Raw genomic sequence first — 72,089 nt, forward strand, 5'->3', positions numbered from 1 at the left:
AATACTGAAAAATCAGTTGAGAAATACTGAACTGACTTGGTCATACATTTTCCTTACCAACTGGACTATGAATCTTTCAAGGGTCCCTGGAGCTACTGGAGTGGTTGACATGCTATAGTGTTGGGAATAAATGTTGAATGCTTTAAGCTGAATGCACATATGCATGAACGAGTCCTTCCGATAATCCTGTGGTGGGGGGCATTACTGTCGCATTGGGGGAAGATATGGAAATAGGTGTCAAGCTCCCCTCCCTCACCCCACGACCAAGGTTCCCAAGTGCTCAAGTAGAAGTATTTCAAATTCAGGACTTCTAAAGTGCAAATCCAAGGTTCTTTTACCTCACTTTAGTATAATTAATATAATTTACACAAAAGCAGGGCTTCCTTGCTGGCTCAGATGATAAAGATTCTGCCCGCAATGCAGGAGATCTGGGTTCGATCCCTGGCCTGGGAAGGAAGATCCTCTGGAGGAGGGCATGACAGCTCACTCCAGTATTCTTACTTGGAGAATCCCCATGGACAGAGGACCCTGGTGGGCTACTGTCCATGGGGGTCAGAAAGAGATGGACATGACTGAGCAACTAAGCATGTACACAAAAGCAGGAGAGTATGTTTTCCAATTTGCCTTTAACAATCAAGAAGGTTCGGGTTGAAATATCCTAAGCAAACCTGAATGCCCAAGAATAACTTTGGGAAATGAAGAATGTGGTCTTGCAGACTGGAGCAAAGATGCCTCAGCACCCAGCTGGGTTTTGGCGGGAATGGTGAACTTTTAACCCAATTCACCACAAGGAGAATTTGAAGCACAGCCAGATATAGCCAAAACCACCTGCTTAGCTTGTAACCCTGAACCTTGCAGTTAATCCAATTAAATTATTATTTTTTTTAATCCAGCCTCAAGCTCTTCCTGTGTATTAAACTGAGCAGCACAGGTCTACTTTGCCCTGAGCAGGTAGGGATGGTGGAATAAGAAAAGAATACATACAATTATAATGCAAGATTCAACAAGATCATGGTCATGAGAGAGACTTAGGCAATTCTAAGCCAGGAGATGAACTACAATGGGGAGATAATGAGGATGTGAATGTTATTAATAAAAATGCTTTCCGTGTTGAAAGCAAAGCAACATCTATAAAATGGTTTTATGAGTAAATGTGTTGAAGCAGGAGGAGCTGAGTAGCTCAAACCAGCTTAGCCTTTTCAAGGTCAAGATGAAGTTTAAAATCAGATTTACGAGTCTGTTTATTCAGTCAAACTTTCCTCATTTTCCACTTATAAGCAGTGGTAAAAATCCCTGATGAATGACAGGTCATTGTCTTAGGAAAAAACCTTCTGCTTTTAAATATAAATGCTTCTTACAAACAGGAAAAAAAAATGTACGAATCATAAGTATACAGTTCCGTGAATTGGCAGAGAAATAGCAAATCCTTGTAACTACCATCTAGATGAAGAAATAGAACATTATGCATCCATGAAAGCCCTCCTGGTTACCATAGATTAGTTTTGCCTCTTTTTGAACTTTAAAGAAATGGAATCATAGAAAATGTACTCTTATTAAGCAGACTTCTTCGGCTTAATAATGTGTCTGTGAGGTTCATCCAGATGTTTGCATGTAGCAATAGTTTGCTCATTCTTGTTGCTGAAAGAACTTCACTGTATGGATATGCCACATTTTGTCAAAGTGAGTCTGGCTCCCCTGGTGATTCTGTGTTAAAGAATCCGCCTGCCAGTGCAGGAGACTCAGGATTGATCCGTGATCCAGTAAGATCCTCTGGAGATGAAAATGACAACCCATTCCAGTATTTTTGCCTGGAAAATCCCATGGACAGAGGAGCTTGGCAGGCTACATACAGTCCATGGGTCACAAAGAGAATGACTCAGTGACTGAATGAATGAAACGAAAGAACGATGCCACATTTATCTTTCTTAATCTGCGGGGAGTGAATATTTGAGTTGTTTCCACTTTTTGGTGATTACCCCCTGTGCTTATTATGAATCTTCTTCCTACAGGTCTTTTGATGAGCAATCATACCCATATATATACCTGGATGGAAATGCTGATTCATATGCTATATTTCCTCAGATTTAGTAGATCCTGCTAAGTAGATTTGAAAAGTGACTGTGTCAACCATACACTACCGTTTTTTGATAACAGCATGCAAGAACTCCAAAGAGCTCAAATTCTCTCCTACTCTTGGTACTGAGTGAATATCATTTTAGCTGCTCTGATGACTATGCTTTGTAAGTTCATGTTTTTATTTTGTGTTTTCCTAAGGACTAACGAAATTAGACATCTTTTCATGTTTATTAGCCATTTGTATTTTCTCATTTGGAAACTACCTCCTTAAGTCTATCGCACATTTTTCTGTTGAGATGTCCATCCTTTTTCTTATTAATATGTAGATTGCTATATATTTTGGATATAAGTATTTTGTCAGATATATAATTTGCTAATATTTTATTCCAATCCATGACTTCGTTTCTCCTCTTTTCATGGTATCTTTGGCTAAACAGAAGTTCTCGTTTTCTATGTCAATTTTATGTTTAGCGCATCATATAATTCATAAATGCATTATGAAATCTTTGCCTTTCTTGTGTTTATGTAAATATTCTTTTCATTAAAATATTAAGCATTCCAATCCATGAGCGTGGTGTATACCTTCATTTACTTAAGTCTTTATCTCAGTAGTTTTTAGTTTAATTTATCTCTGTAGTTTTTAATCTAAAGATTTTGCTCTTTTGTTAGATTTAAGTTCAGTTCAGTTCATTCGCTCAGTCATGTCCAGCTCTTTGTGACCCCATGGACTGCAGCAAGCCAGGTCCCAGAGTTTACCCAGGCCCATGTCCATCAAGTTGGTGATGCCATCCAACCATCTCATTCTCTGTCATCCCCTTCTCCTCCCACCTTCAATCTTTCCCAGCATCAGGATCTTTTCCAATGAGTCAGTTCTTCACATCAGGTGGCCAAAGGATTGGAGGTTCAGCTTCAACATCAGTCCTTCCAGTGAATACTCCAGACTGATCTCCTTTCGGATGGACTGGTTGCATCTCCTTGTTGTCCAAGGGACCCTCAAGAGTCTTGTCCAACACCACAGTTCAAAAGCATCAATTCTTCAGCGCTCAACTTTCCTTATGGTCCAACTCTCACATCCATACATGACTACTGGAAAAACCATAGCTTTGACTAGACAGACCTTTGTTGGCAAAGTAATGTCTCTGCTTTTGAATATGCTGTCTAGGTTGGTCATAACTTTTCTTCCAAAGAGCAAGCATCTTTTAATTTCATGGCTGCAGTCACCATGTCCAGTGATTTTGGAGTCCCCCCAAATAAAGTCTCTCACTGTTTCCACTGTTTCCCCATCTATTTGCCATGAAGTGATGGGACCAGATGCCATGATCCTAGTTTTCTGAATGTTGAGTTTTAAGCCAACTTTTCCACTCTCCTCTTTCACTTTCATCTAGAGGCTCTTTAGTTCCCTCTTCACTTTCTGCCATAAGGGTGGTGTCATCTGCATATCTGAGGTTATTGATATTTCTCCTGGAAATCTTGATTCCAACTTGTGCTTCATCCAGCCCAGCATATAAGTTAAATAAGCAGGGTGACAGTATACAGCCTTGACGTACTTAAGTTCAACTTTTAGCAAATCTCAAGTACTTATCTTTCGAGTTACAAGAAATATAAGAAAGTCTGATATATGTGCCCTGACTTCAAAATGCTTTGGGACAACTGTGGGACACAAGTGCAGAAAAGTAAAAGACTGAATATTAATGAAGTAATGATTGCATGATGGAAGCAATAAGAAAAGAGACATGCAAGCAACCAAAGTGGGCTTAAGTTGTTGGTCAGTTTGCCTCACACTGAAGTAAGAAGATTTGAGATGGCCTTGGATAATGAATGGCATTTATAGAGTGGAGTGGAAGGAAACATTCCATGGAGGAAGCTGGAATGAGTGAAATCTTGAGGTTCCAAAGGAACACAACACATTACGGGGCCACGAGGACACTAGTTGATGAAAGCACTACACTCTGACATTATAATGAGTAGTGAGAGATAAGATGAAGTCCTGTGATAAGAGTTCCCATGAACAAAAGAAAGAAGAGCCTCAAGTCTGTTTTGGTGAAAAAGTTTGGCATCCTAGCCCCTGGAAGGCAACTCAGCAAGTATTAAAAGTTGCCTGACATTAATTGGCAATCGCATGACTATCTTCAATTAAGAACTTTCTCATAGGAACTCCCATACTCTCACACTTGAACCAGACTGCCTATCCAAGATGGTCTCCCTTCTAGAAATGAACTACCTCTTACAGAATGTATAATCCAGAGAGACTATCATTGGAGCCCAGAGCTCACCGCCCAACCAAAAGGCTTAGACCCAGCAGCTACCACCAAATGCTTCTGAGAGGGCTACAGCTGTAAAACCAAGTAGGATACCTGTTGTTGTTTTGTTGCTAAGTCGTGTCTGACTCTTTTGCAGCCCCGTGGACTGTAGCCTGCCAGGCTCCTCTGTCCATGGGATTTCCCAGGCAAGAATACTGGAGTGCGTTTCCAATTCCTTTTCCAGGGCATCTTCCCAATCCATGGACTGAATTCACAGCTCCTGCATTGGCAGGTGGATTCTTTATCACAGAACCACCAGGGAAGCCCAAGTAAGATAACTATTCCGTGCATAAATTCAGAAGCAAAAACTGAACTTCCTAGAAGAAATGGGGCTGGAATTGGTTGTTCAAGGCTTAGATCACTGGTTTTTGATGCTCTGTTTTCATCCTAACTGAGGCAGAGTTGGAACAAGCAGACCCAAGGGCAGCTTCAGAACACAAGGAGTCTGGTCTTCAGGCCTCCTGGGAGCTACTGGAATGAATAAGGCATGGAGGAGCCAGCACAGAGTTCCAATGATAAAATTCCTAGTGGGACATGAATATGCATTTTGCCAAGATTTCTTCTAATTTTGGAACGCAGTTGGAAACTTCTGGACGTCATGTTCCATTTGGCTCTGGCAAAATCCAACTCTGCATTGCTTTGTGTTTATTTTATCCTTCAAGATCAGAGCATAATTTACTTGTAGCTAGATTTTTGTGTTTAGCACAAACCTCCATTTAGATGGAAAAATAAGCTTTTTTTTTTTTTCTTATATGTCCCTAGGGGTGGAAAAGATGTACACAATGGAGAAAAGTTCCACTGAAAAAACATGCATTCCAAATATAGATAATTTACACAAACAGAAACACCCAGAGGAGAAATATTTTCTAAAGCTTAAAATATGATGAGTCTTCAAATTTGGAGTAAGATAGAAGAGATTAGATCTAGAAAATCCTCAGGACTCTCCTACATTTAGGTAGGATGACATCTACCCCAGTATCTATTCGTATGAAAATTTCTTACCATATTTAAACAAATCTTTTGAGAAGAAATATTAAAACTTCCCTTGGCCTCAAACACTTACAATGAGAATGTATCCTTATAGGTACCCATTCCTCATCTTTATATTATTTTTCAAATGCTCTCATTTTTCAAATGAACTTCTTGGACTTCATTGGTACAAAACCAAATTCTCCTATAGCTAGAGTTTACTGGGACCTACAATAAAACAGAAGAGGTGAAGGGAATAAAACAAAAGAAGAGAAGCGAAAGGCAAAGGAGAAAAGGAAAGATACACCCATTTGAACGCAGAGTTTCAAAGAATAGCAAGGCGAGATAAGAAAGCCTTCCTCACTGATCAGTGAAAAGAAATAGAGGAAAACAATAGAATGAGAAAGACTAGAGATCTCTTCAAGAAAATTAGAGATACCAAGGGAACATTTCATGCAAAGATGGGCTCAATAAAGGACAGAAATGGTATGGACCTAACAGAAGCAGAAGATATTGAGAAGAGGTGGCAAGAATACACAGAAGAACTGTACAAAAAAGATCTTCATGACCCAGATAATCACGATGGTGTGATCACTCACCTAGAGCCAGATATCCTGGAATGTGAAGTCAAGTGGGCCTTAGGAAGCAACACTATGAACAAAACTAGTGGAGGTGATGGAATTCCAGTTGAGCTCTTTCAAATCCTGAAAGATGATGCTGTGAAAGTGCTGCACTCAATATGCCAGCAAATTTGAAAAACTCAGCAGTGGCCACAGGACTGGAAAAGGGCAGTTTTCATCCCAATCCCAAAGAAAGGCAATGGCAAATATCAATATCAATAGATACTGAGAAATAGATAGATATTGAGAAATATCAATAATAGATAGATATCTATATCTATTTCTCAATAGATATTGAGAAATATCAATAACCTCAGATATCCAGATAACACCACCCTTATGGCAGAAAGTGAAGAGGGAACTAAAGAGCCTCTAGATGAAAGTGAAAGAGGAGAGTGGAAAAGTTGGCTTAAAACTCAACATTCAGAAAACTAGGATCATGGCATCTGGTCCCATCACTTCATGGCAAATAGATGGGGAAACAGTGGAAACAGTGAGAGACTTTATTTGGGGGGGCTCCAAAATCACTGGACATGGTGACTGCAGCCATGAAATTAAAAGATGCTTGCTCTTTGGAAGAAAAGTTATGACCAACCTAGACAGCATATTCAAAAGCAGAGACATTACTTTGCCAACAAAGGTCTGTCTAGTCAAAGCTATGGTTTTTCCAGTAGTCATGTATGGATGTGAGAGTTGGACCATAAGGAAAGTCGAGCGCCGAAGAGTTGATGCTTTTGAACTGTGGTGTTGGAGAAGACTCTTGAGGGTCCCTTGGACAACAAGGAGATCCAACCAGTCCATCCTAAAGGAGATCAGTCCTGAATACTCATTGACGGGACTGATGTTGAAGCTGAACCTCCAATCCTTTGGCCACCTGATGTGAAGAACTGACTCAATGGAAAAGACCCTGATGCTGGGAAAGATTGAAGGTGGGAAGAGAAGAGGATGACAGAAGATGAGATGGTTGGATGGCATCACTGACTCGATGGACATGAGTTTGAGTAAACTCCAGGAGTTGGTGATGGACAGGGAGGCCTGGCGTGCTGCAGTCCATGGGGTCTCATACAGTCGGATAAGACTGAGCAACTTAACTTAAAAATAAAACAAAATAGGCTTCCCAGGTGGCTCAGTGGTAAGGAATCCACCTGACAATGATGGAGATGCAGGAAAGAAGTTTTGATCTCTGGGTTAGGAAGTTCCCCGGAGGAGAAAATGGCAATCCACTCCAGTATTCTTGCTGAGATAATCCCATGGACAGAGGAGCCTAGTGAGCTACAGTCCATGGGGATCACAAAGTCAGATACTACTGAGCAAATGAGCACGCACACATAATCCAACAAAAATTGAAAAGACCTGGGGTAAGTTTATATTATAAATAATCAGGACTCTTTCAAAAACTCAACATGAAATAAGACCTCCCAAAAGGTGATATGATATTTTGGCTCATGTAATAGTCTTCTTCTTATCTTCAGTTGGAAAGGTCTCAGGGAAGGACTCTGATTCGCCCAGCTGAATCACCTGCCCAGGTCTGTACCAATCACTGTCAGTTGACTGGACATGACATAGCCAAGTGGCATGTAGTCATGGGCAGTGCATTTATTTCCAGAAGAGAGAGGGATCACTTAAGGAACATTGTAAACTGGCAAATGTGAAAGGAGCAAAAAAATGTTTTCACAGTGCCTCAGATCTAGTACATTAGGACTTTGGAGAAAGAAAGTCCTAATTTTTTAAAGAAAGGAAAAGATGTCAACAGAAGTGGATGCCTATTTTTTAAAGAAAAGTCCTATTTTTTAAAGAAAGGAAAAGATGTCAACAGAAGTGGATGCCATCACCATAAGTGGTGTTATTAGCACTGATTACGCATGAAACCTGCTCTGGAATTCATAGCTACTTCCACCAGGGACATCTCATTGGCATCAAGAAGACAGCATAGCTTACTGGCTAGCAACCTGAACCTTTGATTCTAACCGTCTCAACTTCAAATCTTCACAGTATCCAATGTTGGCTTTGGTATTTGGGCAAGTTATTAACACTCCTTAAGCAAAATTGGCACAACAATGAAATTTACCTCTTGGGTTATTGTGAGCATTAAAAGAAATGATACAGATAAAGAGTTTGGTACAATATCCAGCCCTTAGTTTAAAAAAATCACTAGATTTTTACTGCTGCTGCTGCTGCTAAGTCGCTTCAGTCCTGTCCGACTCTGTGCGACCCCGTAGACGGCAGCCCACCAGGCTCCCCCGTCCCTGGGATTCTCCAGGCAAGAACACTGGAGTGGGTTGCCATTTCCTTCTCCAATGCGTGAAAGTGAAAAGTGAAAGTGAAGGCGCTCAGTCGTGTCCAACTCTTCGCAACCCCATGGACTGCAGCCCACCAGGCTGCCCTGTCCATGGGATTTTCCAGGTGAGAGTACTGGAGTGGGGTGCCATTGCCTTCTCCGAGATTTTTACCACAGTTACTATTATTTTCATTACAATGTTCCTAATTATTATTATTTATAAGAGTGCCCAGGAACCTCAAGGCTAGAGAGTTTTAGAATGATTAATTGTGATAATGTTCCATTCTATGATTCTGAAATAAGAAATATATCTCCATAGATATTTTCCATTTATATCCAGCCCCATCCTTTGCCTGAGGTCTGTTTAAAATCTCCCTCTTTCACATTCCATAATTTCTCTTCTTATCCACTGATGCATGAAACACTAAGATTCCTGGGTAGAAAAAGCATGAAAATGGTACCCTTGATACTCCTTTTGACCTTTCCAAAAGTGACTTCACAGGTAATTGAAGTCCAAGCAACTTCAATCTTTGGAAGAATCTGTGCTGTGACCAACAAAAGATAACTCCCTGGAGAGATATCAAAACAGCTGACCAACTTCTGGAACCAATTGACAAAGTAATGAATAACCCCCACTAGACGCTGTTGCAAAGAAATGAACTTTGAGGCCCTCTAGGAAAAATTGGAATCTTCAGGACTGTCCTTCTACCATCTCAGGAACTCTAGTATATCTTGCTTCCCATAAAAATTTCCACAGAAGGCTCCAGAAAGGCAGACATATCAACAGAGACCAGTTCCTTCACTTCCACTGCAGCTGTAGTCCATAGATTTAAGCCAGAATTTTTTCAATCAAGGAAAAGAGTTTAGACAAGGAAATAGGTTATTACCTTTGAGTTTGACTTCTATGCTCTATCGAATGTCTACGACAACAATTACTCAGGATTCAAAGTCTTATTTTTTTAAACAAGAGGTTTCGTAATATTTTTTCTTGCTAGTTATGAAGGGCAGGGAGAATAACACCTTATATTTATATAGGGCTGGCCCTTGGAAAGTGCTACAAATAATGTCATTCTCTCTCCCACCAGAATTCCTGGTGGAAGCAACATATTTTCCTCACACCACTTTTATAGATTATATAGTCTGTCAGAAACACTGCAGAGGCCAAAACTTGGGTTTTCTTTGGATTTAAAATGTAGTATTAGGTTTCCTTTCTATTAGAAAAACAACATTTCTACACAAAAATGGGTTTTTATGCATTGTCCTTGGAATGATTGCCATGGGAAAGAGCTCAGTTAAAACTTCTTACTTTTCAACACAGTAAAATCATCATTTTCCCATTTTCTTACAGACTTTTTATAGCCATAACTTTAACGATAGAGCAGTATCCCAGCTATACTAAAATTATCTGCTCAGAGTAATAAGTATTGCTCTGTGAAACTCTTGTGTGTGTCCTGGACCACGATGTATTTTTGTCTGTGATTTGTAGTCTTAAGTGTTTGGAAGGCATGTGCCCAACATTACTTGCTTTCAGATAAGAAAAAAAACTAAGGCTCAGAGAAGTGGAATGATTTATGGAGAGTCACGCCGTCATGAGCGGTGTTAAAGAGACAAAAAGGTTGTGGTTTTAGCTGCTTTTGTTTTTACTTACATCATTAGTCTAGTGTTGGGCTGGCTAGAGTAATAGCTGCTGTAACAAAGAAGCCCATAATGGTACATTAGTGACTTAAGACAATAAACATTTATTTTACTCATTGGAAACTACAATGTGGTTTTTTCTGGTCAGCAAGTGGTGGCTTTTCTCTATGCAGAGGTTCAGTCCTCTTTCGTTTTATTGCTTCACCATCCGCCAGAGCTGTGATCCCCAACACTTTTGCCACCAGGGACCAGTTTTGTAGAAGACAAGTTTTCCATAGATGGGCTTAGGGGGTGGTTTCAGGGTGACTCAAGTGCATTGCATTTATTGTGCCCTTTATTTCTTTCATTATTACACCAGCTCCACCTCAGATCATCAGGCATTCAATCCCGGAGGTTGGAGATGTTTACTCCAGGGTAGTGGTTTTCAATCAGAAGTGATTTTACCCCTGCAGACATTTAGCAATGTCTGGAGATATATTTCCTTAATGTTTATTTATTTTTGGTTGTGCTGGGTCTTCATTGCTCCGTTGGCTTTTCTCTAGTTGCTGTGAGTGGAGACTACTCTCTAGCTGTGGTGTGTGGGCTTCTCACTGCAGTGGCTTCTCTTGTTCCCAAGCACTGGCTCTAAGGGTACTGGGCTTCAATAGTTGCGGCACGTGGACTCTAGAGCACAGGCTCAGTAGATGTGGTGCACGGGCTTAGCGGCCCTGCAGCACGTGGGATCTTCCTAGACCAGGGATCGAACCCTTGTCTCCTGCATTGGCCGGTGGATTCTTTACCACTGAGCCACCAGGGAAGCTCTGGTTATATTTTTGACTGTCACTATTGTGGGGATACTACTGGCATCTAGTGGGTAGAGGTCGGGAATTCTCCTATACATTCTTCAATGCACAGGAAATATCCTGCAACAAAGAATTTTCTGGCCCAAAATGTCATTAATGCCAAGGCTGAGAAATACTGCCCCAGGGGCATATTATCTTCTGTAACCAGCCAGCTAAACAGGGAAGAAGAGACAGACTCAGTAAGATACAACTACTCTTCTATTCTGTGACTCTCTTTCTTTGGCCTAGCTTCCCAGGTGATGCTAGTGGTAAAGAACCTGCCTGTCGAGGCAGGAGACACAAAAGACTTGGGTTCTATCCCTGGGTCAGGAAGATCCCCTGGAGGAGGGCATGGCAATCCACTCCAGTATTCTTGCCTGGAGAATCCCATGGACAGAGGAGCCTGGTGGGCTACAGGTTCCTAGGGTTGCAAAGAGTCAGACATGACTGAGCGACTTAGCACACGCATGCACTCTCTATTCTGTGACTGTCTTTCCTTGGCCTGGAATCTTGAGCCACTGATTTCTATCTAAATGTAAGAGGGTCAGAGAAATGAGTCCTGGTGGGCAGTTCCTTGCAGCCATAACTCTTCTTTGTTCGTTTTTGATGAACAACTATCAACTGGTCACAGGTGGCAAAGGCAAAATGTGAACTATGTGTTTGTCTGGCTGCTCACATCGTTGTGGAAGAATCAGTGTTGTTGTTTAGTCACCAAGTCATGTCCAACTCTTTTGCAACCCTATGGACTGAAGAATCAATAGGAACTAATAAAACCGATAGTACAGAAATTCAGTCCCTAGCTTCTCCGTGGGCTCCAGGTCACCCATTTTGTGACCTCTTAGTCATTAGGTATTGCAAACACAGACAGCCAAATTTTGCCACTAAAATTCTGTCTCTCTCATCTCCCCTTTTTCATCAGTTGATAACCCTATCCTCCTCCTCACTTTTGTATATGCTCTTCCAATTGTTTCGCAAGTCTTCTCAGTTCTACCTCCAAGATACGTACCTGCAAGTATTACTGTAACAGAGAAGAACAAACCTAACTCCATATTGGACCTATTTCTGTAGCTCTAACCTTTGTGCTTTGTTGTCTGCCTGTCATCATTTTTTGTCATTCCTTTCCTACTCCTTCTCTAACCTCTATTCCCTTTTACTCTTGTATATTCAGGCTGTCTTCTCACCTTCACTAACAGCCAAAATGGCTTTGTGCTTTTGGAAACTATCATGGTAGAAAAACCAGATCCCCAGCCTAAGGCATCCCTCGAAGATTTCTGGAGCATCTCAGACCGACCACCTGGCTACTCCCTTGGACTCACATTAGACTGAGATGCTGCTTATCACATACATGGCTACCAGCAGTCACACCTTTGATGTCTTCTTTCCTCATTCTTCACTGTCTTTTCCAGATTAATTTCTTCAATTAAGAGCTATTCATTAAGCACTGAACTGGGCTTGAAAAAAGATCCGAGCAAAGGCAGATTGACTGTGATGCTAATGAAGCTACAGGGCCCACAGTCACAAGAGTTTTGCAAAATTTGCAACAGTGAAATATTTTAACTTAGATCAGTTTAGACTACCTCTTCTGCTCTGACATCACTGTCATCACACTCACCCTTGTACAGGTTGGCTTAAAGTGGCTACAGCCTTTGGGACTTTGCTGAGGCAAAGGTGAATTGGAGATACGATTGGTTTGGGTTTAATGGGATATATTTATATGGTTCACAGTTGCCTCTGTGTATAATGGTTACAGGGCTTCTCCGGTTGCTCAATGGTAAAGAATCCGCCTGCAGTGTAGGAGACCTGGGTTCAATCCCTGGGTTGGGAAGATCCCCTGGAGAAGAGAACAGCTACCCACTCCAGTATTCTGGCCTGGAAAATTCCATGGACTGTGTAGTCCATGGAGTCGCAAAAGCTGGACATGACTGAACATTCACTTCACTTCACCAGCAGTTAGTTAATAAAAACAGTATGGGATTTTTCTGGATTTTTGTCAATGTTTGTGGTATTTGTCATTATTTTGAAATTTGCATTTATTTTTATTTCTATCCTAATTTTGAATAAACATTCAAATTTCTTAAATGAGGCCCCCATAGTTGCTAAGTTTCAAGCCCTGGGAAACTGGGCTGGTTCCTAGGTATGGTTTCAGACAATGTGTTTCTGTTTATTCTGGAGCTTATGACAAACACTAAATGAATATCATGTAGAAAAAGGGCTTCCCAGGTGGTTCAGTGGTAAAGAATCTGCCTGTCAATGCAGGAGAGACAAGTTTGATCCCTGGGTCAGGAAGATCTCCTGGAGAAGGAAGTGGCAACCCCCTCCAGTATTCTTGCCTGGAGAATCCCATGGACAGGGGAGCCTGGTGGGCTACAGCCCACAGGGTCACAAAGTTGGACCTGACTGAGAGACTGATACACACACACATGTAGAAAAAATGTAGGAAAAGAGGTGAAGAAATGATCAGAGTGTGTCTGACACTATCCTCATCTATCAATCCCTGACTCCCATCATCTCTCCTAAAAATAATCTCCAACAATTCAGACTCTTGACAATTATGCTTTTGAGGGAAAAGAAGGGGCTGGGTTGTCGTGACCAGTTATAGACCGAGTTCCAGAGGTGTCCTCCCGCCCCTTTGCCGTTGCTGTAACAACAAAAGCATGACCAATGCTCAAGGAGACTCTGACCACGGCTTCTTCTCAGGAAAAATGCTGACAGGTCCTGAGAGGGGACCCTGATCTTCCAGGGTCCGTAGCTCCAAAGGCCGAGGACATGGGTTGGGGGCTGGAGGACCCCGAGTGCAGTCCTGGTGTGGCGTAAATGGAATGTGCTCTCTAGAAACCCACATCCTTCCTTCCTACCTTGCTCTGGCCACAGTTACTCAACTGGTTGCCAACCATTCTTTGACTTGGGTGGGACAACTTATACCAGAATTTGAATTTCAAGTGGAGTACCATGCCGCCCACCCTCAGCCTTCCATACTACCCAGAGCTGTTTGCAAAGGATCCATGAAAGGGAACCAGCTCCCCAGCTGCATATCGACTGCACTTACCACCCCATAGGTTACAGTCCATGGGGTCACAAAGAGTTGGACACGACTGAGCAACTAACAGAGCAAAATGAAGCACAGTCTGGTTTTCCTACAAAAATTAACCAAAAATGTAAAGGAATTAGGATGGGAACAGTATGCACAGCGATCAGCAATTAATCATTTACTACAGATTGGGTGACCTTTTTGTTGAAGGTAACAGATATAATTAAACAGCCTCTTGCAGAGTGGGTGTTGAAATTCTCTCGGCCTGACTCACGGCTGTTCCACCTGGCTCCCTGACCCCTGGAGCAGGGTGCCTCTGACAACAAATCCTGGGAAATCCCTGCCTCAGGCCTGCCTTAGAACCCACTGCCAGTGTTTGCCTTTGTCACGTCATTTGTGTGCCGGGCCAGGGAGGCCTGCAAGCTGCACTCGAACTGGGTGGAAGGAAGGCTGTAGAGATCAACTAGCACTCTGGACCCCAGGGTAGGGGCAGAAGGCTAATAACTGCAAGCGGCCGCAGTGCTCCCCAAAGCTGCCATTATGGTCTTGCTGGAGCCCCTGAAATCTTGTTGATTTCCTGTTTCAAAATTTCTGGAGGTATACCACCCAGGACAATTATTATGGGCAATAATGTCACAGCAAGGTGGGCCAGCCTTACATTTTGTGTTTCATCTGGGCTATACCATCTTCAGTATTATTCAGCCCACAGCAAGTTTGCCTTTGAAAAAGCCTTATTACATGTAGCTATCTTCTGAGCCCCTGCTTTGGGGACCCACCTATCCCCACACCTCCTGATTCCCAGGCTTCCCCTGTGAAACGAGAGACTTCATGATGATCGAGTTAATGACTTGGCTTAATTCAGACCCAATGTTTCTCTTAAGTCTAAAATCCTTTGAATCTGACAGGAGGGGAGAAGGAAGTGAAATTGGAGAGTCTAGATAATTTGTAGTTTAAGCCAAGATTTATGAGGGGAATTACGGCGCAGAGCTTGGTTTTAAGTGTCTTTGGATCCTGGGAGCCAAATTCTCCCCCTGACTGAACACGTGTGTCCCTCCTGGCTGTGTGTGCGCCGGAGGTGGAGCTGTCTCCAGCCTCTTAGGGTGCAGGAGTCTCAAGAGACTGGGGCCTCGGCCCTGGGAGCCAGAGCAGGGTGAGGGCGTTGGCACACAAGGTAATTAAGATGTGGCTCTTCACCAGGAAAAGAAAGACTTTTTGGCGTCAGAGGAGGAAGCCAAATAAGAGGAAGCAGAGAAGGAACCACAGATTCTGATAAACACCCGCAGAGAGGTCAGATCTGGGGAACTCCAGGGTGGGCCTCCAACCCTTGTGTCTTGTCAAGCCCCTCCCTTTGCCAAGCAGACAGCCTTGAGAGCGGGTCCATTTTGGGCGCCACAAGTAAGAATTAGATTGTGCTTAGGTCCAGCCCTGCTAAAATTAATTCTGAGATGTTCAAAGACAGGAGCAGGAGAAAACTGAAATTCTAGCATTCTTTGCCACATACACAGATACACACACACACTCACACACACAAACTGCTTTATGAATACACAAGCAAAATATCACGGAGCACACCAATAATACCTGCCACGTAGTAGATGCTATCACTGACTCAGTGGACATGAGTTTGAGAAAACTCGGGAAGACAGTGAAGGACAGGGAAGCCTGGCGTGCTACAGCTCATAGGGTCACAAAGAGTCAGACATAATCTAGCGACTGAACAAAACAAAGCAAAATAGATGCTATAGAAGTGCTGTTTGATTCCTTGCTTTAACTATAAATAATAATTATTTTAATATATTAATACTTACAATACACTAGTATTTATTTACTTGAACGTCGGACCCTAGTTGCAGAGCATGGATTTAGTTGCTCCACAACATGTGGGATCTTAGTTCCCAGACCAGGGATCAAGCCTGAATTGCAAAGGAGGTACTTAACCATTGAACCACCAGGGAAGCCCCTATTATTATATCTTGACTTGGTTTTTAAACAGCTGATTTGAACATTAAAAAATAGCTGAGAAAAATCACAGTCATATTCTTGCTTTTCTCAGGCCACACCTGAGTAGGTAAAGCAATGAGCTAAAAGAAACCAGGTACCTGAGGTTAAACCCTCTCCCCTGGTGGGGGGTGACGGGGCGTGAGCAAATGCAGACAGGACGGCAGGAGGCATGCTGGAGACAGGAATAAGCCTGGTTGATTGCGCCTATCTAAGGACTGCTGTTTGCCTGATTCTCCACTGGAGGTGAAAGAGCCAGAGATATCGGATACCCGTATCTGAACCACTCACCTGTGAACTCCCTTGCTGTGAAAATTACAGGGTACCTCCAAGCCACCATTTTCTCTGTTACAAATGGATATGATTATACCACCTCCTGGGGAGAAAGAGAAGGCTAAGTGACTATGTATTGGTCAACTGGCTTCTGCTTCTCACCATATTGGAAATGTTCTGTTAGCTGAAGTTTCTCATGGGGCAAGAGAGACTAGGGGATAAAAGGCAAAATCCCCCGTACGGAATGATATCCTACCGATCTATACTCAGTTGACTTGAGTGTGAATGAACATATATATAATTGGTTACAATTAATATTCATACCTAACTAGAGAGCAGGTAGTTCTGCTGGTCTTTCTGAACGCTTCTCAGTAAGGCATCTTGGGGCCTCCCTGGTGGCTCAGATAGTAAAGGATATGCCTTTAATGCAGGAGACCCTGTTCCATCCCTGGGTCAGGAAGATCCTCTGAAGAAGGAAATGGCAACCCACTCCAGTATTCTTGCCTGGAGAATCCCATGGACAGAGGAGCCTGGGGAGCTACAGTCCATGGGGTGGCAAAGAGTCAGACACATCTGAGTAACTAAGCGTGCACACACACACACACACACACACAGTAAGGCATCTCAGGAAAATTTTTTCCAGGTGGATCTAACCCAAAGACATACCTGCTCTGATTCTTTTTCTGTCCTAATCCTTTCAGGACCCTCTCTCATCTTCATCACTTCATTATTTTGGTCTCTGGTCCTTTCCCATGTACTTCACCAATATCCAGCCCACACTGATCTGCCTGGAACCATCCTTCCACCTCAGACAAGTTTCCAACTGCGGCTCATTCTTGTTTTCTTTTTCAAAATTATACATACCTGTATATATATGCATATATATATTAGAGTTGCTCTACAATGTCGTGTTCGTTTCTGCTGTACAGCAAAGTGAATCGGCTATCCATATACACATATTCCTTCTTTTGTGGGTTTCCTTCCCTATCTAGATCACCACAGAGCATCGAGTTGAGTTCCCTCCACTGTATCCCTGTGGTATACAGTAGGTTCTCACTAGCCAGTTCTTAATGCTTTTAGTTCACAGTTTAAGAATCATCACCTTTCTCTCTTTTACAATTGCTGATCCAAAATTCATTTTTTCTCAGTAAAAAGAGAATACTCTCATAAGGTTGTTAGAAAATAGTTACTTTTATTCAGTTAGCACAGTTCTTGCATGTATATAGTAAGAATATTTTTAATGTTAGCTATCATCATCTTTATAATCCAATCATGCTCTTCGAAACTGGCTCCCAGAAGATGCCCTTCAGAATCGCCTCCGGCAGTTTCTCTGTACATCAGGAGATGAGTTCTCTGAACCACCCTAACTTCTGGCAGAGAGAAGACAGCTTTCAAGTGGAGGTTTACAAACAAAACAAAGCAAAACAAAACAAAAACTAATCCCCTGATGATGCAGAAGTCATTTAGTTTACGACTACTTCCTCAGTCCCACTTGAAACCTGTTCCAGTGCAGTTTGCGGTTTAATTACTCAGTGCCACTCAGGTAGCAGCTTTTAGGGGGTTGATTTACCTCCAGGGAGCCAGCCTGGCATCTTTATCCTACATTCATTATGCAACCGATACAATCTCATTTTAACGTTAATATTCTGCTTCTCTTCAGAGCTCCTTAAATGCAAAGTTTAGGCAGCGTATAGATGGCCAAATTCAGTTTGTCCTCGGAAATGGAAGCTGGTAGAAATAAACAGGACTTCTGTGGATTGAGCATCCTCAGAACTGGTCTGTAAATGGCCTACTTCTCGGATCGTGATGTTTGGGGTCAAATCCCAGACCCGAAAGCAACAAAGAAGGGGAAAACCCATCTCAGCTGGCATGAGGTGGTGGAGGTGACACCAGGCATGGTGGGACAGAGATTCTGTGCCAGCAGATGAGGGCACTCTACCCACCCGGAAGAAGTGAGTTAAGCACAAGGAGGATGGTTTCCCGGATTTTGCGTTAGTCTGGTCAACATCTCCCCTGAGATTTTGCCATTAGCTTTGTTTTGACTCTGTGCTCATTGAGAAGCCTTCTGACTTCAGTCACCCCAGGAACCTCAGTACCCAAAGGGGTGCCCTGAATTATGGAACTGAATATTTCAATTACTGGAATGATAGTGTCTGTCATCATGGAAGAATAAATGTGCTTTTCAGCATAGAAATCAATTATCCATGAGTTCAGCATGATTCAGTCCTTCTGTGTCTGCTAAGGTCCAGGTAGACTTGGAAACAGAGGTCGAGTAACATTGACATATATACCCTGACATATGTAAAATGGATAGCTAGTGGGAGGCTGCTGTGTGGCACAGGGAACTCAGCTGGTGCTCTGTGGTGGCCTAGAGGGGAGGGACGGGGTTGGGGTGGGAGGGAGGCTCAAGAGGAAGGGGATATATGTATACATACAGCAGATCCACTTTGTTGTACAGCAGAAACTAACACAACACTGTAAAGCTATTATAGTCCAATAAATTTTTTTAAATAAACAAAAGATGAATATCTACTGAAAAAAGAAAAACAGAGGTTCTGTATCAGAAAGCTGAGAAGTGAACTCTCAGTGTTTTCTTAAATTCTGTTGCACCTCGGTTTCCTCATCTGTAAAGCAGAGGACAATAACAGTACCTGTTCGGTATGGCTGCTGTGAGGCTTCATGATGTATAGACGTAAATTACATGTATGTATGTCTATGCATTGGAGAAGGAAATGGCAACCCACTCTAGTGTTCTTGCCTGGAGAATCCCAGGGACGGGGGAGCCTCGTGGGCTATCATCTATGGGGTCCCACAGAGTTGGACACGACTGAGGGACTTCACTTTCACTTTTCACTTTCATGGATTGGAGAAGGAAATGGCAACCCACTCCATTGTTCTTGCCTGGAGAATCCCAGGGATGGGGGAGCCTCGTGGGCTGTCGTCTATGGGGTCCCACAGAGTCGGACATGACTGAAGCGACTTAGCAGCAGCAGCATGTCTGTGAAATGACTTCATATATGGAAGTACTGAGAATGGTGCCTGCTATTCACCCCGTGCCCCCAGGAGGCCTTCCCCACTCTGAGCACCCTACTAGAAGCAGCCAGCTTACACTTCTTTGTCATACACTTCCTTACACCGGGTTCCAATGACTTACCTCTTTCAGCCACTCCATTCAGAAAACTAAAGATTTCAAATCAGGCTCCATGGGTGTGTGACTTGTGTAGTTGCGTGGGTCTTAACTCTTGACTTACCATCTTGAAGTTCTTAATAATTTTTAAAAATGGAACTCTACATTTTAATTTGCACTGGACCCTGCAAAATTAAAATTATGTAGCTGATCTTATGTCTATGTGACCAAGGATGAGTCAAGTGGCTTTCCATGGCCTCTTCCATCCCAAGTAACCCTATCCTTGTTCTGTGGATGTTGTGGAGAAAAGGGTGAGCAGGGTACGATGCATACAGACTCAGGTCCAGCCTTGACAATGAGCAGAGTGGAGGCTTCTCAAGAGTGCAGTGGTATGTCCAGGGTATACGCAGTTTCTCTCTCAGGGGTCTCAGAACCCTCAAGGAAAACTCGAAGAGACTCTGGTGTGCTTCCAATCCATGCTGTCACCACTCTCTGTGTTAGTTGCTCAGCCATGTCAGATTCTTTGCGACCCCATGGACTGTAGCCCACCAGGCTTCTCTGCCCTGGCATTTTCCAGGCAAGAACACTGGAGTGGATTGCCATTTCCTTCTCCAGGGAATCCTCCCGATGCAGGGACTGAACCTGAGTCTCTTCCATCTCCTGCATTAGCAGACGGATCCTTTACCACTGGGCCACCTGGGAAGCCATCACCCCTGCCCCCTGCTGATAAATAACAAATGCATTTGATAATTCATTGTGCAATGATTTGCATTACTCAGAGAGACAGAGAAATCAGCCTGGCTTTCGGCACAGGGAGGGCCCCGAGAGCAGCTGGTCCCTGCTGGGAAAGTGCGGGCTCACTCCTTTTAGCTGGGGCCTCCCAATGGAGACTACTAAGGTGGGGGTTGGGAGGACGGAGGGATTAGGGGGAGGAAATGACTACTTCAGACAAGCAGTGGAAGCCAGGTAGCCTCACAGTTGACGTCCTATCAATCACAGGAAGCCCAGGGCTGCTCCCTGGTGAAGCAGGAATCTATCTGAGTGTCCCTACCCCAGAAACTGCTCACTTGGGTGGGATTTCCACAAAATTCAGTAGCCAGAGTTAGAGGCAGGGTGTTTTAAGGCAGTATTGGAAACTGCCCTTCTTTTGATTTGCTCAGATGGAGTGGTTCAAGGGAAAATGGTGTCTACAAATAGTCCTATTTTTCTCATATGTTTGAAATCTGTTCAGGCAGAGAGTCTGACTTTGACTCCAGAAGACAAGACTTAGTAGCCACAAAATCATTTCTCCATTCCCAGGTGAGTTCTGTCACCTTCTGGCTTACCCATCTGCGGTCCTGAAGGACCATGTAACTTACCAAACAGCTATCAGCAGCATAGCTGAGTGGACAAGCTTGCTGACACGCTGCTTCAAATACCCTTGCAGACAAAGCCATCTACATGTTCCCATGCTCAGGCATTTCTTTGCACACTGTGGTTCACTCCGTTCTGATTTTAGAATCTGGAAATGCCGCGCAAGGCATTTCTAAGCTGGGAATCTGCCATCCTGGGGGCAGAAGAGCTGCAGTGGCCCCAGAGGGAAAAAAAAAAAAATTTCAAGACGGCAAAGAAAACAATGGCTGGAAAAATGTTTGTTTACTGCCAGTTCTCCCCACAGCCACTTACATAAGAGTCCAAGCTCGTGCTGAGACAGGCTGTCCCGCTCAGACGCAGCCTCAAGAGTTATGCTTCTTGGGATGATGACAGAAACAATGTGGGAACCGCAGGGCTCCGGGCCTGTGACGCAGTCCAGGAAGGAAAACCGAGTGGTATGTGGCGATTAGTCCGCTCACAATGCCGGCATGGTGTCCCGGGGCGTGTGGCGGTTGCGCAGTCTGCAGGAGGGGAAGGGCCCTGTCGGAGCAGGATATGGCCAAAGAATGGGCCCTCGTTTTCCCAGGTTAAAGGCAAAACAATGCACAGAACGGCGTGTGAGCTCAAGGGCAGAGTCAAAAGTTCAGGTGTCTTCTGACCTTTCGGATCCATTCGGACTTTCTGAAAGCTCCATAAATAAACACTATATCTGAATCTGAAAGCACTTAAGGAGTTTGGACAACATTGTGTACATCTTGTTCAACTGTTTACTGCAAACAATTATATATATATATATATATATGCTTGTGTGTGTGTGTATATATATATAAATCTCTTCTTGACAAAATAAACATGAAAAACTACCTCTGCCAGGAAAAAAGTACGCAAAAGCCTCAGACAGATTTTGATGAAGGATCCATCGGACAAATTGCCTACCCCCACAGTGGTACTGAAAGCAGATGTGACAGCTGAGCTGTAGACCTGTAATCAAGCCTGAGACGCAGTCATGAGGCAGTCTAAACTATCCTCAGTAGCCTTCCTCTGAGGGAGACGCCACAGTCTTTGTATAGGCTGTTGCATGCTTTAAGCGAATATTTAAACCATTTTTTCCATGTGTTTTAACTTAGCGTCTAGTTTAAGCATGGGCTCATTCATCCCTCTTCTCTCCTTAGCAGCTGTTATGAGTCACCGTCCACTTTGCCGTCTGTCATTCCTACCTGGGTGTGCATCTTTCTCCTGCTAGACACACCTAACTCTTAGCGTCTATCGTCACGAATAAGGTGTCTGCTTGGTGCTTTGGAATGACAAGTTGAAACTCGCAGAGACTAACACTCACAGGAGATAGTCAGCATCTTGGTGGTGGAGTCATGTTTCTTTACTTCTTCTAGACTGTTCTTTCACTTCCCTCCCCTTCCCTTTGGGCTTAAGAATGAATCTCTCTAAAGCTCTGGTTTACCCCCAAACAAATAGTACCATATCCACAGAGTAGAAAATACTCCCTTTGGGAAACTGGAGTTGGCTTGAATCTATGAGTTCGGGGCCATGATTTGTTTTAAGCAAGTTGAGCTCCAAAGGGATCAAAAAGGAACCGCATGAGTCATGCACAGATTCCACCCTGCTGCACTTCGCACAAGAACCTTTGTGTCTCACCTGCATGCTTTTTCCACTCTTTCTTTCTACTGATTCTTCTCCAAATCATCATGGGCAAGTTGGACTCTGATAGGAATCCTTTCCAATCTTTAGTTCACTTTTCAGGAAACAGGAAACTGAGGAAGGTCCTAAATTATTGAGACTGATGGGAAAAACTGACTCACTGGAAAAGACTCTGGTGCTGGGAAACAGTGAGGGAAGGAGAAGGGGATGACAGAGGATCAGATGGTCCATCATCAACTCGGTGGACATGATTTTGAGCAACTCTGGGAGATAGTGAAGGAAAGGGAAGCCTGGAGTGTTGCAGTCCATGGGGTCACAAAGAGAAATGAGTGACGGAACAACAACTAGTAAATTAAGCCCACACCCTTGAAGCCTGGAAATTCTCAGGCCCTTAGAAACTGGAAAGGTCTTCCCTTGGTCTTCATACCATTTTAGCCAAATTTGGAGGCTTCTTTTTTGTAAATTTTGGTGTTTTCCTTTCCTTTATGCCTTGATCAAATTAACCAGCTCATGGCTCAGAAGAGAAGCCTAATCTAGGATATCTTCAAATTTAATTTTTTCTGGTCACAGAGAATTAGAGAAATGAAGAAAACAAGACAGTTGGGCTTCATTCTCATTTCTCTGCCCCCTTCCTGGAATGTGTGAATATCTTGGCTTTACTTGGCTATTACGTTTGCTATTAAACTGACCTTATGATAGGAAGAGCATCCCAGTGGGCCCACTGTAAACACAAGGGAATTTTTATTTTAAAAAAAATTTGACTGCATCAGGTCTTAGTCATGGCACGCAGGATCTTCTTTGCTTCATATAGGATCTTTCATTGTGGGACTCAGGCTCAGAAGTTGCAGTTTGAGGGCTTAACTGCCCTGTGGCATGTGGGATCTTAGTTCCTTGACCAGGGATCAAACCTACCTCCTCAGCACTGCAAGGCAGATTTTAACCACTGGACCACTAGGGAGGTCCCCACCACAGGGGTCCTTAAATAGTAGAAGAGGGAGGCAGGAGAGGAGGCTGGAGTGATGTAATGCGAGAAGGACTCAACACTCCATCACTGGCTTAAAAGATGGATGAAAGGGGCCATGAGCCAGGGAATGCAGGGAGCCTGTAGGAACTTGAAAAGGCAAGAAAACAGATTCTCTTTTGAAGCCTCCAGAAAGGAATGAAGTTATGCAAACTCTTGGATTTTAACCCATTAGATCCACCTCAGACTTCCGAGCTATAGAACTGTAAGACAATAAATTTGTGTTGTCTAAGCTCCTAAGGGCTTCCCAGGTGGCTCAGTGATAAAGAATCTGCCTGTTAGTGCAAGAGACACAGAAGACATGGTTTCAATCCCTGAGTTGGGAAGATTCCCTGGAGTAGGAAATGGCAATCTGCCCCAGTATTCTTGCCTGGGAAATCCCATGGTCAGTGGAGCCTGGCGGGCTGCAGTCCATGGGATTGCAAAGAGCTGGACATGATTGATCAACTGAGCACACATACCCTTAAATGCCTGCTTCTTTGTTACAGCTATAATAAGAAACTAACGCATTTCCCAGTCCTTTCATATGTGTCCTGAAACGGTAGATTCTTTAGGATTCCAATTGCTGGACTGTCTAGAGTCAGGATAGTTTGGTGGACAAGGAGAACAGATTTGACTTTGCTATGACTTCACCTTGTGACTTACAGTAAATCAAAGGAGAGATGGGCTTTGGCTAAAGATACTCCATGCCTCAGTAATGGCACAAGGCAAGGCCCAGAGTGGGCAGGGCATGGTGAATAGACCAGGATAGTAAAGAGAGAAGGTTTCACAGTGGGTGTAAAGTCAGAAAGACATGTCAAAACCAGGCAGTGGGGGGACGTCCCTGTGGTCCAGGGGTTGAGAATCCACCTTGCAATGCAGGGGACGTGGGTTCAATTCCTGGTTGGGGAACTAAGATCCTACATACTGTGGAGCAACTAAGCCTGAGTACCATAACTAGAGAAGCCCTCGAGCCACAACAAAAGATCCTCATGGCACAATGAAGATTTCACGTGCCGCAGCTAAGACCCAAGGCAGCCAGATAAATAATTTAAAACACACACACGCACTGATCGTGGGGGCCTTGAAAAACTCCAGGACAAGGACATGAAGACTGATATCCCTGAAGCACTGTTGCACTTTGTACCACACTGTGTGGTGGCTCAGTGGTAAAGAATCTGCCTGCCAATGCAGGAGATGCAGGTTCCATCCCTGGGTTGGGAAGATGCCCTGAAGAAGGATACAACAACCGACTCCAGTATGCTTGCCTGGGAAATCCCATGGACAGAGGAACCTGGTGGGCTACAGTCCACGAGATCACAAAGAATCAGACACAACTGAGTGACTGAGCACCCACTACGCACAAAGCTTAGTACAGTGTCAGGCTCAACACAATAGGTACTCAGTATTTGCTGAATGAATGAACCATTAACATTTTTTTGAGCAGGATCCTGCTATAACCCAAGATGAATTTAAGGAACATAAGTAGGACCTCAATATGTAAAATGGGTTGGAGGAGGTAGAGATGGAATGTCTGGAAACCAACTAAGAGTCTGCCAAACTGATCCAGACAGACGGGCCAAGCTGGGCTGTTGGGCTGTGAGACCTGAAGGGAGGAGACCCATGTGGCATCAGGACTTTCCCTAAACCATTCCAGCTGGGAGGATGTCATTTTCATTCATGCATATCTCCACAGAAGGAGCCCCACCACCTCATGAATAAGTACAGTGCAATAGCCCAGACAGGCCAGCACACTCTGCACAAAATTCTCAGGCAGCAATTTAAGCCTCACTAACCCACATCATATTTTCAGCAGAAATGACCACTAATCTCTGTACAATTATTCTCCCTGTAATCAAAGCTGGTTCTTGGTTCACCCTTGCCTTCCCTAGACTCAACAATTCTAATTCCCCTAACTGCTTTCAGAGGTCCATTCACCGAGTCTTCTAATTATTTATATTTTTCTCCTCTGATGCTTCTCTGATTTCCCTCTCCCTGGAGTCAGTTACCTGAATTTTGCTCGAGTCTCACTCATCTGATGGGCCTGCTTTTTCTCTAAGTAGTTGACAAGGAGGGAGACTTGCCCTCGTGGGAGCATCACCGTTCAATTCCAAGTCCAGCCAACCACGGACTCAGACTGTCCTTGTCTGGAGGATTCCCCACAGGGATCAGCAAGGAGCCCACCTCCAGACAGTGTCTGGCCCCAGACCCCAGGGTGGGGATTTCACCATCTTCTTCCTCTTCATCATCCCCTCGAAGCCTTCCTATCTTTGTATCAGCCAAAGTCCATGGCCGTAGGGACAGAAGTGTAATTGATGGCCTTGAGGGATATCAAAGTGCCATTGAGCTAACCCACAGCTTGACAGCCACGCAGGTGCTTCCTGCAGCAGAGAGGGAAAGAAGTGTCTTTAGAAAGCCCTAAACAACGCTGCGCACGGACGTCAACTTGACAAATGAGTCTTAAGAAATAGCCCCGTTGTTCTCTGTTGTGTGATTCATCCCAGGCGGTGCTGGGGTGGGGAGGGGGTGAGGCCCAGCCCTGAGTCCCACGTTGTCCCTCGGGGCCACTCTTTGGTTCGCCTCTCAGAAAGGATAGGAAGGCACTTGTCCCAATCACTCTGACCTTGCTTTCCGGTGGTTTTATTAAGTGAATCATGATTTGTGCTCATTTGGTGTGAGGTGCATTCAGTGGTGGGTGGGAACCGTGGGGATGCTCTCTCTAAGCTTTTGGACATCTCTCTGCCTTTGACATTAGGACTCAGCACTTCTTGCAATCAGGTTTACAGAGACCACAGTCTCCCCAGGACAAGACCCCCGTTTTGTTTCCAAATCAGTTCCTCAAAGAACTGGCTTGAGTGCTCTTCCAGATCCCAAGACCAAGAGTCATGATGGCTGGATTCTAGGATCCTTAGAAGGATGGGTAGCTAGGACCTTGGCCAGGTGCTCAAGGTTTCTGGGCCTCCCTGTTCTCACCTGTAAAATGAGAAGGCAAACTCTCAAGCAGTCAAACTCAGACCTGCAGAGGCTGCTGAGACCCACAGTTAGCTATCGTGACTCTTGGCCTTGGGATCTTTTCGCTTATCCATTCATCATTTGACCGTGGGCCTTGCACTCGGCTCAGGGGAATGATGGTAAGCTGAACATACATGTGTGTGTGCTTAGTTACTCAGTTGTGTCCAACTCTTTGCAACCCCATGGACTGTAGCCCACCAGACTCTTCTATCCATGAGGATTCTTCAGGCAAGAATACTAAAGTAGGTTGCATACCCTCCTCCAGGGGAATCTTCCCAAACCAGGGATCAAACCCAGGTCTTCCACATTGCAGGTGGATTCTTTACCATCTGAGCCACCAGTGAACACCAGGCAACATAAGAGCATAAGGTGAACATAAGGCAACAGCAATTGCCTTGCACACCCAACAACAGGAGTAAAGAGCAGACTGCTGAAATCCAGGTAAAATGCGCATCATAATTCCAGTTAGTAGGTAGGCCTGGAGGTCCTCACCAGTGAAGCTAGACACAAGTATTGTGAGTGGCACGCAGGCTGGCATGCGGCCTTGGGCCCATGCCCAACAAAACACCGCATGATTGGCATTCCTGAGTTTATTGGCTGCTCTTTACCGAGGTGCCTCAGCCACTAGCCTATGACACGCACATCAATATTTGGCTTCGGACTTCCCTGGTGGTCCAGTGGGTAAGAAAATGCCCGCCAGTGCAAGGCACGTGGGTTCAATCCCTGATCCCAGAAGATCTCACATGTCACGCAGCAACTAAGCCCATGTTCCACAGCTACTGAGCCTGCGCTCTGAAGCCTATGCTCTGAAACAAGAGAAGCTACTGCCACGAGAAGCCTGCCCATCGCAAGGATGAGTAGCCCAGGCTCACCACAACTAGAGAAATCTCACAAGCAGCAAACAAAAACCCAGCACAGCCAAAATAAGTAATTTTTAAAAATTCTTTGGCTTTTGTTTCTTCTGTGAAACAGCACAGCAAACTCATAGTCTGGGGAAGGAAGTCCCACAGCAGAGACAAGTTTGTTCATGTGAGTTGTGCAGAAGAGTCTACACAAGAAGTGTATGTGGTTTGTCATGAGATCCTGGGTGTGCCTTAAGGAGACTGGCCAATGTGACCCAACACAGAGCCTGTTTCTCAAAATAGTCATCATCTGATTGATTTCCCCAGGCCAATAGACATGCTCTGGGTTTTAATGTCCTTGATTTCCATCAATAGCAGCTTTGTTAGTTTTAACAGAAAGCAAGACAAATTTGTTTGAAATCAAAGACTCATAGATGCCTGAATATTCTCTGAATTAAACATGGTTACAATGTTGAGACTGAAGAGTTGAGTAAAAATGGCTTATTTGTGGAAAGGCATTTTAACAACTTGAACTAATGGTCATGAAAGTTTTTGAAAGTTTTAACAACCCCAACCTTCCCCTGGGAATCATTTTCAGTTCTTATGTACAGATTGCCAATGCCGCTGACCACTGAGGTGCTTAGCACTGGTAGAGGTTAGCTAGTTAGGACTCTGGCTTGCCCTTCATTTTGCCCTTCCTTTGATTAAAGCATCTAGTTACTCTCACACCTTGACTTGGCTTAGGCAAGGGCTATGGTCTGAATTTGTCCGTGCCCCCAAATTCATGTGTTGAAATCCTCAATCCCAAGGATGATGGTATTTGGAGGTGGGTTTTGGCGAGGTGCTTGGGGCACGAGGGTAGAGCCCTCATGAGTAGGATTAGCGCTTTTGTAGAAGAGACCCCCGCACTCCTGAGCCCCATCCACCACTTGAGGATGCAATGAGAAGTCTGCCACCGGGAAGGCAGCCCGCACTAGAACCTGCTGTGCTGGCACTCTCGTCTCAGATGGCCAGCCTCCAGAACCGAGGGCCACAAACGTTTGCTGTTTGTAAGCCACCCAATCTGTAATATTTTGTCATAGCGGCCCGAACAGACATAGACAGCAGGTTGGACAGGAAGGGGCTTTGTTTTCAACTATGGATCTTTGCCAGAGTCTCGTAGCCTCTGGAGGACAGACAGACCTTCCTGCAGAATTGAGACAAATAAAAGGAAAAAGAGATGCTTTTACACTAAGAAGTCAACACCTACACACATCTGCACACACACACACACACACACAGGTGTGCCTCCAGCATTTATTAGCTGGTGAGCCTCTTTAAGTTAATCAACCTTTCTGAGCCTTCGTTTTCTTGTTTATGATGTGAGAAAAATAAACAGGGCCAAATCATAGTTGTTGCAAGAAGTGATAGAAATAGAATCTATAAAGCACTTAGCACAATGCCTGACATATTCTGAGTATGCAATAATTGATAGATAATAGTAGTGCTACTACTAATAAAAACCTGCTCTTTCCTGACAAAGAACCTTCAGCCCCTTAGCACTCTGCAGAAAGTCAGGGGTGATGTCATTGGGGTTTTCCATAGGGTTCACTATGAGGCAGAAGAACAGTGTAGGTTAGAGGTTATCCATATCGACTGCTGCAGATTCCTGGAAGAGAAACCATCTTCAGCTGCCTAAGTTTGAGGGAACTTGCCTTCTTGTTATGGAGGCCCAGGACACAGAACCCCTGGGGTAAGCTTCTAAGACCCCCAACTGGCTATCATGACTCTTGGACTTGGGATCTTTTCACTTATCCATTCATCATTTGACAAGCACTTAAATAAGCCAGTTTTTTGAAGAACCAGGCATAGGAGAGGAAAGGGACCCCTGTGGTCATGAACCGCTTTTTCGCTATGATTGCAAGAAGCATGGGGAGCCAACATCAAAGTGAGCGTGGCCTCCACACGCCTAGAGGAGATGCTCATGTGGTTCTCATGCTCTGCTGGACACAGCTCAGATCAGATCAACACAGGTCCAGAGACGCAGGCTGCAGTGTGCATGAGACCAAACCAGGGCGTCCACGCTGAGAGCTCGGCTTCGGACTTTCACTCCCTCTGAGTTCCCCTCTGCCGCTCTGATTATAATGAAGTTTTTGTGCAAAGAATCTTAATTAGCAAGGAACCAAGAGTTCCATAATCTTTTAAAAATTTATTTATTTAATGTTTTTTGGTTGTGCTGGGTCCTTGTTGCTGTGCGCAGGCCCCCTCTAGTTGTGAAGAGTAGGGGCTTTTCAATGAGCTGTCTTCTCATTGAGGTGGCTGCTCTTGGTGCGGAGCACGGGCTCTCGAGTGCAGGCTCCGGTAGCTGCAGCACTTGGGCTCAGCAGTTATGGTGCATGGGCTTAGTTGCTCTGTGGCATGTGGGATCTTCCCAGGCCAGGAATTGAACCGGTGTCCCCTGCACTGGCAGGTGGATTCTCATCCACTATACCACCAGAGGAGTCCATTATAATCTTTAAAAAGTGTCAATATTTCTCATACACCCTTCCCACTCAAATGAGAGACTTCAATATCTGTTACTCTGGAACTCACAGTGTAAAACCAGTTCACGACAACAAACCTCCATGGCAAAGATCTAGCTACCAATCTAGAGGTGTGAATTTTCACGACTGGGGCTTCAGGAAGTGAGGAGTCCTGTTAAATATGAGATTTGTAGTTTGGGAGTTGCCCCCTGCCTCAAATGCCAGCTCCATGGGCACCGGCATCTGCAGTGGATCCGTTCACTGCTGCATTGCAGGCACCTAGAGCAGTGACCAGACTTCAGAGCCAGTAAATAGCTATTGAACAAATAAATGTTTATGAATGAGTTTGGGTGAGTTACTTGGCTTCTCCTCATCCTGGAAAAAAATATAGAATTGTTGTGAGAACCGTTGGTTTCATCATGTGAACCTCTTAAAAACAATGCTGATTAATGTTAAATATTTTTGAGCATAGGTCTTTCTGTTAATGGTTCTCTTCCTATGTTCTCACAGAGGACTATCAGATATTCAGCAATTTCACAGATTTATGGCTCAGCTGGTAAAGAATCCACCTGCAATGAGAGAGACCTGGGATCGATCCTTGGGTTGGAAAGATCCCCTGGAGAAGGGAAAGGCTACCCACCCCCGTATTCTGGCCTGGAGAATTCCATGGATTGTATAGTCCATGGAGTCGCAACAAGTCAGACATGACTGAGCGACTTTCATTTTTTTTTCACATCTTATAATTATCTCAGTCAAATGATGCTATCAAAAAAGTCCTGAAAGGACTTTTGGCTTGATTCTTTTTGTATAAAGGTCAGATATGCCCAGGGTGCTTTGGTTTTATTCCCATTGGGCTTCCTAGCTGGCACAGTGGTGAGGAATCCCCCTGCCAAAGCAGGAGATGAAGGTTCGATTCCTGGGTCAGGAAGATCCCCTGAGGAAGAAATGGCAGCCCAGTCCAGTATTCGTGCCTGAGAAATCCCATGGACAGAGGAGCCTGGCGGGCTACAGCCTATGGGGTCTCAAAGAGTCGGATACAACTTAGCAACAAAACCACAACATGGACATGAATACATCAAGTCTTACAAAATAGGTTTAAAGGCAAGTGGCACCATATTTACTTCATCAAAGAGAAAAACAGAAAATGCAATTGAGAACCAGAAACAGAATACAGGCTTTGGCTCCTGCCTTGGCTGGCTGGAGTAACAGTCCACCCACCCAGACTTCTCTATAAAAACCTAATACAGTGAGAAAATAGCCATTCCCATACCCCACTGCTGAATGTCGATCTGGCTTGTGACATTGTATCAGTAAGAATAAATATTTGAGCACAGAGAGTACAGCGGAAATGGATTTTGGAGTCTGAAAGACTGAAATACCAGCAGTGTGCTCTTGAGAAAACTACGTAGGCAGTCTCAGCATCAGTTATGTCCTCTGTAAAATGGGGTCAAGGGTAGCAACCTGGCAGTGTGGTTATAAAAGTGATAGATGGTGTTTGTACGCTTTCAGGAGATGGCCTGTTTATAAACTGTGCTTAACAGAGGATGACGATGATGGCAGGGAGATGAGCGTGATAATGACGATGATGATCTTCCCTGTTCAGGAAACACAGGCTCAAGCTAAATAAACACTATGCCTTTCCCCCAGGAATGTTAGTACCTGAGAAAACTTAAAGTGCTGAGATTGTGCAGCTGATTAGGTCAGCTTTTCAGGGAGACAAATTTATGGAAATTTGACCTGGGTTTGATCCCTGGGTTGGGAAGATCCCCTGGAGTCGGGAATGGCAACTCACTCCAGTATTCTTGCCTGGAGAATCCTCGTGGACAGACGAGCCTGGCAGGCTGACCGTCCACGGGGTTACAAAGAGTCGGACACGACTGAGACTAAGCACAGCACACATTCATTGACCATACCTTTCGGTGGTCCAAACTGAATATTCCCATCTGAAAAAACAGGGCTTTTCTTTCCCACCAGTTTGAGACCACACACACACACACACACACCAGCAATTCATTTCTCATTTTGGTTTGGGATGGAGCCAGCTGGTAAAAGGGTTCAGAGCATGTTTATTGTCTTTGTTCTCCAGCGTTTTCTGGGGCTTCCTGGCAGCTCGTGATTCTGCAGCAAGGAGCAAAACCCTCCAGGATTGCCAAACCCAGAGAAATCCCGGACTCGGGCCATTGCCCAGGGCTAGTGCAGGGCAGCTGAAAGCCTGTCCCCTCCTGCCTCCAATTCCTGCCCAGAACTCTGAGCAAACACAGGGCAGGAGGGAGTATTTGCTCCCTGGGGCTTGTTCTTACTAGTGTTGCCGTGGCGATGACTGTGCTGTCTGTCTCCAGGCCCCACACAGGACCTCTCCCCTTGGTACTGCCTGGGACAGACTCTGGAGTCTCTGCTGTGGGGTCTTCAGGGGGAGACATGGCTCGTGTGCGTGTGCGTGTGCGTGTGTGAAACCCCTCACACTGGGTTAGCAGAAACTAACACAACATTGTAAAGCAATTTCATCCATGTGTGCCTGCTCAGTCGTGTCCGACTCTTGTGACTCCATGGAATGTAGCCCACCAGGCTCCTCTGTCCACGGGGTTTTCCAGGCAAGGATACTGGAGTGGGTTGCCATTTCCTCCTCCAAGGGATCTCCCCATCCCAGCGATCGAACCCACATCTCCTATGTTTCCTGCATTCGCAGGCGGGTTCTTCATCACTGAGCCACCTGTGAAGCCAGTAAAGCAATTATACACCAATTAAAAAAATTTTTTAATGCAAAAAATAAACAAACTACAAAGATATATTGTGCAGTACAGCTAATACTTTATAAATGGAGTGTAACCTATTAAAATTGTGAATCACTAAGTTGTATACCTGAAACATATAATATTGTACACCAACATCTGAATAAAAAGAATAATAATTTTTTTTTAACTTACACCTCTTATTGCAGACACTGAAGATGTCCTGGTTTCCAAGTAGATGACCTGAGCCCCAGTCCAGTCCTCAGGCTTGATCCACTGAGGAGTCTTACTCTAAGCCTGGAGGTGAAAACAATGCTCAGTTCAGGCTGAGCCATCTCTTCCCAGCCCTCTCTACCCACTGCCATCATTATACTCTTGAATGCATCCCGGGATGGATGTGTTAAAGGGCAGTAAATACAGCTCAGTGGTCCAGAGCATCACTTTTAGCTTTCAGCCAAGGTCCAAATCTGACGTTTCCACTTTGTGGAGTCCTGTGACCTTGAGCCACCCGGGTAACCTCTCTTTGCCCCAGTTTCCTCAAATATCAAGGAAGGATCTTAACACCTACTTTGTAGTGCTGATGTGAAGATTAAATGAGATGGTGGGTAGAAAAGGTCTGACCCACCTTGATAGTGATGAGTAGAATCTGCATGCAAAATGCTGGCCTCTGCACGCCTTCCGCACATGCCTGGTGGTGGGGTTTGTCTCTGTGGGCTCCCAGAGTTCCGTTGTAACTGGAGTGAGTTAATACAGGTTTCTGTGGGACTTGTTATGCTGCTGGTGCATTTCCAGCTTGAAGAACGGCGAGACCGATCTAATAATTAATCAATTAAAAACCATATCTTAAATGCCAAGCATTGTCGAGGTATCGTCTGCAGAAATGAAAGTTTTGCGCACAGGACAGGGAGAGAGGGAGGTGTCTGTCCAGGTATGGACAGCATTCAGGGTGATTAGAGCTGAACGGGTAACGTGCTGGGGCATCTGAAAAGAGGTGACCACAAGGAAGGGGCTTGAAGAATGAAGAGGGACTTGCCCAGAAGAGAAAACAAGGAAGGGATTCTAGACGGAGTGAATATGCAAAGGTGCAAAAAACAGCCAAGCAAATGCCATGTTTGGAGAAAGGTTCTCCATGACTGGAACACAACGGGGAGGAATTCTTCTGGAAAGACAGGAGGGCAGTGGTTGATCTATCCTGTGCTCTGATGGTCTGGCCTCAGCTACTCAGTAACTCTTCAGTGAGATGGTCCACCTGGCGTATCACCCGCTCTCAACATCCCCCTCACCTGCAGCCTCAGAGGCAAGAGACAGTCAGGGGGCAATGGTCAAGACTTGACTCCAGCTAAGTGGTTCTCTCCGCTCCTGTTCTGCTATGTAAACTCTGAGTTCAGTTTCTTCGCTTATAAAATGAAATTGGGGTGTGGTGACTGCTTCCTTTTAAAAGAACTTCATGTAGATCTGTTTCCCATTACCCACTGACAAGATATCTGTGGGCACTGCTTAGATGAGGGCTTCCCTGATAGCCCAGTTGGTAAAGACCGCCTGCAATGCAGGAGACCCTGGTTCAATTCCTGGGTCGGGAAGATCCCCTGGAGAAGGGATAGGCTTCTAGGACTGCCCTGGTGGCTCAGCTGGTAAAGAATCTGCCTGCAATGTGGGAGACCTGGGTTCGATCCTTAGGTTGGGAAGATATCCTGAAGAAGGGAAAGGCTACCCACTCCAGTATTCTGGCCTAGAGATTTCCATGGACTGTGTAGTCCAAGGGGTTGCAAAGAGTCGGACATGACTGAGCAGCTTTCACTTTTCATTATTTAGATGAAGCAGCTGTTTAACTTACCCTTCTAGAAGATCCTGTGAAGCCATTTGGTAGAAATCTATTCGACTTTTCACACATGGTGATGAAGACCTGGAGTGGATTTTTCCCACTCTCCTTGTGGCCCTGCGTGATTTTTCCATGTCACGCTCTGCTCTCTACTGTAGGTTGATGAGCTATCAAACATGAACCATGGCTTCCACTTCTGATTCTTCTGAGAAGGGATCTTGTATTACAGCTCAGAGGGAAGAAACTTGAGCAGAGGTGAAAGTACTTGACTTTCTCCCAGCCCTTGACCCCACCATCCTTCTGTCCTGAACCACACCAAAAGACAAAACCCAAGACAATAGCAGCTGAGCCTTAAGCACTATCAGAGCCTTAAGTGACGAGCTGGTGGAGCTATTATGTCACCTGAACCATCAGTGAGAGTGGCCTGACATGGGTGGCTTCTCTCCATTCTTCTCCTAGAAAGGCATTTTCTATATTCTGCCAGGAGTGAGATTCCCTCAGTGCCCAACCTGATCTCTGTACCTTCCAAAATCACAGCTTGGCTTCCTGAAGACTTGGTAACCCAGCAGTGTTTCCAACCCAAGCTGGCTGAAAATTGCCCTTCAGTAAGTCTTCAGGGCATAGAGGAATCCACGGAACTGAAATAACAATTCTGCTCTTCCCATAAGGAAACTGAGCCATAGTAAATACACAGGCATGTTTCAGCCCTAGATCCCCCAGCAGAAAAGGAAAAAAACATTCAGCGCCCTTATTTATGGCTCAAGGTCCTAGAGTTTCTTTCTCCAAGGCAACCTCAGAAATGTAGCACACACAGTCTGCAAAGAATCCTGGTAAGCAGGCAGATGGCGGAGAGAGATAACATAAGTTACGGGAAAATGTTTTGAGCTACATGTGCAAGTGTTTTGTATTTATATATAGTTGCTGTTTAGTCACAGAGTCATGTCCGACTCTATTGCTATCCCATAGATTGTAGCCCTCCAGACGTCTTTGTCCATGGACTTTCCCAGGCAAGAATACTGGAGTGGGTACCATTCCCTTCTCTAGGGGATCTTCCCAACCCAGGGATCAAACCCATGTCTCCTGCGTTGGTGGGCAGTTTCTTTACCACTGAGCCGCCACCAGGGAAGCATATATATAGGCATGTATACACATACATATGTATATGGGCTTCCCAGGTGGCGCTAGTGGTAAAGAACCCACCTGCCAAAGCAGGAGACATAAGCGACCTGGGTTCAATCCCTGAGTCAGGAAGATCCCCTGGAGGACGCCGTGGCAACCCACTCCAGTCTTCTTGCCTGCAGAATCCCTTGGGCAGAGGAGCCTGGCGGGCTACAGCTCAGAGTTGCAAAGCGATGGAGACGACTGAAGTGATTTGGTGACCACGCACACACATGCGTATGTATCTGTGTGTGTGTGTCTGTTTGTTCACGGCACACAGCGCTCGGAATCTCAGCTCCCAGACCAGGGACTGAACCCACACCTCCTGTGTTGGAAGTGTGGAATCCTAACCATTGGACTGTCAGCAAAGTCCTCAAGTATTTTTTTATCATCAAAGTGCCACCGACAACACAGGAAGTGACACCTTTCACATTAAAACTCATTCCTTCCACCAAGATAACAGTAAGAACATTTTTCACATGAGAAAGTGAAAGGTCTGAGAGGAAAATGCCTTTTTAAACACTAATTAACTGAAAGACGTTGTTCTGCTTCCAGTTCTTCTAACTTTCACATAAGTTCTCCTGATATTTGAAGGGTTGGCTCCTGGTTCTTGATGGTCCTCTCTGCCTTTTTTTTTAAGTCATTTATTAAACCCCCACCCTGCTCTGGGAAGCCAGCATCTTGCAAACAATGCACGGACAGGTCTTTAGAAAACAGACTCAGCCTGCCCCTGCCCCTGCCCCAAGGGGAAAACGCCATGAAAAGAAGGCATTCTGACCGATCTGCTGTAGAAACAATGGTGCAGCGAGTTTGCTTTCTCCCATGGAATTTTCCTGGGCTTTGATGTCAGTGAACTGGAAGCTCGCTTCAGAGTACAGTGCACACACCTGGAGCCCAGGAAGGTTGATGGAAAGAAAAGAAAGTCTGTGAGATCTACATCTGGGTCAACTAAGGGGACACACAGGCAGCATCCACAGGCAGGAACGTGGTTCTGCCATGATGACTCTTTGCAACCCCATGGACACTGTAGCCCACCAGGCTCCTCTGTCCATGGGACTTCCCAGGCAAGAACACTGGAATGGGTTGCCATTTCCTTCTCCAGGGGATCTTCCTGATCCAGGGATCGAACCTGTGTTTCCTGCCTTGGCAGGTGGATTCTTTACCACTGAGCCACCAGGGAAGACCTGAATCAATTCTGCTGCTGCTGCTGCTGCTGAGTCGCTTCAGTCGTGTCCGATTCTGTGCGACCCCATAAACGGCAGGCCATCAGGCTCCACCGTCCCTAGCCAGTTCTTAAAAACAAGGAGTAGGAAACCCACTTCCCTGGGTTAAACGGGAAGCTGAGTCAGTGACTGTGTCCTGTGCCCCCCACCCCTGGAAATCCAGGCGGGGCCTGAGGCAGACACTGCAGACAGACCCCAGGGAGCCCTGTTGCACTGCGCATCCTCACCATAGAGGTCGCAGCTCAGCGAAGACTCCTGGATGTCTACCAGGATCAGTTTTCCTATCCTGAGCAGAAGGGACCGTGTTGGCCAGCATGACCCTGCCATTCTTCCTTGTTTCTGCCTTGAACGTGCCGCTTGAAGGTGCAGTCACTTTACTTATAACTGAAGCAGAATTTACACTTGGGTCTCACCCACCTGCAGAATTGTGCTTCTCACCACCGTGCCCTCCCACCTCCTTCAGATCACTTTTCTGGGTCATAAATGACAGCCAGCAGAAAGAAGCCAAAATGCTGGGCAGTGAGAGACAGAGAAAAGTCTGCCTGCTCTCTGTACTGGCTGTGTGGCTTTAGTTCAGTCAGTTCACCTCTCTGAGTCTCTGTGATGTTGTGATTCATATGATGAAATATATTACTGTGTCCCATTTCTGGCACAGAGTTGCTAAAAGCCCTGAGAATTTCCTAAGGAAAGAGAGCCATTGGAGTTGTCTTTTGTCGTGTTAATGAGGTGACTTTTGGAAAGCCCCTGGGTCACCTAAGGAAGGGAAACTGGTTGCCAGGGGAACCAACCACGTGATTAATAGGTTGGAACTTTCAGCCCCACCCCCAGAGCTCCAGAGAGGAAAGAGGGGCTGACAATTAAATTCAATCCCCAGTGATGAATGTTTTTATCAATTATGCCTATGTAATGAAGCCTCCATAAAAACTCAAAAGCATGGGGCTCAAAGAGCTCTGAGGCTGGTGAACAGGTAGAGATTTAGAGAGGGTAGGGTGTTCAGAGAGAATGTGAAAGCTTCCACATACCTCACCCCAAGCACTTCTTCCATGTGGTTATTCCTGAATTATATCCTTTTATAATAAACCAGTGATCTATAAGTAAACATTTTTCTGAGTTCTGTGACTTGCTCTAGAGCTTCGATCGAACCTAAGAAGGGGGCCATTGGAACCTTCAATATATAGCTGGCTGATCAAAACACTGCTGACAGCCCAGCCTTGTGACTGGCAACTGAGGTGGGGCAGGAGGCAGCAATTTTGTAAGACTGAGTCCTTCAGCTGTGGAATCTGATGCTCTCTCCTGGTCGATAGTGCCAGGACTGAGTTGAATTGTACAACACCCAGATGGTGTCTGAGAACTGCTTGGCGTGGGGGGAAAAAAAATCCCACTCATTGGAATTGGGTGCAGAATTAGAGTCTCATCAGTGATTTCACTTTCTTTTTTTCTTCATCTGTGAGAAGTAGCCTGGGAAACCTCTAATGTCCCTTCCAGTGTTCAGGCCGTTTTGTTTCTAGAATATGGGCATACCCCTGCCCTCCTGATATGCCACACTTAATCCCTAAACCCTGCTGAGTTATGTTTAAATTTGTTAATCACAAAGTCAGGACTCCGACTCTTTGCAACCCTATGGACTGTAGCCTGCCAGGCTCCTCTGTCCATGGGGGTTTCCAGGCAAGAATTACTGGAGTGGGTTGTCATTTCCTACTCCAAGGGATCTTCCTTACCCAGGGACCGAACCTGCATCTCCTGCATTGGCAGGAGGATTCTTTACCACTGAGCCATCTGTGAAGCCTGATGCTCAGAGAGGCCTAAGTGAACAGCTGATTCTATGACTGGCATATCCAAAATTCACACACAATTCATCATATACAGTGCATAGACTCAGATCAAGGCAGGCCCCCACCACTCCTCTATCTAAAATTTCTGGCCCATTATTGTGAGCGCTCATTCTTTACTCAAACAAGCAAACAAAATCCAAAGGCAACGAAACCACAACAAAGGGGCCAGGGGATGTGCAGGGAATGTACCTCTTCCAAGTGTAGTTGTTTAAGCACCTCCACATTCCCCACCCACCACCCTCCAGCCAACCCCATGAACTCCGGTGCAATCACATTAAAAAAAAAAATGCTATTTCCTCATCAAATACCTTTCCAGTGTGGTTTGTAGTTCATTTGTTTCTTTAAATGAAGCGTATATCCACCCAGGGCCTGACGTTTGCATCCATGGGTCGCTTAGGAAAGAAATAGCACCATCCAAGAATCGAATTGAAATTACTTATCCTTAAGACCACCTGCAGAGCAAGGATTCGGTGTCCCATTCAGATCTTTTTTCTCCTTTGTTTTGCCAGGATCTCAGATCAAAAGGTGCTTTAGCTTCTGAGCCCCATAGGGCGCCTCCCCTTTGGATGCTGCAGTCTACATCCACGTCAGTTAGAATCAGTCAATGCAAGTAAGCCTTTCAGGAATCAAAGGAAAGGTGGCCACATTCCCTCATATGACACAGCTCTGTCTTCTTTCCATTAGAAAAGCTGTGCCCAGGGAAAATATCACAATGATTTCATGCTGCTGGGTTCTCATACTGAGCTTGTCACCTGTAAAATAATAATCTTGGCAACCCTATGGACTGTAGCCCGCCAGACTCCTCTGTCCATGGGATTCTCCAGGCAAGAATACTGGAGTGGGTCGCCATTCCCTTCTCCAGGAGATCTTCCCCGCTCAGGGATCAAACCCAGGTCTCCTGCATTGCAGACAGATTCTTTACCATCTGAGCCACCAGGGACCTCGCTCTTGAGAGGGTTAGATGAGTTGATTCATATGACGCACTTGGAATCGTTCCAGCTGCACAGGAAGCACTCAGCAAATGTCAGCCATAATTATTTTTTTAATGTGGAGAAAAAACTATCACTTTCTGAGCACCCCTCTGGGTCAGGCATAGTGCTAAGCACTTTACATCATGCTTTAATCCTCATAGTTACTCAACAAGGTACTAACTGTTATGCGTACTTTTACTGAGTGAAGAGGTTAAATAGCTCATCCAGGATCAGAAAGCTAGTGAATGGTACCCCTGGGGTAGGCTTTGATCCCAGGTCTGTCTAATCTGAAGTCCCACGCGGAGCCCTATGTAAAGAACACAGTATTGTTTCAAGAGGACAATAGTGGGAGAATTCCCACGGTGACCAGGTGACCGGCAGCAAAACAAGCGACGCAGAAGGGCTTTCCGCGAGAAACGTCTGTTGGGGGTTGCAAGGAGGCAGTTCAGCAACTACTGTTAAGACAAACATGCTTTTTCTCAAATATGCTCAAGGGAAGTGTGGCTGATACCATGAAGCTAGCCCACCCAGTTGCCCCTTCAGTCCCTTTCCTTTTTGTCACAGAATCTCAATTTTAATACGGTAATGATACATTCACCCCCAGGAAACGAATCACGGCCCTCTCATTCTCCTTTGCTGGATACTCACACTTCTGTTCTTCCTTATAGCTAGCCACCCAGTTCAGACCATGGGGATATAAGGACGTTTATCTTGGGGGCTATAGGAAAAACTTTTGTTCCTAGAGACTAATAAAGAAAGGGTCTTTTGCCCTTGCTGCTTCTTTTAAGCTCGGAATGCTCATGTAATATCTGGAACTGCAGCAGCCATCTTAAGACCGTGAGGCAGAAGAATAAAACACCATTAACACTGAAGATGGTAAAGAAGGACGGGAAAAGCATGGAAGGATAACCAGGTAACCGAGGAAACACTGAGATTAGCTCCAGACTTCTTACGTAAGTAATAAATGTAATTATGCGTTCATTTGCTCACAATATTTAATCAAGCATTTTGTTCCTAACTGAAACAGAAGGTAGCCTTAAGGGAAAGAAGCTGAAGCTTCGCTTGATCAGAATTAAAACCCCTCCATCTGCCCTTTCATGACAGGTGAACTTCTCATTCTGCCTGATGTTCTCAAGGTTAATTGCTTACATAATTTGCCTCTTCCCCTTTTTATAACCACCCCCATCTCCCACTTCCAATATCACCCATGATAAAGTTATTTGAAGGCAAGAGGTTTGAATAACATTATTATCCACCATGCCCTCCCCCACCCTACATCACTCTATCCTGAATTGTCATGTCCATTGCAGGCAGAAAGACCAAAACACACACATGCACATACGCACACAGAACCATACATGTTTATTGACCTTAAGCAGGAATCAGGGGACTACCAGTGCTGAACCCCTATTCAAGGTCAAAAGACGCCAGAAAGAAGAGGGAGAGATGAACATAAGTAGAAAGAGACTGGAATTAACTACGAAGCAAAAGAAGAGAAAGAGAAAATAAACCCACAGCAGCAGCTCAAGGGCTTGACAACAGTGAGATTTACTGCACTAATATGCCAGGCTGCCTGTGGTAATTAGTTTCTGTAGAACCATATCTCCTAGCTCAGATTCAATTAAATCATACAGTGTCTATTTGAGACGGGAGGGTTGGCAGGGCCCCAAGCTCAGCCAGCCCACCTGTCCCTTGCCCGGCACAATGTGTGTGTCAGTCACATTGTTTTCGGATGGTCAGGCAGTGAGGGGATGAGGGGATGAGTGTCCGTGCTGACAGAGACACAGAAAGATGCCGCACGAGGCAGCTATGGTACTGAATGACGTCATGCTCTTCTTGACTTGAAAACACATCCCAGAAATAGTTAACCCAGTGTTTGATCCTACCATTGGTTATTTTCAAATCCCTCTGTGTGGAGGAGGCAAAATCGGAGTGATTGTTTCTTAAAAATCATGTGTAAGAACAGGCTCAGTTTGTCAGGGAAGATGTTCTTATTCAGGAAGTTTGTCTATTTCCTGGTCGCTGCACAGAGGTGCTTTTGATGGAATGCACTTAATATGCCCCCTCCATCGCCTTAGAATGAATGGACAGCCCTTCAAAACGCCCTCAGTGTAAGACATGTGCGTGTGAGGAGGTGACTGGGAGGAGCAGAGAGTGTGGTCAGAATGAGAAAACAGAGATTTCTGCACAACAGCATGCATGGCTGCAAGGGCAATTTCTTCCTCCTGAAACTGAAATCAATATTAAATTGAATCTGTGTGCGTCAGCTCCACGGGTAACTTCCCAACCTTCTTTCTTGGCCAATCGCGATCCCTCATCAATCCACTTGCATTGGCTTTTCTTTTTTTTTTTTTTTTTCCTGTGTCTCCTACCAGCAAAGTGCAGGTTTCCCTAGGAGAGAAGCAGCATAACGTGCCAGCTGCTCCCTGTTCCTGAAGAATTAGCAAGAAAATCACCTTTGAAAACTAAGACCTGCAGGGAAGAAGAGTAAACGACATTTTAACTCTTAAACCATCCATCTCCTGCTAACCACTTCTGCCGCCTGGGACAGATCTGTTAAGCAAATCTTGACCTCAAGCAGAATCTGGTCTGAAAAAGTATTCTGAGTTTGAGGATGCGCCTATCTCCTTTTTCTAGTTCTTATGGCTGATTATTTGCTATGTTGTTTAAAAAAATAGTTGTTTATTATTTACTAAACCATCAGCACTATTTATTTTGGCTGCACTGGGTCTCAGCTGCAGCATGCACGTAGGACCCAGCTGCCCGACCACGGAGTGAACATCGGCTCCCCGCATTGGGAACACGAAGTCTTACCCACTGGGCCAACAGAAAGTCCCTGATTATTTGTTATTGTCTTGATCTTCTAATTCCTTCATTTCACTTGCCTGAATTTTCCTAGGAATCAGTGATTCTTTATTGCGCTTGTATTTGAGAACATGACATAAAATAATAATTTTACAAGCCCTCCCGGGCTTAAAACAACAGGATGAAATTCAGTGCAATTTTCCACTCGAGGTAACTTTTTCTCTTTTGAAATCATGTTATTTTTTCCACCAATGGGTGTGCCTTACATTTCCATGACTATCCTGAAACCCCAGCTTTGCTTCTTCCTGGGCTTCTGCTTCTTTACCCAGACGCGTGAACGCATCTCAGTTATAAGGAGATTCATGGTCAAAGGCAAACAAACAACCCACCAAAGAAATATGACATCAATTAACTCTAGCAGCCGAATTTCGTTATGTAAAAATGCTCAACCTCCAGTACCAGAGGGAGGGAAAAAAAACCTTACATTGTTGAGCCCTGACCAAAAGGTGAACACCTTAAATCAACACAGACAGCAGCCTGCAGTGCAGTTACTGTACTTTGCAAGTGAAGTAGCTCAGATTTGGAAAGGTAAAGTCACTTGTCCAAAGTAACCCAGTGACAAGTCAAGATTGAACGCTGGTCAGTCAAATGTGACACTTTGACATCTTGTGGGCCGGCCAGCAGGAAGCAACAGCTAAGAGTCCTGGGAGGGACTGACATCAATCAATGTCCAGATGTAAATTTCAGCAGCACAAGACAAGTCTAAGCTGTGAACACCCAGTGCAATGAACATCCTTGGTGACCCCTGAATGTCACTCCAGAGGAAGAAGGGGAGATTATCACCCGTAAGGGATAGACATCACATTGAAAGGTCTCAGGTGGTTTAATAGTCCTTGCCTAATCCCTTGAGTCTGTGATCGTAGGTCAAGAAACCCCTGACCTACATTCATCTAGAACATAAGAAATGCGACTATGAGTGACTAGAATAAGTCTGTCTATTTCATTATTTGACTTTAGAAGAAGCAGAAAATTCCAGTCTGTGCCTAGTTCAGTTTGGAAAAAAACCCAGTTGTCAATTACACTTGGATTTTTTCTCACAATCAGCTTCCCATGTCACTCCAGCGCTGCCCAGGAGATGGTCAATGTATTCCGGCACACTCAGCCCAGGGGAGGGTGACTCGTGCCCATCTCCTGATTGTGGGATTGTCTGTTTCATCCCAAAGGGTGATCCCGATTAAGAGCACAGACTCTGGAGCCAGACAGCCTGGGTTCTACTCCTAGATGTGCTGCCTTCCTGCTGGGTGACTTTGCACGATAATGTGGTGTCTCTGTACTCTGGCTGTGAAATGAAGAGGAGAGAAGAATGCCTTATCCTAGGTTGCTGTGAGGCTTCAATGACATACTTTCTGTGAATTTCTTAGGACAGTTAGTCAAGGCTCTGCATGAGACCTGTTTCTAACATGATCATTAACATCGCACCTATTGAGACTTGGAAAAGGCAGCCTCCAGAAATCCTTCCTTAAACCCACACAGCCCTTAAAAGGGCAGAGGGACTGAGGAAGTGTAGACCCAGGGCAGTTGCTCTGCAAGTCCAGGCTGTGCAGTAGAAGATGAGAAGCCCTGGATGAACAACATCACATGAGAGCAAGTTCCCCATCACAGGACCTCGTTAGAGCCACATTTATGTCCCACCAAAATCCACGCTGCTGTTGCTGTTCAGTCGTGTCCGACTCTTTGTGACCCCATGGACGGTAACATGCAGGCTTTATTGTCCTTCACTATCTCCCAGAGTTTGCTCAAATTCGTGTCCATTGAGTCAGTGATGCTATCTAACAATCTGATCCTCTGCCACCTCCTTCTTCCTTTGCCCTCAATCTTTCCCAGCATCGGGGTCTTTTCCAATGTCAGCTCTTTGCTTCGGGTGGCCAAAGTATTGGAGCTTCAGCTTTAGCATCTGTCCTTCCAATGAATATTCAGGGTTGATTTCCTTTAGGATTGACTGATTTGATCTCTTTGCTGTCCAACAGACTGTCAAGAGTCTTCTCCAGCACCACAGTTTGAAAGCATCAATTCTTCAGCTCTCAGCCTTCCTTATGGTCTGACTCTAACATTCCACAGAAACCCTAAACTGCAAATGCAATGGTATTTGGACATAAGGTCTTTGGGAAGTAATCAGGGTTAGATGAGGTCATGAATGTTGGGCACTCATGTTAGGATTAGTGCCCTTATATAAGGAGACACCAGAGATCTCTCTTCCTTCCACGTGGATGGCCAATGTGCTCAGTTGTGTTAGACGTTTTGCAATCCTATGGCTGTACCCCATCAGGCTCCTCTGTCCATGGGACTATCCCTGCAAGAATACTGAAGTGGGTTACCATTTCCTTCTCTGCGGATCTTCCCGACCCAGGGATCAAACCCATGTCTCCTGAGTCTCCTGCATTGGCAGGAGTATTCTTTACCACTGAGCCATCAGGGAAGTCATTCCATGTGAGAACATAGACAGGAGACAGCCATCCACAAGTGAGTAAGAGAGTCCTCACCAGAAACCAGCCATGCTGGCACCTTGATCTTGGACTTCAAGTCTCCAGCACTGTGAGAAGGTAAGTTTCTGTTGTTTAAGCCCCTGTTTTTGAACTGTGGTGTTGGAGAAGACTCTTTAGAGTTCCTTGGACTGCAAGGAGATCCAACCAGTCCATCCTGAAGGAAATCAGTCTGGAATATTCATTGGAAGGACTGATGCTGAAGCTGAAACTCCAATCCTTTGGCCACCTGATGTGAAGAACTGACTCATTGGAAAAGACCCTGATGCTGGGAAAGATTGAGGGCAGGAGGAGAAGGGGATGACAGAGGATGAGATGGCTGTATGGCATCACTGACTGGGACATGGGTTTGAGCAAGCTCTGGGAGTTCGTGATGGACAGGGAAGTCTGGCGTGCTGCAGTCCATGGGGCTGCAAAGAGTTGGACACGACTGGGTGACTGAGCTGAGCTATAGCGTTTTGTCTTGGCAGCTGAGTTGACTGGGTCGCCACCTGAACCTGAAACCAGCAGTTCTTAGAGCTCAGTTCATCCCCATAGGCTAGTAGAGAGAGGCGTGTCCATGTACAGGTGAGGCTCCTGCATAAGATTCCACTGCAGAAAGGATTCCAAGGCTGACTGTTATTTTAAAGCCACCGTAATAGATGATCACAAATATCCCCGCCACACTAGCAGTGTTTCTGTGATGTCCACATATAAGCACGCTTAATTCTACTGGTCTTGTAACAGAAAGTAGTTCTTATCACACAGAATACACATAGTAATAGTTCACATACCTTAATTTTCCATAAAACTAATGTTTTTCACTTTCTTATTATATCTATTTGGTGGGAAATCTTCCTGAAATGCACTATATAGTTCACCTCCTTAAAAAACATATGTGCGTACTTGTGAATACGTGAAGTGAAGCGGTAGTCATTCAGTGGTGTCCAACTCTTGGTGGTTCCATGGACTGTAGCCTGCCAGGCTCCTCTGTCCATGGAATTTTCCAGGCAAGGATACTGGAGTGGGTTGCCATTGCCTACTCCATGGGATCTTCTCTATCCAGGGATCGAACCTGGGTTTCCCACATTGCAGGCAGATTCTTTACCATTTGAGCCACCAGATAGGCCCTACATGTGTGTATATACACTCATAAAATTTAGCCCTTCTTGATGTTGTATTGATATCATTCTGAATACCAATAGAACAAGACCTTTGGTGGCTCCTGACATAGGCAAAATTCTTTACCTCCAGTATCAACAATTCTCTCTGGTGTTAAATGACCCCAAGCTATGGGTAGCCATCACAAGCATTTCATGTTTAGAACACGGATGATGAACTACTTCTTACTCACTGTCTGTGGCAACAGTTGTGAAATTTCTAAGTGCCGTGGGCCCTCTGAGCAGGTTCGTCTACAGTAATGCCCAGAGCCCGCGGTTAAATGGCAAATACCTCAAGTCATGGAGGGCTTCCCTGGTGGCTCAGATGGTAAATAATTTGCCTGCAAATTATTTTTGGAAACCAGGGTTTAATCCCTGGGTTGGGATGATTCCTTGAAGAAGAAAATGGCTACCCACTCCAGTATTCTTGCCTGGAGAATTCCATGGACAGAGGAGCCTGGTAGGCTACAGTCCGTGGGGGGGTCACAATGAGTCAGACAAGACTGAGCGACCAATGCTTTGCTTTCAAGTCATGATGGGCAGGAGAGCTCCCCAGTGAAAGACTAGAGCCAAGGACATGTCTAAAAGCTATGGGAGTCAAACAGCTAGTCCCCCAGGGCCTGTGCATTTCATTCTATGTAAGAGACATGAAGCCATTCTGAGGGCCCCTCTTCCTGGAAACCACGTGAAATGAAGCAACACACAGGATTCTAGGGCAAAGGATTACATTCAACACAGAGAGTGATATCTAATAGGGTGCTGGAAGAAGCAGAAGCTTCAAGTCTGTGCCGGTGTTCTCATTTGGGAAACACCCATAGTCGGGAATCATCTGACACCAAAGAACATTGGTGCCATTGGGAGTGTGATGACTAAACGTGGGAGCCCAGTACACGAGAGGGTCCTGACATCAGAGCAGTCAGAAGCATCTCTGCCGAAGTCACACATCAAGGGCATGTACATAGGAGCAATAAGCAAATGTATTCTGAGAAGATGGAGAAATAAAGGGATGACCCCAGGAGGCTCTGCGAAGCCTTGTGACAACCCAATGTGGCTGCTACGCCAGCAGTGACACAGGAGCCTGCCTGGGACCCTTCCAGCACCAAAGTGGATAGTGCTGTGGGTCCTTTTCGGTCCACTTAACAACGTCCTGTTCAGATGAATTGTCCAAATGGTGGTCTCCATGACAACAGGCTGACTCACAGAATGCCAGAGTCAGGAGGCAACAACCATGCCAGAAACAGACCTGAAATTAGTTCCTGATGAAGATGAAATGAGGTTCTCCGGGCAGGAGAACAAAGGCGAGGTGAGGGGCAATCCTTCAAAGAAACTCTGTTCCCCTTGCAGCCCTTTCCGGGGAAATCCTGACGCTGTGTTCCTTCACACACCTCCTGGGGTTAATTATGTTTCACAGTTGGCCCTGGTGATGGCTTATACTTAGGGTTCTGACTTGATATTTCTTCCCTGCTGTAAACGTCAGAAAGGCTGCCCTGCTGTGTCTCAACAGAGTGGAACAATAAAATGTCCATTGTTTCACCACCTCCTTCCCAGCCTTCCAGAGAACATCATCAACAGGGAAGCTGCCTTATTTCCTTTTATTTTCATTTTGATACCTACCCTTTCTGTTTGGGGGGAAAATTTTTTTTTTAGTGACTTTTGGTTGGAACAATGAATTCGCTTGGTGAGACCATGTCTCAGTTGCTCTCCTTCTCACTCTAAAATTATTCACTTTGCTTCCCCAGAGACAAGATAAAATTCACAGCTCTCTCACGGCAGCATTTCTTTTCTTTCCCTCTCTTTGGGCAAAATTGCATGGGGTTTTTAAAACTTTAAACATGGAGAAAATGACCATTTGTTAAATCCAATATTTTGTCTTTCATCTCCTGTTTACTCAGCCTAAAGCCTCAAGGTCAGGGTAAAATTAAAATCACACTAAATGGCTCTGGTTTGTTTTCCTAGTTCCAGGAATATCTGCTTAGTCAATCCTTTACCAGGATGTGATTTTGAAAATACATTAAAACCAATCATTTATTTATCCATTCATTTAGGATATTCTGTTGAGAGTTGGTGATTGACAGGGAGGCCTGGCGTGCTGCGATTCATGGGGTCACAAAGAGTCGGATATGACTGAGCGACTGATCTGATCTGATCTGATTGAGAGCCTTCCATTGCAGACCATGTGCTGGGTGCTAAATGCAGAGACGAACAGACATCATCTCTGCCCTTTCAGGGATCAAAATCAGTATTGAGAAAGCAATGTTAGTACCTGAAAAATGGTGTGATAGAGAAATGCCGCAGGTTCTATCGGAGCAGAGGAGGAGCCCCTAATTCAGGGCTGGGAGGAAAGGGAGAAAGATTTCTAGAAGGGAGAGGGAATAATCCGGGTATCTGCCAAGAGATGGGCCAGGCCAGGCCAAGACCTATGGGATAAATGGGACTTAGACCAGTTTGGTACCCAGAGAAGTGCTCACCTAGTTCAGTGAATGTTATACTGAGTCAAGGATTATGAGTAGAAAGTAGAACATTTGGTAGAAACCAAGAAATAAAATACATGAAGACACGGAGGCATGACAGAGCACAGAACGTTTGAATCCTTGAGCCATAATGATGAGAGACTTAGGAAGAGCTGCCCACAAGGTCATGGTTAGATCCTTTCCCTAAGACGCCTAGGAGGAGCCACAATGCCAGATAAAGCTTAATTGAAGCAGGTCATGGCCACAAGTCCTGGCCAAAAGATCTCCTTGAGGCAGACTTGTCATCAGACTCCTAGAAAGCCTGTCTTCCAGCTGCCTACGTTTTGAGAGGACGCTGGCATTTGATGCCACTCAAAACCCAAGGAGTGTAAGTGGAGAGCTGACGGCTGGAGAAGCTTCCATGGTTTGCTGATGTAACCAATGGCAACACCTCGGGGCTGCTGCTTTTGGACGTGAGGCCAGACGACCCAAGGGCAGGGGTACAGAGACATGATGGTGGGACGGCTGAGCCCAGCACAGAAGCCACCCACACACACGTGTGGGGCTTCCCAGCTGAGGGGCTTTAAGAGGGCCACAGAGATCAGAAGCCACTGTAAGAAGGAAGGTGTTTTCTCTCTGTCACATGCAAGAGCACCATTCAGGGCAAGGTCAGTGGAAGGTGGGGGCCACTGGAGGTTGGGGCTTATACCCTTGACCCATGCGTCCAAGGATACTTTCAGCTATCACCTGCTGGGTTTTCCCAGTGACTGCTTGTGTCCACCAACACCACAGCTCATCTGCCGTTGAAACTGGATCATGCTATTGAGACAGACAGCCCAGGAAGTGGAGGCGCCAACTGGAGAAAAGAAACCATTGCTTCTGCTGTGAATTTCAAACCATATTTCACTCTGAAGGCAATGAAATTTTGTATGACTGCTTTAAAAAAAAAAAAAAAAAAAAGGTTTTATCAGGACTCTCAAAGGTTTTTGTTTTGAACACGCGAAGAACCAAAAGCCTTGGGGCCTGGCCATCACAGCAAGGCATGAGGGGAAGAAGACGGTGACATGAAGGTTCCCACCCCACCGGAAGAAGAGGAACCTGGAAGGAATATGGTTTCCCTCTCTCGGAACCTCCCCTCCTCTCTCACCAGACCTGTGGGTTCAGAACCCTGTTGGTGGTGCCGGACCGAAACTGCAGCCTGGTCACCCTGGCTTACAGTGCAGTCGTGCTACCCATGGAGGGGCCCATGCGGGTGGCCTCCCAGCGCCCTGCACTCCCCTGCAAGCGTGGTGAAGAAAGAGGCCACAGGGAGTCCCCAGGCCTTCCGAGGAAAGCATCGTCATCTGGGGCACCGAGCGAAGCCCATCAGAGAGCACGTAGGTGGTGGGTAAGACCTGAAAGGACGAATGAACGACCAGTTGGATGCGTCAGTGAATACATGGATTGGTGGATGGACAGACCGAGAGAGGGCTTAAAAACAAAACACTTCAGAAGCCCAGGTTCGAAAAGAAAGCTAGATCAGAACTGAAAAGCAGTCACAAGGTGCTAAGGAGAAAAGGGTTGCTAGATGACTTTCATTCAGTGATTGGCTCTTGCTGAGACCTAGTACTATTGGCTTCCTTGATGGCTCAGCAGATATAGAATTTGCCTTCATTGTAGGAGATGCAGGAGAGGCGCATTCCATGCCTAGGTTGGGAAGATCCCCTGGAGAAGGAAATGGCAACCCACTCCAGTACTCTTGCCTTAAAAATCCCATGGACAGAGGAGCCTCGCCGGTGACAGTCGGAGGATAGCAAGAGTCAGACAGGACTGGGCCACTGAGCACAGCCCAGTGTTACTGAAGGGGCTAGCCCTACGGCAGCCCCCCAGGGGAGGCAGGAATGGGGGTCTCAAGACATCTAACCAAGGAAGTGTCTGGTCACTTAGCTGTTACTCTCTCTTAGGATAACATTAAATCCCACATAGAGTGTAAACGTATCTATTTTTATATGACCCCTCTGCCATATATCCATGGGTTGAGAGAACCATGAGAAACATCATCTTCACATCCAGAAAGTAGTGTTGTGTGGAAAGTACCCAAAAAGAAAGTTCTTTTTTAAAAATACTATTGTTGCTGTAACCTCCAAACCCTCACCTGGTATGAACTTTGGGTATTTACTTAAAAAAAAAATCTAAGCTCTATTTACATCCACCCAGGAATTCCCCAAGGTTGTAATAAGGCTCTCCAAATCCCTGGTCAAATTTCATTTACATAGGATGACCCAGATGAAACCATCCACTCTGTGTTTACCCCACACACTCTGCCAAATTTCAACATTCTTGCCAGAAGGCAAATGCACTGTTTCCGTGATTTCATCCTGAGAGTCTGAAGGCATTCCTCATATTTCCAAAGAAAAGCCCCACATGCCGGGCCAGATTTGGTTGGTTATAGAGCCACACAGGCAAAAACTGGCCTCATCCACTTCAAGATTTCCTCAGTTGCCAAAAGTTATTTACTGAAGCAAAACCCAGATTAACCTAAATTGTGTTCACAAGAGAATTGTTTGGTAATGCTGAAATGAAACAAACAAGAGTCATCCAGAAATTCCTTTTTGTTTCAGTGCTTGTAAAATTTTGTCCTAGAAAAATAAAAATATAAAAGTTAAAATATCCTATCTGTTAATAACCACCAAGAATATGCACATTTGACATTCCCTTGATGAACCCAGAGTCTTGCTTGGACAAGCATGTTGGGCACTGTCCAGTAACACCATCCCATCTAGTCAGTACTGAGTCAGGGTTGACTGGCAGAAGAGTGTGGCTGCTGAGGCCATTAGCTCTGAAGCCAGATAGCTTGGTTCACTCCTAGCTTTGCCCCTTACTAGCTGTGTGATGGTGAGCATCTCTCGACGCCAATTTCTTTAACTTCTGTAAGAAAGTTCTATAAGCATACATGCATGCAGGCATGCTCAGCTGTGTCTGACTCTTTGTGAGCCCCTGGATCGTAGCACACCAGGTTCCTCTGTCCATGGGATTTTCCAGGCAAGAATACTAGAGCAGGTTGCCATTTCCTCCTCCAGGGTACCTTCCCAACCCAGAGATCAAACCCACAGCTCCAGCGGCTCCTGCGTGAAGGTGGAATCTTACCACTGAGCCATCTCAGATGGCCCAATAGCAGATTAAGAGAAGGGTCCCCCTCCCAAGGCTGTTATGAGGATTAAATGAGTCTGTGTTCGTAACATGCTTAGCCTAGTGTCTGGTTACCTGGTGTGCCCATTGTCATAACCTCTAGGGGCTTTAGGGGTTCCCTGTAGGAAGAAAGATGAAGGACACTTCCAGCCGTGGCCCAGGTGAACCCCACTCTCCACATCTCGCCACCCTGAAGCTTGGCTGTCAGCTTTCCCTCCTGCTCCACCTCCAGCTCTCCATGCTCCTATGGTCCTAAGGTGTAGATGAAGGAAACTAGACTGGATATCACTTGACCTCATAGCCACCCCTGGAAATTACATTTCTAAAATAAATGCTGCCAACCACACAGCCAAGGGTAAGTTTACAAACAGATTCAGCTTCCTGGGAAAACATCACCTGTGTTTATCTTCCTTCATACCAATTCTGAGCAATAATTCCAAAATTCAATCTCAGTACCTATTTGGGGCTTCTGATCTACCAGCATCATACAAAGAGCGAACACGTCCTCCAAAAGTCCTAGGGCCTGGTACTTGCTTCCCTGTGCTGGGGCAGAGGGAGCCAATTGCTCTTGGGGCCAGGAGCCCCATTTCCTGGACTTTAGCCCTGCTGGAACTCCATACAACCATTTCTGTCCAAGGTCTCAATGCTGATCCAGAATGTGGACAGAGAAGGAGTGAGGCAGTAGACCCAGCAATCTCCACCAGCTCCCCAGGCTCAGGGTGGGTCCCCTTCCCTCTGATACTCACATACCCCACAGATCCTCACCTCTCTCTTCTGCTCCAAGAACTTGCAGTCAAGCAACCCTAAAAGACCTGTCTCCTTCCTCAGAATGAGGAAAAGTGGGATAAAATGAGTAAAACACAAAAATGTCCCAGGTAACCACAATCTTCCACCCCACTACAAATGAAGTAATTCCGGTGAATGGAGGGTCCTGGTTATTAAGGTTCTACTAATCATGCTTCTCAGGCTTCCCTGGTGGCTCAGCAGTAAAGAATCCATCTGCCTGCCAATGCAGGAGATGCAGGCTCGATCTCTGGGTCAGGAAGATGCCCTGAAGAAGGCAGTGGCAGCCCCCAAAGACAGAGGAGCTTGGCGGGCTACAGTTCATGAGGTCGCAGAAGAGTTGGACACAATTTAGCAACTAAGCAACAACAAATCATGCTTTCCAGTGCTTTATTTTCAGCACGCAGGTAGGAGCACCAAGTGCTTTTAATGGTCTGACTGGCAGAAAAACCTGATCTTGTTCATTAAAGGATGACAAACATCATCAATGTTCAGTTTGGGGATGGATGTACCAGAAATGTACATGTCTATTCATACACCTGGATGTATTTCCCCTAAATGTGCAATGTCGGCAGAGTGGCTTCCGCTGAGCCCTCCCATCCTGTCCTCGAAACAGACTGCCAAAAATCCAGCCCATCTGGGTCACTGCTCAGCAAGAACAGGGGCCCTCTGCCGGCACTTGGAGTCAGAGGGGCTCTTGCCTTGTGCCCTGACAGTACACACACACATCTGTACATATGCCCTGAGCCAGTGGCGGGGAAACAAGCTCAGAGCAGGAGAGCAGGGAGCAGAAGCAGAGACCTCACATCTCATCCCACCTTCTCTAATAACATCAGGGCTCCAGTTCACAGACCTGAATAATCACCCGGTTACAATACACCAGAGTCACATGTTTAGCTCTTTGGATCCTCACAAGGACCCTGGGAAACAGAATCGACAGTTTCGTGACTAACAAGGAATCCGTGACAAGCCCCAGATCACCAAGGTAAGACGTTGAGGGCACTGCTCAGAGTCTTGGCTGTCTCAGGTCCCAGGTCAAGATGTTTCTTTCCACTAATGACGACCCTTCTCCTGCGTAGAACTCATCCCAGTTGGGAAAACACGTCCATGGCTGGTACATCATTCAAACTACTCCCAAAAACCTAGAAGGAAAGCAGTATTATCACTTCCTGGGTAACAAAAGTTCAAATTGGTGATTTGCCTGAAGTAACAGAGACAGCTATCAGGGTTTCCTTGCTATTCTTTGGAACTATGCATTCAAATGGGTATATCTTTCCTTTTCTCCTTTGCTTTTTGCTTCTCTTCTTTTCACAGCTATTTGTAAGGCCTCCTCGGACAGCCATTTTGCTTTTTTGCATTTCTTTTTCTTGGGGATGGTCTTGATCCCTGTCTCCTGTACAATGTCATGAACCTCCATCCATAGTTCACGAGGCACTCTGTCTATAAGATCTAGTCCCTTAAATCTATTTCTCACTTCCACTGTATAATTGTAAGGGATTTGATTTAGGTCATACCTGAATGGTCTAGTGGTTTTCCCCACTTTCTTCAATTGCAAGGAGAGATAAGAAAGCCTTCCTCAGTGATCAATGCAAAGAAATAGAGGAAAACAATAGAATGGGAAAGACTAGAGATCTCTTCAAGAAAATGAGAGATATCAAGGAAACATTTCATGCACAGATGGGCTCAATAAAGGAAAGAAACGGTATGGACCTAAAAGAAGCAGAAGATATTAAGAAGAGGTGGCAAGAATACACAGAAGAACTATATAAAAAAGATCTTCATGACCCAGATAATCACAATGGTGTGATCACTCACCTAGAGCCAGATATCTTGGAATGTGAAGTCAAGTGGCCTTAGGAAGCATCACTACGAACAAAGCTAGTGGAGGTGATGGAATTCCAGTTGAGCTATTTCAAATCCTGAAAGATGATGCTGTGAAAGTGCTGCACTCAATGTGCCAGCAAATTTGGAAAACTCAGCAGTGGCCACAGGACTAGAAAAGGTCAGTTTTCATTCCAATCCCAAAGAAGCAATTCCAAAGAATGCTTGAACTACCGCACAATTGCACTCATCTCACACGCTAGTTAAGTAATGCTCAAAATTCTCCAAGCTAGGCTTCAGCAATACGTAAACTGTGAACTTCCAGATGTTCAAGATGGTTTTAGAAAAGGCAGAGGAACCAGAGATCAAATTGCCAACATCTGCTGCTGTGAGAGTTGGACTATAAAGAAAGCTGAGCGCTGAAGAAATGATGCTTTTGAACTGTGGTGTTGGAGAAGGCTCTTAAGAGTCTCTTAGACTGCAAGGAGATCCAACCAGTCCATCCTAAAGGACATCAGTCCTAGGTGTTCATTGGAAGGACTGATGTTGAAGCTGAAACTCCAATACCTTGGCCACCTGATGCAAAGAGCTGACTCATTTGAAAAGACCCTGATGCTGGGAAAGATTGAGGGCAGGAGGAGAAGGGGATGACAGAGGATGAGATGGTTGGATGGCATCACCGACTTGATGGACATGGGTTTGGGTGGACTCTGGGAACTGGTGATGGACAGGGAGGCCTGGCATGCTGTGATTCATGGGGTCGCAAAGAGTTGGACACAACCGAGCGACTGAACTGAACTGATCAGGGCTTCCCTGATAGCTCAGTTGGTAAAGAATCTGCCTGCAATGTGGGAGACCTGGGTTCAATCCCTGGTTTGGGAAGATCCCCTGGAGAAGGGAAAGTAATTCCATGGACTGTAAAGTCCATGGGGTTGCAACGAGTCAGACACAACTGAGTGACTTTCACTTTCAGTGAAAACAGAGAATCAACAAAGGCATCTTTGGCCTTTAAATCCCTTGCTCCTTCCCCTACCTCCTTGCTGTCTTTTTTAAAAAATAATATTTTAAATGCTCTTTTTAAAATTTTTTGGCTGCGCTGGGTCTCGTTGTTGCACCTGGCTTTCTCTAGCTGCGGCAGGCGGAGGCTGCTCTCTAGTTGTGGTTCGTGGGCTTCTCATCGCGGTGGCTTCTCCCGTGGCAGAGAACAGGCTCTAGAGCATGTGGGCTCAGTAGCTGCGGTAAGCGGGCTTAGTTGCCCTGTGGCATATGGGATCTTTCTGGACTAGAGATTGAACCCAGGTCCCCTGCGTCGGCAGGCAGCTTCTCAACCAACTGGACCACCAGGGAAGTCCCTTGATGTCTTTTGATGAGCCTTTCGCTCTGTTCTTTTGTCAGCTGGCAGCCGAAAGCATCATCCCTGAGAATCAGGATGACCACTTAGCATCAAACCTGGGCTTACTCTGTGTCAGGCCCCATGCTCACACTGAGAATACAACTGTCAACAAGAGAAGGTCCGCACTGGGGTTCCAGGACCAGCAGGGGAGGTGGACTCATGAACCAATAACACCCTGTAAGCAACAGGTGCTGTAGTAGAGGTGTATACGGGTGCTCTGGGTATTCAAGGTGGGGGAGATGTGTGCTACCTGCCCAGGAAGAGGGCGGGGGTGATACTGAAGCTCTCCACAGTATTACTTAAACACGAGACTTAATGTAAACACAACATAAAAGCTGAAAGGACAACACAGTTTTACTCCAGCAGTTCATTGACAGTAAAGACGATTATAAGAAAAAAAAGATGGGCGCAATCAGCTAAACTGCTGATGGTTTCTATTCTTGACACTTTAATTTGAATTGTCCTGAGTCATGCTTATAACCCTTGACATTTCTTATTTCCGACACAGGTAAAAACCCTCCAGCACCAAGTTGTTTATCTAAAGCCATCCCGGAATTTGTGCCACAGTTGCCACTGTATCCTGTGCAAGGAAAATGAAAAGGCCAAATTTAGCAGCAGATGACAAGCATCAGGACCAGGCGTTTCCGAGAAGCTTATGAAATCCTCTCCTGTTTACTCTGACTCTTAAATCTCCCTTCCCAGAGCCCGTCTTTCTCATGGGGCTGAGGTGTGGGCTCATCCCACGGCTGCTACTTCCTGTCTCTTTGAATCAGACGTGCCTGCCTTGGGGTGCCCTGGCTGCTTTGCAGCCCAGGGCCATCTGAAAGGCTGGCAGCATCATTTCCCTGAACCGAGTTCCCCAAACAATGCGGTGATGAGAAATGAAAACTGAAATGGCATAGGCATTTCGTGTTTACACAGCACCCTGGCCCTGGGTCTTCTTTAGTAAATGGCCTTCCACATAAAGACCAGACCTAGATGCCAACAAAGGCACAGAACAGTCCCTTTCCAAGGCGGGGTTCACTTTCCAAACAAGACATCACGTGCCTAGAGACAGTAACCTAAGGAGAATGACTGACTGCTTCCCAGTTCAGGAAGAAAGATGAGGGGAAAAAATCATAAAACTAAAAAAAAAAGAAAAATTAGAAAGCTGCCTTCAGATTTTTATTTCCCAAATATGTCCGGATTTGAAACATCCTTTTGGTACTCATCTATTTAAAAAAATAATATTTTTCCTATGGCATTCAAAAATCCTTTGCATTTTGAATTTTTTTTTAAGAGATGGCCTTTTTTGGGGTCATATTCTTTTGTAACATTTGGTGAGCTGGGACCCAGGTAGCAACATTTTATTCCCTACTTTCTAGAAGGGATCCCTCCCTTTTTTCTCACCCTTTTACTTGCCTCCCCAGGGTTACAACCACACAAACCAGCCCTCCAGTATCCATCTGGTCAACCCCCAGGAGCTATTTTGGGTTTGGCCTGCCTTCAATCCACTTTTGCTGCCAGTGCAGGCTCAGCTCCTCAACCCTCCTGGGACTCTTCTCTAAGAAAATTTTGAAAAATACAGGTTTCCCCCAGGGCAGGAGTCCATGCCCATCTCAGCTCAGAAAGCTCCCAGGAGGTACTAAGTGCCAACCTTCGTGCCCCTGGGGAGAGACAGGAAAGGCAGAGCTGGCCTCCTCATCCTCACCTCACTGTTCTCCACTCTCTCCCCCTCTCTTCTGCGGCCTCTGGCCCAATCCTGCAAATATCCTGCGTGCATGAAGCTGTACCTGATCTTTAGCTGGAATGCATCTGCATTTGTCCAGCTAGCTCCTGCTGGTCCCTCCAGCCTCTTCCTCATCCCCAACACGGCTCAGATTCTCCTCTTTGATGCTCGGTAGACTCTGCCCCAGCAGGCCCCTCCCTCACCATGCAGAGTGGGCCCCTCCACGTGACCATCTTCCCACCCCTCAGGCCAGACTGTGAACCCCTTGAGGCTAACCCCTTGGCTAAGCCCTGCAGCCTAAGTGGCAGGCACATGGTCGCTGTCCCATTTGCCTTTGCTGAACTGAATTTAATTGAGCTAGGAAACAAACTTGATGGCAAGGCAAGAGAAAAGGAGGAGGATGGAGGGAAAGAAAAGGAAGCGTTGATGGAATATAAGAAGGCACCTCCAGACACCCCCTCAACTGTCAAGCTTGACTTTGAATGTAGACGAGTGTCAGAGTGATGATGGATCAGATGGGAGCCATGATGGCATCTCTCACCTTTGCTGCCCAGGGATGGGGTTCCAAGTTCAGTGGCTCCAGGGACCAAAGGAGGCCGCATCCAAATGAGGTGGGCCAGGTGTTAAACAGCAGGGAGCGACGGAACCATGGAAACACTAGGATAAGAGCCTCAGAGGACCACACACTCAAATCCAAACACAGGAAGTCAGACAGAGAAAGACAAATATCATATGGTATCTCTCACGTATGCAATCTTTAAAAAAATACTACAAATGAACTTATGTACAAAACAGAAACAGATCCACAGGCATAGAAGACAAACCTGGGATTACTGAAGAGGAAGGATAAATTAGAAGTTTGGAATTAGCATATACACACTACTATATAAAAAATAAACAACAAGGATTTACTGTATAACACATGGAACTCTACTCAGTGTTTCATAATAACCTATAAGGGAAAAGAATCTGAAAAAGTTCTATATATATACTTGTGCATATGTGTTTAGTCACTTCAGTGGGTTCTTTACCCGCTGAGCCACTGGGGAAGCCCACAAATATATCGTATCTATAAATATATATATCTATATATATGTACCTGCTGTGGCACTAGTGGTAAAGAACTCACCTGCCAATGTAGGAGAGGCGGGTTCCATCTCTGGGTCGGGAAGATCCCCTGGAGGAGGGCCTGGCAACTCACTCCAGCACTCTTGCCTGGAGAATCCAAAGAGCAGAGGAGCCTGGCAAGTTACAGTCCATAGGGTCTCAAAGAGTCAGACAAGACTGAAGCAAGTTAGCATGCACAGCACACACACACACACACACACACACACACATATATATGAATCACTTCACTGTATACCTGAAACTAACACAGCATTGTCAATCAATTATACTTCAATTTAAAATGAAATTGGGAGGACTTCCCTGCTGGTCCGGTGGCTAAGACTCTGGACTCCCAATGCAGGGGGAGTTCAATCCCTGATTAGGGAACAAGACATGCCACAACTAAGTGTTCACATGCTGCAATGAAAGATCTTGTGTGCTGCAACTGATGCCCAGCTTAGCCAATAAATTAGTAACTTTTTAAAAAGTAATAATAAAATTAGTTTAAAAAAAAAATCCAAATACATGGGCCAAGCAGAGCCAACCTACAGATCTGATCTGGGTGCAGATGGCCAGAGCAAGAAGCCCAGTGCTCTGCATTGTAAGGGATCCCTAGCCAAGACACAGGACCTATCCTCACTTTTTTCTGTATTTTATTTGTTTAAATTAAAATCTGGGGCTTCCCTGGTGGCTCAGATGGTAAAGCATCTGTCTACAATGCAGGAGACCAGGGTCCAATCCCTGGGTCGGTAAAGTGTTACTTATGACACTATCCTAAGTATATAGAACTATCAGTTAACATGGAAATTGCATTTCAAGTTTTAATTCTGAATGTCAGGAATGCCCTAGCACCCTGCCTTTCATGATGACAGCATGTGTGGTACCAACTTCAGAGGTACAGAGCTTCATTGCAGAGGTGAGGAGCAGACCCCTGGGTGAGGAAGCTTGCATTCTTGCCGTATCTCCATATTGATGTCTCTACTGCCCCTCACACTTACGCTCCACATACGCCAAAAGAGCTGTAGGAGTTGGGTTATCCCCATCTTTTTGCCCACTGTGCGTCACTCTCTGCTCTTCGCCTCACCTTCACCTGGTTACCTCCCTTTCATCTCTGGGAACTCTGCTTCCCTTGACCCCTCCCCAGCTAGGTTAACTGAGAAAATACATCAACGAAAGAATTGATTCATGAAACCAAGTGGGTAAGGCAACCTTCCCAGCTAAATCTCTGGTAAGGTATTCTCAATTCAGTCACAGAACACACTGTCCAACCAAGAGACAGAGACAAATCTTAACTCTGAAATTCCCCATGTGTGTAATCTTCAATGCATATTTCTTCTGTGCAATAATCTCCATGGTTATTGATGGAGAAGGAAACGGCAACCCACTCCAGTATTTCTGCCTGGAAAATCCCATGGACAGAGAAGTCTTGTGGGCTACAGTCCACGGGGTTGCAGAGAGTCAAGACTTAGCGACTGAGCACGCACGCACCGTGGTTATTGAGGTGATTATATTTATTTTACAATTAAAGTAGAAGACCAGAGATATTAAACAACTTAACCAACATCACACAGCCAATACATGGCTGAGCCCCAAACTCCATCCCACGTCCACAGACTGTAACACTGGTACGTTCTCAGCACACCTGGCCACTCAGAGGCTGGGGGGCTCACTGATATCTGAGGATAAGTCTGGCAGCCACCGCTCCTGGCTTTGGGGTTCCAGGCTCACATGGCTGACCCTGCTCTTGGGAGACGTCAACTCCCCAATCAGATTCTGGGTCACGGATGTGACAATGAGGTGAGTTGATCTTTAACGTCTGGTAGAAGTTTCATATCACAAGGCTGAGATTCCTGGGAGCATTAGGCGTTCCCTCATTTTATTGTATTTATTGGAGGATAATTGCGTTACAATGTTGTGGTCGTGTCTGCCATATATCAACACAAATCAGCCATAATTACATAAATATTCCCCCCAATCAGACCCCTCTAGGACATCATTGATGAATTTAGTAAAGTCGCAGGGTATAAAATTAACGCATAGAAAACACATGCATTCCTGTACACTAATGATGAAAAATCAGAAAAAGAAACAATCCCATTGACCAGCGAAAGAAAAAGAATAAAATGCCTAGGAATAAATCTACCTAAAGAGACAAAAGACTCGCATGCAGAAAGCTATAAGACACTGACACAAGAAATCAAAGATGACTACATACAGATGGAGAGAAATACCATGTTCTCGGACTAAAAGAATTATTATTGCGCAAATGACTATACTACTCATTGAGCACTTTTTAAACCATTCAAGGACAACCACAAGCCGCATGCCCAAGTCGTCCCAGTGAAAATATTAGGAGAGAGTGGGACAAATGGAGAAAGGAATATCGACAGACACCCATGGCCACGTGTAAACTGGGTAGCTGGCGACTCATTGTTGTATAACGTGGGGAGCCCAGCCTGGCGCCCGTGATGACCTAGAGGGGTGGGATGGGGGAAGGGGAGGGAGGCGCAAGAAGGAGGTGGCCCATATATATATATATATATATATATAATTATGGCTGATTCGTGTTGTTATACAGCAGAAACCAACACGACATTGTAAAGTAACTTTCCTCGAATTAAAAAATAAATTAAAAACAATTAGCTTCTGAAAATAAAATAAATTAGAAAAATAAAATATTAAGGGAATATTTGGAATCGTATTTTGATAAATATAAGTATGAATAAGAGAGACAGAGAAAGAAAAAGCAGAGCTATACACAACAGACGCTTAAAATATATTATTTGTTATAATAATGACGCACGTTGCTGAAGATGAGAACAAGAGGGACGGAGCTCTCTGACGACTATGTACCTTGTAAAACATTCCTTAAAGCTGAGCAGTATTACGTGACAAGCCACTCTAACTACAATAGTGTGAGTCAACTACTGACTATTCTGTTCTATTTTAATGTCAAAAACTAATATGATTCATTCATTTCATATCATTTTCTAAAACAGATTTAAAACCAAATCTTCATGGAGGAAAAGAGGGAGAATCTCTAGACTGCAACTCAAAATGGCAACCAGGCTTTATGAGATTCTGTCTCAGGATCTATAAAACCCTGAGTCAGCTGCATGGAAAGGACACAGGGCTGCCCTCCCTGACTGAGGCGGTCTTTGAGAACATGCCAGCAAGGCTTGCAGAGAAAGAAACCAGACCTTTTATAGAACTCAGCAGTTCTGCACAGCCATACAACGAAATGGACAAGGGCCATCCTGATGAAGTTGCAAACGTGGAATTTACCACATTTGTGGAAACAGTTCCCGGTACAGTGTATGCTCCTCACCAGTTCATCGAGGCTGTTCTGGAGAAGAAGCAATTTTGTGTGGGCCTGATATCAGGCAGAAGGTTCACAATGAAGCAAGTAGCATAGATGCCAAAGTGGGTGGTGTTTTTTCATAGGAGCTGTGGTACCACAGCAGTGAGAAAAAGAGGGATCATCTCTACTTACCCGTCTACAAAGACATAAACTGCCAGCCATGGGATTCCACACTCTCTAACCATTTTGTAGGAGAAATATTTACACCTGGGGAGCCATGGTCCCAGAAGGAAATGTCTTAAATAAAATTTTATGTTTTTTTAACTTTGCCTTTTCAGAGTCCCCAAATACCCTATCGCTGTTTTTTGGGTTTGGGTTTGGTTTTTTTTTTTTGGTCTATTTCTTTTTCTCTCCCATGAATGCACCATATTTGCAAGTTTGTCCTCAATTGCTTCAGTCATGCCCAACTCTTTGCAAACCCATGGACTATAGTCAACCAGGCTCCTCTGCACATGGAGATTGCCCAGGCAAGAAGACTGGGATGGGTTGCCATTTCCTCCTCCAGCGGATCTTCCCCACCCAGGGATTGAACCCCTGTCTCCTGCATTGGCAGGCAGGTTCTTTACCATTAGCGCCACTAGGGAAAATCTAACTGCTGCCCATTCTGCAATTGCTAAGGAAAATACCCCATCCTGAATCAAAGAAGCCAGTCACAAAAAGCCACATGCTGTATGATTCCATCTATTCGAAATGCCTGTGAAGTGAAAGTGAAACAGTCGCTCAGTCGTGTCCTACTCTTTGCAACCCCATGGACTATATGTCCGTGGAATTCTCCAGGCCAGAATACTGGAGTGGGTAGCCTTTCCCTTCTCCAGGGGATCTTCCCAACCCAGGGATTGAACCCAGGTCTCCCACATCGCAGGCAGGTTCTTTACCAGCTGAGCCACCTGGGAAGCCCATTTGGAATGCCTAGGATAGACAAACCAATTGAGACAGAAAGAAGATTATTGATTAATTAGGGCTGGGGTGGACAGGATGGGGGTAGGAAGATAACAGCTAAAGGGTCTGGGTTTTCCTTTTGGAATGATTAAAAGTGTGCTAAAATTAATTGTGCTGATGACACGACTCTATGAGCATACTAAAAGCCACTAAGTTGTATGCTTTTAATAGGTGAATTGTATGGTATTTGGATTATAAAGAGATTAAAAAGAAAGAAAAGGGGACTTCCCTGGTGATCCAGTGGCTAAGACTCTGGGCTCCCAAAGTAGAGGGCCTGGGTTCCATCCCTGGTCGAGGAACTAGATCCCACTTGCCGCAACTAAGAGCTTGGTGCAGCCAAATAAATAAATAAAAATAAATATTTTAAAACAAAGAAAGAAGGGAGGGAGGGAGGGACGGAAGGAGAGAGGGGGAAGGAGGGAGGAAGGGGAAGGGAAGAAGGGAGGGAAAATACAGCAGCCCTAGGCAGGAATGGCGTACACTGTGGACTGGAACAAGGCTCGTTGCACAGTTGCCTCTGCTTGGCCTGGAGTCTAAGCCTCTTCCGAGTCTACACCCTTTACCCTCATTCTCCCACAACTCATATGTACACACACCAAAATGTATGCTCCAGCCTTCACAAACAATTTGCATTTCTACTTAAACTCCAGGAAGCTTTGAGCTTCTGCACAATCTCATCTCTGCCTTGAACGCCCACCCACCTCTGTTTCCCACCAAAGGAACTCCCCTTCATCCTTCAAGAGGGGTTTCAGGGTCACTGCCTCAGGATGTCTCCCCTGACCTCCCCACCAGTGGTTAGGGGCTCCTCCTCTTCACCCCTGGAGGGCTAGTGTGTGATATTATATTATGTATATAGTGTACATATAATATGTATTACACATAAAATATGTATTATAAGGTAATGCATTTGTCACAAGGCACGGCAACCTATTTAGATGCATGTGGCATCCCCAACAAGATCACCAGTTCATGAAGGAAAACGCTACTTATTTGTCTTGGCATGGACAAAAACCTGAAACAGTGACTGTCATACAGAAGGTACTTGATAAATATCCACCAAGCGAATGAATGGCATGGAGGCCTTGGTGACACAGGTCATGGACAGTCAACCATCACACAGCTCTTAACCTCTTTAGACAGCAGAAGTATTCATGGTTTCTCAGAGAAAGTGTCTGGGTGCCCGAGATCTCCTCTAAGTGGGAAATTGTTTCTAACTTGGCTCCCACTCAGTGAGCGACTTCCTGTCCAGAGAACCCCTTGGGCAGGGTCTGCATCTCAAGGGGGAGAGCAAAGGAGGGGCAGCGTCTGGTGAGAGAGAGACGAGAGCTGTGAAAGCAAGCGGGATGCAAAGCACATCGTGGGGGAACCAGCGCAGTAAGAAAGCAACAGTCTGCAGCGTGTGTTCTAAGGAAGCCGAACTGCTTCATGAGAACGGTGTTATAGTCAAATGCATGCATTGATGTGGCGAACAAACATGGACACCAAGAGGGGAAGGATGCGTTGGGAGGTTGGGATTGACGTTTATACACTGTGTGTGTGTTAGTCGCTCAGTTATGTCTGACTCTTTGTGACCCCATGGACTGAAGCCTGCCAGGCTCCTCTGTCCAAGGTATGCTCCAGGCAAGAATACTGGAGTGGATTGCCATTGTCTACTGCAAGGGATCTTCCCGACTCAGGGATTGAACCCGGGTCTCCCGCATGCAGGCAGATTCTTTACTGTCTGGAGCCACCAGGGAAGCCCCATATATACACTATTATGTATAAAATAGACTAGTGAGAACTGACTGTATAGCACAGGGAACTCTACTCTAAATGCTGAAAGAATTGGGAATACCAGACCACCTGACCCGCCTCTTGAGAAACATGTATACAGATCAGGAAGTAACAGTTAGAACTGGACATGGAACAATACACTGGTTCCAAATAAGAAAAGGAGTATGTCAAGGCTGTATATTGTCACCCTGCTTATTTAACTTATATGCAGAGTACATCATGAGAAACGCTGGACTGGAAGAAGCACAAGCTGGAATCAAGATTGTCCGGAGAAATATCAATAACCTCAGATATGCAGATGACACCACCCTTATGGCAGAAAGTGAAGAGGAACTAAAAAGCCTCTTGATGAAAGTGAAAGAGGAGAGTGAAAAGTTGGCTTAAAGCTCAACATTCAGAAAACGAAGATCATGGCATCCAGTCCCATCACTTCATGGCAAATAGATGGGGAAACAGTGGAAACAGTGGCTGACTTTATTTTTTGGGGCTCCAAAAATCACTGCAGATGGTGACTGCAGCCATAAAATTAAAAGACTTATTCCTTGGAAGGAAAGTTATGACCAACCTAGACAGCATATTAAAAAGCAGAGACATCACTTTGCCAACAAAGGTCCGTCTAGTCAAGGCTATGATTTTTCCAGTGGTCATGTATGGATGTGAGAGTTGGACTGTAAAGAAAGCTGAGCACCGAAGAATTGATGCTTTTAAACTGTGGTGTTGGAGAAGACTCTTGAGAGTCCCTTGGACTGCAAGGAGATCCAACCAGTCCATTCTAAAGGAGATCAGTCCTGGGTGTTCTTTGGAGGGAATGATGCTAAAGCTGAAATTCCAGTACATTGGCCACCTGATGTGAAGAGTTGACTCACTGGAAAAGACTCTGATGCTGGGAGGGATTGGGCGCAGGAGGAGAAGGGGATGACAGAGGATGAGATGGGTGGCTGGTATCACCCACTCAGTGGCCATGAGTTTGAGGAAGCTCTGGCAGTTGCTGATGGACAGAGAGGCCTGGCATGCTGTGGTTCATGGGGTCGCAAAGAGTCAGACACGACTGAGCGACTGAACTGAACTGACTGAACCTAAATGGGAAGAAAATCCAAGGAAGAGGGGATATATGCATACATATAGCTGAATCACTCTGTTGTACAGCAGAAACTAACACAACATGGTAAAGCAACTACACTCCAATAAAAAGAGAAAGATGAAAGCTGTGGTAAGCAACAAGGTCCTAATGTGTAGCATAGGGAACTATATTGGATATCTTGTGATAAATCATAATGGAAAAAATATTTCAGAGAATACACATCTCTGTATAACTAAGTCACTTTGCTGTACAGCAGAGATTGGCACAACATTGTAAATCAGCTCTACTTCAATAAAAAAATATTTTTTTAATAAAATCTGAGCCTTTGCTGGCCGAAGCTTTGGTACATAAAACAAGCATCCTGAACAAAAGAAGCAGCCAACTTCTAGCTTCCAAAGAGAAAGGACAAGAAAGGGGTGAAACACAGAAGAGGGTCAACTGAGTCTGAAACAATAGGCCAGACACTCAGAGCACTGCTTTCTTCACCAACAGGAACCGGAAGCTATTATTTATATCGTAGGCATTTATGTATCAGTGTTGGAGACAATGCGTAGAACTCCTAAACACAACTTAGTCCATCCTCAATAAGTCACTGGGTTGTCCTCATAAAGTCCTGAGTTCCTTCCTCTAAATCTGATCAAATATAAGTGGAGTCTCTTGACTTTCCATGTCACGGGCTTCTAACAGCAGAAGCTATAGACGCTTCTAAAGAGAAGAAGGCAACTTGGACCCTGAGGGTTAACTTGACCTTATTATAAATTAACCTCTTTATGAAGCTATTTAAAAATACACCAAGATTAGTCTAGACAGAAATGCTTTCTGCTTATAACGCAAATATAACTGAAAAGCAGCAAAAGGCCACAAATTAAATGGAAACCAAACCTCAAAAGTCGATAAAACTAAAAACAATATTACAGTAATGGCACCAGTAATATTTTGCTGAAACTAACTCAGAGCGCAAATACAATGACAGTGTTGAGACATTGGCATTCATGAGTGCGGCAGGCTCACACCATCCTGTGTGGTGGGTTGACTCCATTCCCCCACCGCTTTCCTCAGGTTGACTTGGGGCTACACCTCCATTCATGCAAAGCTTCAAGATGTCACTTGCCCTTCACTGGAGTGATGACAATCCTAAATGTGGGACCTGGAATTACACCATCAGACTAGTGACAAGTTGCTCATCCGGATGCTCCAACTATTCAATTAAATGCATAATTTTAAATTATATTTATATCATAAAAGTTGTTTAGTCACTAAGTCGTGTCTGACTCTTTCACCATCCCACGGACTATAGTCCTCCAGGCTCTTCTGTCCATGGGATTTCCCAGACAAGGATACTGGAGTGGGTTGTCATTCCCTTCTCCAGGGCAGCTTCCCGACCAGGGATCGAATCTGTGTCTCCTGCATGCGCAGGCTGATTCTTTACCACTGGGCCACCCGGGAAGCCCAGTGTTTGAGAAACATTACGTTAGATCAGCCACCAACCCAGGCAGCATTTCCCAATCTGTCTGACCAGTCCGGTCATCTGTGTCCAAGGAAACACAAATCTACCCCCGTCTCCAGGAATGTTGATGAGATAGCAGGTCCCTGCCCAGGACAGTGTAAAACAGAGATTTAGAGTAAAACACAGAGATCAGAGACAGACACTTTCACGCTGACTTTTCTCCAGAAGTCACGGATGGAGGGGTCAACTCTCAGGAAGGCAAAGGGCACAGAACGTTCCTACTCCCTCCTCCAAAAATGTTCCCCAGGGCAGCTTCCCTCCCCGCTGAGCTCATTACCTCCTTTGACCCCACTCCCTGGCTAGCCACTCCTGGCTTCGTTTCCAGGAAGTTCAAACAACCAGTTAACAAAGCTCTGCTGTTATGCAACTGACTTATCTTGCCTTATTTTTGTTTTGTTGTTGTTGGTTTATCTGTGGTAAAACACACGTAACAAAATTGACCACCTTAAACATTTTAAAATCTGTCATGCAGACGTGTTAAGTTTCTACACATTGTTGTGCAATCAGACTCCAGAAGCTCAGCTTGCAAAACTGAAACTCTCTCCCCATTAAACAGCTTCCCATTTCCCCCTCCTCCCAGCCTCTGGCAACCACTGTGCTACTTTCTGTCTCAATGAATTTGACTAACTAGGTACCTTACATAAGCTGGCTCACACAGCATTTGTTCTTTTGTGACTGGCTTATTTTACAGAGCATAATGTCCTCAAGGTCCATCTGAATTGTAATAGTTTGTGTCAGAAGGTCCTTCCTTTTCATGGTTGAATAATATACATATATGTATGGAATTCCCTGGTAGTTCAGATGCTAAAGAATCTGCCTGCAATGCAGGAGACCTGGGTTTGATCCCTGGGTTGGGAAGATTCCCCTGGAGAAGGAAATGCAACCCACTCCAGTATTCTTGCCTGGAGAATTCCATGGACAGAGGAGCCTGGCGGGCTATAGTCCATGGGGCCACAAAGAGTCAGACGTGACTGAGTGACTAATACTTTCACCTTCATGGAAAAGTGTTGTTCAGTCGCTCAGTCATGTCCAACACTTTGAGACCCCATGGACCGGAGCACATCAGACTTCCCTGTCCTTCACCATCTCCCAGAGCTTGCTCAAACTCACGTCCAATGAGTCAGTGATGCCATCCAACCATCTCATATGCTGTCGTCCCCTTCTCCTGCCTTTAAATTTTCCCAGCATCAGGGTCTTTTCTAATGAGTCAGCTCTTCGCATCAGGTTGCCAAAGTATTGGAGCTTCTGTTTCAACATCAGTCTTGCCAATGAATATTCAGGATTGATGTCCTTTAGGACTGACTGGTTTGATCTCCTTGCAGCCCAGGGGACTCTTAAGAGTCTTCTCCAACACCACAGTTCAAAGGCATCAATTCTTCGGCACTCAGCTTTCCTTATGGTCTAACTCTCACATCCATACATGACTACTGGAAAAACCATAGCTATGACTATACGGACCTTTGTTGGCAAAATAATGTCTCTGCTTTTTAATATGCCATCTAGGTTTGTTATAGCTTTTCTTCCAAGAAGCAAGCGTCTTTTAATGTCATGCCTGCAGTCACCATCTGTAGTGATTTTGGAGCCCAAGAAAATAAAATCTGTCACTGTTTCCATTGTTTCCCCATCTATTTGCCATAAAATGATGAGACCGGATGCCATGATCTTAGTTTTTTGAATGTTGAGTTTTAAGCCAGCTTTTTCACTCTCCTCTTTTCACTTTCATCAAGAGGCTCTTTAGTTCCTTTTCACTTTCTGCCATAGGGGTGATGTCATCTGAATATCTGAGGTTATGGATATTTCTCCCATAAATACACACACACACACATATACATTTTGTTTATGCATTCATCTGTGTCCATGGATGGACATTTGAGCTGCTTCCACCTTTTGGCTGGGGAGGAGGTGTGAATTTGCGGATAGCATTGCTACAATCATGGATGTGTCTGTTTTTCTTTCTTTTTTTTTTTTAATAACTGCATTGACTGGTTCTTTGGGTTTTACCAAACCAACCTCTAAATTGTTTAGATTTCCCAATCACCTTTGAAACCTGAAGAGAACTCGCTTCTGAGATTTGATGCATTTTTCTCCTCCAGTGTACAATTTCATGTGCTTTCTGCCTCCAGCTGTGGACACAGGGCTTCAAGGATGATGGATTGTAATGCGCTGGAGTCCAGACATCCCTCAGTAACGTGTGAACATGTGTATAGATGATGATGTTTGAATCAGCTCCCAGAGGAGAACTGGGCGGGGTGGGGTCCTGAAGTGTCATTCTCAACCACCCGCCCCAGGGTTCACCTCATTGTGGAAAGATCCTGGTGTGACTTCAGAAGGACCCCGCCAAGGAGCTCTGCCTCTTTCCTCACCGACCTTCCAGTTCAGGGACTTCACAAAGGCATCAGTGGACGTTACCTCCCTTGTGAGTGACCAAGTCACCCCAAAGTTAGCTGAAATTATAGGAGGAGGTATCATCCCATTGGGACATCTTTCCTGTAAGTGACACGTGAAACGTGTTATAACTATGGATGATCACTTACAGCAGTAACCCCTAACAGCTGCCTGAGTAAATATGCACGTACATTCACATATACAGATGCACACATATGTATTCACATATGCACACACACATATACACACATACATACATATATACACATATGCATACATACAAACATATGCATATGCACCATATACACCCACATACACACATGTATTTACCACACAATTGCTCTCATCTCACACACTAGTAAAGTAATGCTCAAAATTTTCCAAGCTAAGCTTCAACAGTACGTGACCCAAGAATTTCCAGATGTTTAAGCTGGATTTAGAAAAGGCAGAAGAACCAGAGATCAAATTGCCAACATCCACTGTATCATAGAAAAGCAAGAGAATTCCAGGAAAACACCTACTTCTGCTTCATTGACTACGCTAAACCCTTTGACTGTGTGGATCACAACAAATTGTGGAAAATTCTTCAAAAAATGGGAATACCAGACCACCTTACCTGTTTCCTAAGAAACCTGCAGGTCAAGAAGCAACAGTTAGAACCAGACATGGACAACAGACTGGCTTCAAACTGGGAAAGAAGTACGTCAAGGCTGTATATTGTCACCCTGCTTATTTAACTTATACGCAGAGTACATCACGCAAAAGGCCAGGCTGGATGAAGCACAAGCTGGAATCAAGATTGCTGGGAGAAATATCAATAACTTCAGATACGCAGATGAGCTTGAGGAAAACAAGTGAAGGGCTGAGGCATTATCTTACCGAATGCCAAAACCATACTCCACTTGTAGAAGAAATATTCCCAATAATTTTATAAGAAAAGAGGGAGAAGCAGTGGGAAAATGTCAATATCATGTCTGCAGAGGTAGGAAATATTGTTTTTGATTAAATTCCAAACGGATAGTGATGACATTGATATTGAGGCACTTGAACAGAGAAAACTCTGAGGAGTTCAAAATTTTGTTTTCTAATATTCATCTCCTTTACTTCTAGGAAGCAAAACTGATGAACTTCAGAATTCAATTCAAGGGATATAGTACTTAGTATACTGGAAATATTTACTGGCAAATATGTCAGACCCTAAGATAGATGGGTCTGACATATTTCCATGGGAAGACACTGTGTCTTTTTTATTCTTTTCAAGTCAGGCACATGAAATATATTTCATTAACCTGGACACATTAGGGTTCTCAGCTCATATATTTTATTTAGCAAAAAGTAAAAAAAATATACCTTTCTCTCCTAATGTCTGTTTGCTTGGAGAAATCTTTTTGCCCTTCACGCATACCTAAGAAGACATCTCCAAGGTACATAAATTTTGCAACTATGTTCTCAACCAGGTGAATTGCGAAATGGATGAGCCAATCCTTCCAACCAAGAAAAGAAACTGTCATTGGAAGTTTCCATTCTCAAGGCTAGGATGTGGAGTAGAGGGTGGGGAAGGAGGCTGGGCTTCTGTTGGGACACACGATAGAAGTTTGTGCAGCCTTCCACTCTGTGGTTGATGAAACCCTCTCATCTGAGATAACACTCCTTTGGCCAGGTGTGCTGAATTCCAGGGTTGCACGGGGTGAATGCTAATAAAAGTCAAGTCAAGGAACGCAGTCAAGGAGAGACAAGAGAGGAGGGAGGGTATTTTCAGATGAGGTTTGAAATGAGATCACGAGTTGATGAGGTGGAGACAGACAGGATGCTTGTTCCAAATGACAGGTGCCGCCAAAGATGTCTCTGTGCCTTTGTCTTTAGGAAGAGAGAAAGCTTAAAGGGGGAGGAACACCAAATATTAAAAGTACCACGTGCAGCACAGAACAGTTTTAAAATCTGAAAATGCTGTAAGAACACAGATTTCGTTTGAAATGGATTTGCTGAACATGATCTTCAAAAGAAGTAATTTTACGTGGTATAGTGGTTGTCTCAAAAAAGTTATGTCTACATCCTGATCTCCAGAACACGTGGATGTGAACTTACTTGGAAAAAGCATATTTGCAAATGTTTAATTAAGCTAAAGATCTTTCCATGAGATTATCCTAGATTACCTGGGTGGGTCATAAATCCAGTGACAAGCATCCTCAAAAAGAGAAGATACAAACACTCCAAGGGAAGACGTTCTTGTGAAAATGGAGGCAGAGACCAGTGTGAGGTGGCCACAAGCTGATGCATGCCTGGAGCCATCAGAAGAGACAGGGAAGGCTTTTCTCTGCAAGATTTCAGAGACAGTCTGCCTGCAAACACCTTGATTTTGGACTTCTGGACCCCAGAACTGTAAGGGGATAAAGGTTTTTGTTGTGAGCTGCCCAGTTTGTGGCAATCTGTTACGGCAGCCCCAGCAAACAGACCTGTGGTTATCGCAGGTCTGAGCATCAGTCAGACCCGGGTTTGAACTGGGATCCCTCCTCTTCCTAATCTTTTGAAAGGTCCTTAGCATCTCTAAATATAGCTTCCTCATGTGTGAAACTGACAAGACAATAGTACCTACCTGATAGGTTGTGGGGAGCAAAGAAATCCATGTATGGAAAGGTGGGAACGTAGCGAATGTCACCTAGTAGATGCTCGGTAATGGCAGCTGATGTTATTATAGTGATCAGTCGCTTCCTTACCCCCAATCCACTTGCACTGGTGCTGACACACAGCCCGCTTGGGCTGGTTAGGACGTTATTCTCTCTCAACTTCAAGCCCATGCTCCTGTTCTCTGCTCTGTTGGGCTGGGTCCAAGCCTCTGCTGACAACATGTCTCCTTTACCAGTTAGTGACACTACAGGGAGACGGGGTGTTGCAACGAGAGGAGACGGACTTG

This window comes from Bos grunniens, chromosome 12, assembly GCF_055505025.1.
Source record: "Bos grunniens cultivar Pamir isolate PY7600 chromosome 12, Bosgru_T2T1.0, whole genome shotgun sequence".
NCBI classification, from domain to species: Eukaryota; Metazoa; Chordata; class Mammalia; order Artiodactyla; family Bovidae; genus Bos; species Bos grunniens.